The sequence below is a fragment of the Petromyzon marinus genome, chromosome 42 (assembly GCF_048934315.1).
Source record: "Petromyzon marinus isolate PM22_M1 ecotype Great Lakes invasive population chromosome 42, UKy_Petmar_22M1.pri1.0, whole genome shotgun sequence".
In the NCBI taxonomy this organism is placed as follows: Eukaryota; Metazoa; Chordata; class Hyperoartia; order Petromyzontiformes; family Petromyzontidae; genus Petromyzon; species Petromyzon marinus.
Window position 1 is genome coordinate 3846745 of NC_133708.1, and position 72089 is coordinate 3918833.

The window sequence follows — 72089 nt, forward strand, 5'->3', positions numbered from 1 at the left end:
CTTTATATCGTAGCATCCCCATAAGGGGTGACCCGAATGAGCTGTGTGCCCATCTGGTGGAGAGGCGATGATGATGGCGAAGCCACTGCCAGCGCATTTCAGTTTCAAATTAGTGAACTATTCTAAACTAAAAAAAATATTTTACCAGGTAAATAGCTCTTTTTCAGAAGCGACCTGGCCACAGAAAGTCAAGAACAAAGAACACGTTTAAACAATTTATTGAAAGCAGTGCAACATCAATCAAACACCAATATTTTAACCACATCAATTTGCAGTGGCGATTAATAAAATATAAAAGAGAAATGCACCTGGAAATGAGGCACTTCTCATAAATGTACTACTGATTTTGGTCCATGGAAGGTACATTAAAAAGCAAAGCGAATCACATGACTTGGTGGCCTGTGGTCGAACCTGGCGCCGACGTCTTTTCGATGCCGAGACACGTAGAAGAGAAGCATTTTGAATCAATATCTCCTGTAAACCGGAGTACATTCACAGTCGGATATTGTCAAGAAATTCTGCGCTTTTAATTTAAGCTAAATTCCCAACTCTGAAAGTTTGACGCTCATGCAATGAACATTAAGTCTCACGTGGCAGAGCGGGTGAGAAAATTCCTCCCTCTGACACGTGGAGCCAGAGGTCACTTCCAGCTGTCTCAGAGGTAGCGCTGCTATATCCTCTTCAGTGAGCCATACCATTACACAAGGGGGGGTTGGTTGTACTGCTGAATGAGACATCCCAATGGATACTTCGTCTCAGACATGATGCAAACAGGGAAATTATGATAACATTTTGTAAAGTTTAAAAGCCATGTAAAACTATTCTTCACATTAATCTAAATCATTGTTGCCACGGCCAATTCGAGTGACGCACACTCGTTACATGTTTTTCTAATTTAAACTTTTCTTATCCAATGCAAAACTGGATGTCAGAGTTAAGTTGATCCTTGGGGCTCTAGTTATCCTTCGATCTCAAAGGATTCGCAAGTCAATTGGGGGATGAATAGGCCTGAATAGGCACGAACATCATACCAGCCACAGTTTTATTAAATGCCTTTCCCTACACAATGTTTGCAATGATTAGGCAAAAGTCTGCTGGAAGAGTTACTTGGCTTAGATAACGCCCTTCGACAAGCCTATTTGTTTTTAGTCCTTAAGACCTGGCACGAGTTACCTGCCTGAAATAATCAAATCACCATATGTGATTACAGCCTGGATTAATACTCACAAGGCAGTTGCCTGAATTGAACCAGCTGAGCAAGCTATGCCAGGGCTGTGCCGAGCCAACCCTGGTGTGACTCGAGAGGTGCTGGGTTGTTTTTCCACTGCACCAGCCAAGACATGCCAGGGCTGTACCGAGCCAGCCCTGGTGGCACTCGGGAGGTTGCTGGGTTGCTTTTCCACTGCAACCAGCCGAGCCATGCCACCGGCATCAAACACAACGAGCAAGTCGAGACGCAGGTAGACAATGTGGTGACGCCGTGTCCTCACCACAGTGTGCCGACTAGCGTCGCATGCGATGAACGAATCATTAGCCCTGTTTAACACGTAGTAGTAGGCTACCTGTTAGCCCAGGAAATTATGCTTTGGTTGTGGCTCAGCACAGTGGGAAAACCAACCACCTGTACCATCAGTTTAACACGTAGGCTTTCGTGATCAATATTATTCATAATAAAGGTTTTTGGGTTAGATCGCGTTATTTATAAATGTGTCGTAACCCTCTACCACCCGACATGGCCAAACTGTAAAAAATGTGTCACGTTTACAAAGGACAAATAGTTCACTACTTTAGCCTACCGGTGTGTTGAAGAGTGAATCAACATCATTTAAAATTTGAGTACGACGTATCACTGGTCATTACATCCAGCTTCATCGGGCAATTCGCCAGAATTGTAAAGCCCTCACTTGCTCCCGGTCTAAAATAGAGCAGCAGGGTGGCATCATCATTTAACTCATTCAGGTGCAGTGATTTCAGGCGGGGGGGGGGGGGGGAGGTATTGTAATTATATAATCGATTGGTAATCAGTCAATGGTTATGATTAGTAATGAGTTGTAGATTAGTAATTAGTTGTAATGTGTGTTATTGTAATTATATGCACAATAACACATGCGGGCCTCGCACTGGCTTGGCTCGGACGATCCAGCGGAGGACGGGCCATCGGCATGACGTGGGCTGTCGTCTTCACGCCCAGGGGCTTGACGGGTCTCACAGGGGGTCCACGTCCCACCAGCGGACGCCGGCGAAGGGTGAGCGGCGAGTGTTGGAGCCGCAGTGCACCTCGCCCTGATTGAGGTGGTAGGTCTTCAGGTCGTCGATGAAGTGGCAAGCGAGGCCCAGGGGCTCGAGCAGGGAGCGCACGCGTCTCTCCAGTGGGCACTGCCCGTCCACGTGCGGCCAGAATGGCTTTGGGATGCCCAGTTGCTTGTTGAGCACCACCATGTTCACCTGGGCCACGGAATGGCACGGGAGAAATTAATAAGCCTGCATTTTAACGATGATATAAGGAATAATATATTATTTTGCAGAGGTTCTTAGCAGTCAGTTGTAGAGTATTCCAAGTTGGTCATAGAGGAGTGGGGTAGTTTAGGGTACAGTATACAAAGTATGTATGTACGGTGAACTTATTTCGCACCGTGTGTAGCCAACAGTGCTAATGGGAGGTGCGGGGTAAAGACAACAAACTAAACACAACAACAAGCAGTTCTAAGGAAATGAGTTTCCAGTGGCTGAAGTCACGATCAGCGCAAGCACAACGCGATGGCAGTGGTGGATGGTGAATGTTTACAACTGAGACTGCCACTAGTGTGACCACTTGGCAGCATCGTGAAATAAACAGATCTAAGAGAAGGGCACGGCAAGATGCCGGATGGCTATCGTAAACAAAATTCGGATATTGCCATTTCTAACAGATGCCGGTTTAATGGAGCATTCCGGATGGTAAAGTGCCGAATTGCAGAGCTTTTCCTGTATATACTATTAAAAATAATAATTAAAAAATTAAGCTTCTAATCTCAATGGTCCTCAAACTATTTGTGATGGACAGGTCACTTCTAAAAAAGAGCTATATAGATCAGTGGGCCTTACCTGGTAAAATAAAAAAAAATAGTTAAACAGTTAAAGAGTGGAGCTTTGGTAACAGAGCATCCACACGCACCACGTCGGGGAAGTAGGCCTCGGCCTTGCTCTCGTTGAGGAAGAAGAGCACGGGGAGGTCGATGATGTCCGCCTCCTCCAGGCCCAGCTCCCTCTTGAGCACGTCGCGGTTCCAGTCAATGCAGCGCTGCCACCACAGTCGTTGCCATTAATACGCACGTGTGCGTGTGTGTGCGCGCGTGTGTGTGTGCATTTCTTCACAGGTGCTCGCTAACAGCACTTGCCCCAAAAGGCCGTTAAGGCTATATGGGGGATCTTTGTCTTTGTGCCTTACAAAATTGGCGCGTGATTTTTGGCGATTTCAGTGGCGATTTTCTTTTTCTCTCACTAACTTTGACGTCAATTATTTTTTATATGCATGTAGTATTAATAATAACGAACGATAAAAAAGTAGCATTCAAAGCCATCAATTGGGGCTGTCTTTAGCCTTATGGAAACAATAGGCTTTTGTATTCTTTGGTTCTTTCGGTAAAGTCACGTAGGTAATAATAGAATAAAATAAAACAAAAATAAAAACAACTAAATTAAATCACGACGTTTTGGGCGCAACACAAGCGCCCGTCATCAGGTGGAACACAACAGTTAGACACATCTAACTGCAGTGAAACAAGACGCTATATAAATAAGAGAGGGGTGGGAGGAGCCAAGGTGGGGGGGTGGGGGGTGCGTGGGGCGGGGGGTAGGGCATAGGAAGATCAAAGAGAGAAAAGGGAAGACACTAAACATGCTGCAATGGACAACATGACACTAAACATGCCGCAATGGACAACAACATCATGTAGTTATGATTTTACCTGATTAATAACATCTTTCCAATGATTGCTCAATTTGTATCCATCATCTCAGTTAAAGTTATGTCTATGTTTGTGTATCTGGATGGCTTCATGAACAAACCTTTCATAGTAGCCAGATGGTTTGCAGAGTACCTTGGTCTCGGAAAAAACAATATCATGAGAGCCCACAGCATTATAGCAGTGATCAGCAACTGCGGAGGAATTGGTTTTTCCGTGTTTCAGATCTGACTTGTGCTCGCGGACATGGTCAGAAACATGACGTTTCGTTTCGCCAATGTAACAATCACCACAGATGCAACTTAGTTTGTAGATTGCAGGGTATTGCAAGTCAGGAATGACATCCTTCACAGATGAGATTAGATCACGGATTTTGTGTACTGTACTAAATCGGACCTGGATCTTGTGTTTTGTTTAAGATTTTGGCAACCTTTTTGGTAACGCCATCTATGTATGGTAACGTGATGGTTTTGATCGGAGTCTTAGGGGGTTGTTTCTCCATGGTAGGAGATACAACTTTGCGGATAGTACGGTCCGAGTATCCATTCATCTTAAGGGCCATGTGTACATGTTCTAATTCATTGACCAGGTGGTGTTGGTCAGAGATGCAGTCGGCCCTATGGATCAGTGTTTTTATGAGGGAATTCTTCTGTGCCGGATGGTGGTGGGAATCAGGCTTCAGATAGGAGTCTGTGTGGGTGGCATTCCTTTAGACAGAATGTCCCAAAGAGCCATTGGACCTCCTCTCAAACAGAACATCCAAGAATGGTAGCTTGCCATCCTTCTCCACTTCCATGGTGAATTTGATTGATGGGTGTATGGAGTTAATGTGGTCAAGAAATTGGTTCAATGCTGGTAGGCCATGTTGCCAAATGACGAAAGTGTCATCCACATATCTCTTCCACAGGGAACGACATAGGGTGGATGTCTGGATGCGTCTGTTTCAAATTTCTCCATGAAAACATTGGCTATCACTGGTGACAAGGGGGGACCCATGGGGTATCCTCATTTTGTTTGTAGAAAGTACCATTCCAGGTGAAGTAAGTGTTGATGAGGCAGTGCCTAACCAGCACAGGGACATCAGGGTTCAGTCCATGTTGGACTAAGTCTTCAATTATTGCTATGGTGTCAGTAGGCCTCGGCAAGGTAAGGTAAAAGGTTAAAACAACGAGCCTACCTTTACCCTACCTTTTACCTTACCACAATACAATCACTCTACCCTACCTTTTACCCTTCAGCAGGTAAGGTAAAAGGTTAAAAGCAACGAGCCTACCTTTACCCTACCTTTTACCCTTACCCCACCTTTTACCCTTACCCCATACAAATTACCCGATTACAGGGTAATTACTGGGGTACTGCACATGAAAAAGGTTTATAACAGGTAAATGCTAGGTAGAGTGCTTTATTCATATAGAATACTCTCGATGATTACAATTTTACACGCTTTATTTTAACTCACTGTTGTTGTCCTCAAATCTTGTAACTCAATTTTAACCCACTTTCCAATGTGGTATCGACTGCAAACTTGATATACTTATGTCATACTGATGACGATACTATATTCTATCATTAAAAATATATATAAGTTTTAAACATTTTTTATGTTATGTTTCGGCTTGGGTCTAATTGTCCACAGTCAACTGACGTTGGCTGTAATTGGCCACGGTCCCTTACGTTACGGCAAGCTTCGGGGCCACTTCCTGGAGTCGTGGAGTTCTGCCATTACTCATACATTTCATAAAAGCGTGTTTTTAAGAAAGTTTTTTTAAAATATTACTAATTAAATGGAGGCCACGGACTGCGCCACGGAGCTTTTAGCGGTAAACAAGGCACCGTATTTACCGGGTAATACTTCGCGCTACCGTTACCCTACTGGGTAATTCTTCCGAGCTACCTTTAACCCTACCCTTTACCTTACCCCTTGGCATGTCGACACTTTTACTCTTTTACCCGGTAAAAAGGGTAAATTACCTTACCTTGCCGAGGCCTAAGTGTCAGGCACTGGAACCTTGGTAAATGGAGAGACCACATCAAAGCTGACGAGGACATCATCAGGGGACAGTGAAATGTCCTTGATTAGAGAGACCAAGTGAGTTGAATTAAGTACAGCTGAAGTGGTCTTGCCAGTAAAGGGAAGTAAAGTATCCGGCAGAAAACGGGCTAGTTTGTAGGTAGGTAAGTTGATCGTGGACACGATGGGCTGCAATGGGGTACCTTCTTTATGGATCTTGGGAAAACCATAGAATCTGGGTGGTCTACCAGCCGAGGGTTTTAGGGAGAGCCGTTTGACTGGTTCGATTAGGGAAGTCGAACTGGTAATTTTCTTGGTTTTAGTAGTTAGGCTGTTAGTCAGATCTCTATTGATTTTGGAGTAGCTGCCATCATTGAGTAGGCCCTGGATTTTGTTGTTGTATGTGGTTTTATCCATGATGACAGTGGCATTGCCCTTGTCGGCCGAGAGGATGACTATCTCATCCCTCTTTTTCAAATTTGCGAGTTCAGAGCGCTCATTTTTGCTAATGTTGCTAATGGGTTTCTTAGAATTTTTGAGGATAGTGGCAATTTCAGCTCCAGCAACGTCTGTTTGAATGTGTCCTAAGCCTTTGAGGGCTCAGCATGTTTAGTGTCATGTTGTCCATTGCAGCATGTTCAGCATGTTAGTGTCTTCCCTTTCCTCTCTTTGATCTTCCTACGCCCTCCCCCATGCACCCCCCACCCCCCCCCCCCACTCTGTATCTCCTCCTTGGCTCCTCCCACCCCTCTGTTATTTATATAGCATCTTGTTTCACTGCAGATTTCTTGCTCAGTTCAGCAGTTGTTTCTAACTGTTGTGTCCCACCTGATGACGGGCGCTTGTGTTGCGCCAGAAACGTCGTGATTTAATTTAGTTGTTTTTATTGTTGTTTTATTTCATTTTTTTATCTACGTGACTTTACCGAAAGAACCAAAGAATATGGATCCTTGCAGTCACGAAAACTTAAAATCTAGAATAGGCTTTTGCTCATGAAACGGATATACGGTGAAGTCCTCGCTTAACGCGTGTTCACACAGCGCGTTCCTCGCTACGAGAGTTCTGCGAGGGAGCACTCTCGCACACAAGCGGAACGCGCCATGCAACAACGCTGGCTGCTCTCAGTTATAACGTTGGCCGCTCCCCATTATAACGTGGACCACGCCCCGTTATAACGTGGTTCCTGAGCGGTCGACGACGAACTACTTTCTTGAGTCGCGCGACTAAGCGGTATGATACAGTAACGCGGAACAATACAGTAACGCGACGGCGTACCCTCATATCAGTTGTATGTCCTACCATCGGATGAGTTAATTATATAAACGTGATTCAGTTGGTTAATTCCTCACTTAATGCATTTACACTGAACGCAGCACTTTTCAGGAATGCATCTACCGTGTAAACGGGGAATTTCTGAACACGAATGAATCCCACCCCCTGCACGAGGCAGGTGTTTGAAGGACACCCTAAAATCGTGTGTGTGTGGTTATCTCTGGGTATCAGTGTGTGCGTGTGTGGTTATCTCTGGGTATCAGTGTGTGTGTGTGTGTGGTTATCTCTGGATATCAGTGTGTGAGTGTCTGTGGTTATCTCTGGGTATCAGTGTGCGAGTGTGTGGTTATCTCTGGGTATCAGTGTGTGTGGGTGTGGTTATCTCTGGGTATCAGTGTGTGTGTGTGGTTATCTCTGGGTATCAGTGTGTGTGTGGTTATCTCTGGGTATCAGTGTGTGTGTGGTTATCTCTGGGTATCAGTGTGTGTGTGTGGTTATCTCTGGGTATCAGTGTGTGTGTGTGGTTATCTCTGGGTATCAGTGTGTGTGTGTGGTTATCTCTGGGTATCAGTGTGTGTGTGGTTATCTCTGGGTATCAGTGTGTGTGTGTGTCTGGTTATCTCTGGGTATCAGTGTGTGTGTGTGTGGTTACCTCTGGGTATAAGTGTGTGTGTGTGTGGTTATCTCTGGGTATCAGTGTGTGTGTGTTTGGTTATCTCTGGGTATAAGTGTGTGTGTGTGGTTATCTCTGGGTATCAGTGTGTGTGTGTGTGGTTATCTCTGGGTACCAGTGTGTGTGTGTGTGGTTATCTCTGGGTATCAGTATGTGTGTGTGGTTATTTATGGGTATCAGTGTGTGGTTATCTCTGGGTATCAGTGTGTGTGTGTGGTTATCTCTGGGTATCAGTATGTGTATGTGGTTATTTATGGGTATCAGTGTGTGGTTATCTCTGGCTATCAGTGTGTGTGTGTGTGTGGTTATCTCTGGGTATCAGTGTGTGTGTGTGGTTATCTCTGGGTATCAGTGTGTGTGTGGTTATCTCTGGGTATCAGTGTGTGTGTGTGTCTGGTTATCTCTGGGTATCAGTGTGTGTGTGTGTGGTTACCTCTGGGTATAAGTGTGTGTGTGTGTGGTTATCTCTGGGTATCAGTGTGTGTGTGTTTGGTTATCTCTGGGTATAAGTGTGTGTGTGTGGTTATCTCTGGGTATCAGTGTGTGTGTGTGTGGTTATCTCTGGGTACCAGTGTGTGTGTGTGTGGTTATCTCTGGGTATCAGTATGTGTGTGTGGTTATTTATGGGTATCAGTGTGTGGTTATCTCTGGGTATCAGTGTGTGTGTGTGGTTATCTCTGGGTATCAGTATGTGTATGTGGTTATTTATGGGTATCAGTGTGTGGTTATCTCTGGCTATCAGTGTGTGTGTGTGTGTGGTTATCTCTGGGTATCAATGTGTGGTTATCTCTGGGTATCGGTGAGAACAGGTCCACCTCTGGGTGAATACTGTACCTGCACATTATTGTTTTCAGTCGTGATGTTTATGTCATCGAGGATGTCCTGAATCTTCATCTTGCGCTCCAAGGATGAGACAACTGTGGGGGGATCATAGATGGGAAGAGGGTGATCGCGATAGAGGAGATGTGGGAGGTCAGAGGTTAGGTTTCATTGCTTACAGCATTGACTACAACTAGCATTACTGCCTGTTGTAATTACAACTAGCAGTAACTACAACTAGCAATGGTGAAACGTCATACTCAGATTGTAAATGTTGTGGATTTGCTCTCCAACACACCGGTGTGCTGTGCTAGTAACAAATTGGCATGTTCTGTTTACGTGACAAACCTCAATAATTGGCTACGTCGGGTGGTGGCGGTTTTAACGATACATTTATATTTACGCGATCGAACCCAAACAATCCGTATTATGGATTCTGTTCAATGCAAAACCGGTACCAGTTCTCGGTGCAAATCAATCGCTGCCACCCAAAGAGAGATGCCAATTTCCTGATTGTCCAACTGAAACCCAAGACATGTGGCAGCCCTGACTTTATAATGAAATCCAATGTTTGGTGCTTTACAGTTATATTTCTTGGAAAGGCAAGGATATTTTCCCAAAACGTATTTTTTCTTTCTTTGCAACTCACCAGATGGAAGTCTTTACAAAAGGGTCGGTGCCTCATTTTTCTCTTCTAGTCAATCATGACCCAGAACTTTTATCAGTATTAGAATACAGTCTAGGAAAGGCCTAAGGCCCAATCCACCACGTTTCCATTTTGCCTGCTTTCAGATGCCCTCAACCAGCAGAAGACGAATATGTACCTGCACATTAAAGCTAAACACAAATACGTAGTCGTCCAATGTGCGGGACACTGCTTCATTTAATACCTAGGATCTTGCGCTGCCAACTGCAGCTTCAGCGTCGATGTTTATAAATCTTCAACCTGCACATTTAGTGACGAGCTCACCGTCTGGGCAGCTCTCAAAGAGGCGCCTCTGGCCGTGGCCCTGCTGGTGCAGCTCCTTGAGGAGACGGAGACACGCGTTGGGGCTCGCGAGCAGCAGCCGGAACCCCTGTGTGTCGCACGGCACCACAAGCAAATCGCACACAACAACAACAACAACACAAACACGTAGAACACAACGACAATAATAACACCACGCAAAGCACAATACAATTCACCGTAACACAAACACGTCACACACAATGACAACACAACACAATGCACAGCAACACAAACACATCGCACACAACGACAACAACAACACAAACACGATGAACAACGGCAATAACAACACCACACAAAGCACAACACAATGCACGGCAGCACAAACGCATCACACACAACGGCAATAACAACACCGCACAATGCACAGCAACACAAACATATCGCACACAACGACAACACCGAAAACGCACAACACCGTACAACAACACAAACATCGCACACAATGACAACGACATCAACACAAACACATCGCGTACAACAACGACAACAACAACACAACACACAACAACACAAACAGACAAAGATCGTTAGCAGCCCCGCCGTTGGGCAGGGGCCTCCCACCCGCGTCTTCCACTCTTCACGATCTCTTTGCCACCTCCATCTCGGGCATTCCTCCAAACTGCATCTCATCCCACAATCTCATTTTCCATCTTTATTTTTCCTTCCAATCTTCAGCCTTAGTTCCTTTGGTAATGTTTCCCCATCTCTCATCCGATGTGCGAGCAATATCCGCCCCCCACTGGAAGCCCTGCGGCCACCTTGCGCCACTGATGACGCCGTCACTCGTCGTCACCGAGGTCGTCACTCTGGACATCTTTGTGAAAAAGAGCTTTGTAGCTCATCGGATTCTTCCAATAAAAATAATTCAGATTCTGAGGGTCGCGCGTCTTGAAGGCCGGATGCCTGACAGCTGCCATTGGAAAATGCGTGCCGCTAAAATGATTATTTAAAAAAAATCTTTCTAATTGATTTTTCTAAATCTCACACAAACCCTCCTATTAACTCCTTTTTAAAGATCTTATTATCTTGTTCAAGTAAAAAAAGATCAATGGTCATCTATTTGCATATTCTCCAGATTATAAGAGACAGTTTTTTTCTCCCCGTACTTTAAAACAACATTTCCAGGTGCATCTTATTATTCAGTTTTCGTGTGTGTGACCAATATAACTTTATTGACACTGGGCACATGTTTAGAGTGCATCGGACCTTGCGAGTCTTTAATAATGATGAGACTATGGTATACCTTCAATAGTGCTGTTTGTTTGCTCACCCCTTGGCATTTTGGGCCTGTGCTTAGCAACCACAATAATAACAAAATAACGCATGTATATAGACATTGTGCATGCACGTGCGCTCGCATATACAGGGTGCTTAAAAAAATGTTTAACACGTCTGAGAATTTGCAACAATGCCACGAGAAATGTGCCTCCAGGCTCTGGAGACCACCTGGAGATGATTCCAGGCATGTGTTGACAATGATTTCGAACAAGTGGAGACTCTTTCACATTTTTAAGCTATTAACATTACATTTTGGTATCATGTTACAGTACCTTATCCGTTATTTTTTCATTAAAAACGATAGTCCCGTGTAAGTGTTAACGTCTTTTTGAAGCGCCCCGTACTCGAGGCCAGCGGTACTCCACGCCAGCGGTTCCCAACCCTCTTTCCCAACCTCCAAATATTTAGCGGAACACCACACGCTGCAACCACTAGTTATTTGAAATTGTGCATTTCCTCGGTGAGGATGTTATTATTTATCTTTTTTTCCACGGGACCCCCACCCCACCATAGTAGCCTCGCGGACCACAGGTTGGGAACCACTGCTCGAGTTTAAAAATCCATGCATGGTCCTGCCCCACCCTCGTCTTGCTTCTCTCGTCTCTTACTCCTCTGTTACATCCTATCCTCTATGCTCCCAGTCTCTGCGGTCCCTCTCCGTGCCGCCCTCACCATCCTGCACCCAGCCTCGCTCTCTCGTTCCTTGTCCCTTCTGGCTCCCCTTCACTGGGAACAAACTCCCACTGCACGCGGAACAATCATCGTTGCCAGAACAACCAGCTGCCGCTCCTCCCTTAAATCCCATCTCTTCTCCCCAGTCCAATCTACTACTGCTGCTGCTACTAAACTAACCTGGAATTAAATTAAACCATTATTTTACCAGGTGAGGCCCACAGAGCTATGTAGTGCTTTTTCATTAGTGGCTAATCACATGGGCATTTATTGCAGCCAAATGCTTTAAAAGCATATTGATTCTAAACGTGAAGGACCCGGAGACAAATCCTCGTGACCACAGGAAGAACATGCAAACTCCAAATATACAGCAGGCGTCAGGGTCAGTATGAAATCCACTACCTCCTCTACACCAGGTAAGGTAGTTAAAATCTTACCACCGTGGCGCCTCCCTGTCCCCCACCCCCCAGCTACTACCAGACCTACCCCAACCCCCCCCCCTTAACCTCTACCGCCTGTCCTCCTAACTGTCACCTAAACTACACCACCACTTTCTAAATCGCAACAACCACCATCATCTCCCGTATAATCGGAGGACAGTTCACCATCACGCCAAACCTTGCGGTCGGGCGCCGGCACGAAGCTCATGAACTCGTCGACGTGGCCCACGCTGAGCCAGTCGCTGTAGAGCTCAACGGGCGCCTGCACCTGCTGCGCGAACAGGAACTCGCGCACGGCGCGGGCCATTTTGCGCCCCGCGCGCTCTCTGCAGGGACGGGACCACATACGAGACAAGCGGGGCGGGTCAGGGCGGGTCGGGATGTCACACCTGGGCGACAACGGCGGGCGACGGAGTCGGGGGGATAAGGGGACAGGAGGTGGAGAGGGAATGCGGTGAATGGGACGATCCTGCGAACGAGGGACCCATTTGAGCTCGAGGTGGTGCGTGGCACGTGCCTGTAGTCCCGCCACTCTTAGAGTGATTGGTGCAGCGGCGGCGTGGTTGGCTTGGGCCCTGGTGAAAATAATTAATTGCCCCCCCCCATCCCTCCATCTTCAATTTTCCCCCACTTTGTATCATAAATCGTTACATCTCAATTATGAAGCTGTTTCATGACCGTTCCCCTCTTGTCTGTGTCTGTGTGTGTGCGAGCTGCTTAATGAGCTCATTCTTTACGTTTTCTGGCTTTCTGCCGAGTTCGGTTATGATTCGGAATCATACTATACAGTGTTGTTATGTTAAGGTTTGGTATTGAGCGGTATGCCACGTTAATTTAAAAAATATCGCACGATATGCTGCTAGGTGTGTACAAGTTGTTCATATGCTGGTGGTCACATGGCTATATATTTTTTTTGCTCTCAGGAAGCCACTAGAGCTATGCCCTTTCAAATCGAAATTGAAAAATCATTCTTTAAAACTGATTTTTGTACATATTTGATCCTGCAATCTCAAATGTAAATGATCTATAAACCTGAAAAGTTTGCATCTGAACTTCAATCTTTGATTAGTTTGTTGTCCTTCCCCCACACCTCCGATTAGCATGGCTGGCTAACGTACGGTGCGAAAGAAATTAAACGTACACACCTATATACAACACCTGGACTCCTCTGGCTTATCGGCAGTGCCTTCCCTGTGACGGCACCAGAGAAGGTGTCGGTCCAGCGATGTTGGTAAATTGTCACGATTCAGCATCGTGACCAAACTCGCCCGTTTTTTGCGTAGATGATACCTCGTTTGTATTCTTTCTCGTATATTTCTCTGTCTCATTTGCTGCACTTTTTTCTTGACGACGGGTGTTCGAGGAATCGCCGATTCCAATACAATTGTTGCATTCAACGGCGAGCGCACGTCCAAATGTGCTTTCATGTGAATTCCAGTCTTGCGCAAGAGCAATTTTCGATGTCCACTCGCCACGACGAGAGTGCTTCGGGAGGAGGCAGCTTTGCCATTGTCTCCCATTGAAGAGGGCGAGGGCTACAGTGGTCCACTAAATACTTGAACTAATTAAGGCTTGTGCAAATGAGAAAGCTATTTTTACAAGTGGGCTAATGGGGGGGGGGAGGGGGGTGAAGATAACCGTACAAATGAGATAGAATAAACGTGAAAAAAATTAAGCCCAAATGAAGTGGAAGTGGAGGGGGTGGAGCTGGGGTGAGGAGGTGCATTGCGAGATGAACCAGCCAACCCGAGTTCGAATCCCGGCCATGTTCAACATCGGTAAAAGAGCGTTAACCTGAACCGGGCCTGGCCCATTCCCACTCACCAAACGTGAAGGATGGTGGAAACAAACCCCTGTGATTGACATTGGTGTGGAGTGGCCTTAATGCGGAAGATTTTTTTTAATGCAGCAAGGCAGTCGATTTCTTCCTTACTTTCTGAAAACATGACGAAAAATAATGACTGAAGAAGAATCGGCTCTTGAATCAAATCGCGACCGCCGACTGAATATTCATCGAGTTATTGAAGAGGTTCGGGGGGAGAGGGGGGGAGGTGAATCATTCCATGCGGCGATCCCCAGAATGAGAGAGCGAGTGAGACACCCAGCAGACTCACCCGGGGAAGGCGCTGCCGATGATGATGCGCCCGAGTGGATATTTCTTGCCCCTCACGATGACGGGGGGCGACACCTCAAGGTTTCCGAACGAGTCCAGGCTGTTCACCCATTCGCCTCTCCGTGTCTTCCGCGTCACATAGCCAAAGTCCTTGCCCTGAGACGCCGGCCAGGGCAGAGAAACACCATGGTGGCGAGATATTAACTACCTCGCCTGGTATGCTGGAGGTCAGCTTTTGAGACTGTCGAGAAGTTCTTACCGGGGTCCCCGACTCGGTGGTGCCTCGGCTGGGAGGCTTCCCCCCCTTACTCTCCAAAAACCCTCGCAGAATTATGATGTTTGGTCCAAAGTCCTTCGTTTTTAGTTTTGATCATTCATTTAAGACCATTTTGCTTTGATAAATTATCCACGTGATAAGCCACTTCGTTGAGCTATAATTTGTGGCCAGGTCGCTTCCGAAAAAGAGTCATATAGCTCAGTGGGCCTTACCTGGTAAAATAAAATAAAAATGTTGGTTTTAGTTTTAAAACATAAAAGGCTCACAGACTGAAGGGCTATAATCTGTTGGAATTTTACACGTTGAAACAGACCATGGTTCATTTACATTATTACCCACAACTAGTGACATAGGTGCATAATAAATTGAGTACAGTCTCTGAAAAGTTCACGATTTGAAAAAGAGCTATAATTGCTCAGTAAGTCTTACCCCAGTACAATAAAAAAGGTTTATTTTTTAGGAACGCCGTGAACATGACTCTCGCCATGTCCAATTGCCTCCACGGACTCATCCCTGCATGCCCCGTCTCACTCCATCCTCTCTCATCATCCCCTCGGTTCCCCTCCACGCCCCCTCCTGCTGCTCCCCTCTCATCTCACTCTACTCTCCTCCGCACGACCTTCCCATTGCTCCCTTTCTTTCTGTCCTCACCATACTCCCCCCTGTGTATAGGAGGAGACGATGCATTTCGTGGGTAACAAGCAATTCCTGTGAATGGGTCACTGGATGATGTATACAGTAGTCCCTCGTTAACACTGACATCGATTAATTATACCTTTCAACCTGTTATCAGTGCCTACCTTATTTCAGACCAATTCAGACAGTATTGGTCACCCCGTGCCCTTATAAAGGGCGAAACACAAACAAATAGAAACAAAATTTTGCCCGCATGGAAACGGCTGTACGCCGTATGGACCTGAAAATTTAATTTCCCTGTACAAGAATACGGGTAAACCGTATGGGTTGACAGGTATGTTTAATGTTTTTTAATCGGTTCACGTTTCACCTCCTATAGGACCCCTATGGTTCCGACTGACGTTAACATGTTGATTGATGGTAATGTTTACGTTCTGCACCCCGCGTGCAGAACGTAAACATTACATGACTGGTACCGTCTTCCTGTTTCAGGAGAAACCCAATTTTCTGATATACCATGATACGTCCACCCGTTCGCCCAACTTAACGCCATTCGATTTTTTTTTATCTCTGCGATTTTTGAAATAAAGTCTACAACTAGCAAACCAAGCGACCTTGAAGAGCTTAAACATGTTACTGTTGTTGATGTTGCTGTGTCATCATCCATCCCCTACAGCTGTGTTGGAAAATGTTTTCTCAGGGTTTGAACACTGAATTAGTTTGATTATAGTGAATTATTGATCATAGTAAATGATGGACGACGTGGAAGTTTATTAATAATCCGATAATATCTAATCAATACCATAACATTTTAAATAAACTAAAAACTCCTAAGCCATATTAAATTAATGTCAGTACCTCGAATAACAATAAAACTACTCAACATTATTTTTGGTCTATTATTTTTCGGACACCCTGTATGCTTTTTAATCGGCGATTCGCGAGGCAGTGTGCATCGCTTTCTGCCATGGAAGCATAGCCAGCAAGGGCTGGGTGGGGTCGACGCGGTTACCGTTAGAAGGATCGGCACGGCCTTAAGTTCGCGGTCCCGCGGGGAGTCGAACACGACCGGTATGACCTTGGTGGGACACTCGCAGTAGCCAAACTCCATCTCGTCCTGCGCGTGAACAAAGAGAAACGTCAATTACCCCACCCCCACGAAACCTCGCTGAGTGAATGGAGCAGCGTTGGTAGCGAGTGAATCCACCGGCGGATTAAGGCCTCCCAACGTCGCACTAAGACGTTTGGTTTGTTTGACCATACTTCACCGTGCAGGTGCAGTGCAGGCTGAAGGGTGGGCCCTAGGACCAGTTCGGATATCACTCACCACTGATGTTAGCTGTCATCAGGAAATCGAACTTGGGTCGCCGGGTTCATAACCCAGTGCTCTCACCACTGCACCACTGCACCACTGCTCCATCAGAACTGCAGCATTATGAGATGCTAATCATCTTCGACAGATGAGCTCACCCTGTGTGCTTACCACTATGGATGAGAATTGAACTCAGGTCACTGGGTTAGTAGCACAGCACGCTAACCGCTACTCTACGGCTCCCCACACACCTCAGTACTCTCTCTTACACACTGACACTCACCTGCATCCACACGTCCATCTTGACCTGTATTTCAATTGGCGTGCACCCGGCCAGGTGAGCGAGGGTGGTCATCTGCTTTATGAACACCGCATTCGAGTCGACCCTGGGGTGACAAAGACCAAGTTCCCCCGTATAGCCTTAACAGACTGTAGGGGCAAGTGCTGTTAGCGAGCACCGATGAAGGCCGGCACAGCACACGAGGGGGTGGGTGGCCAGCACTACACCAACACACACTCTTCCACACACCTTTGTCTCCCTAGTGGTGACGTTTACACATTGCACCAGCTACTCCTTTGAGGCTAAGTCGACCTAGGGGAGGTCCAGGACCGGTAAAAATATTCGCTATCACTGGTGTTGGCTGTGAACGGGAATCGAACCTGGGTTGCCGGGTTTGTAGCACAGCGCACTAAACTGCTACACTTCCACTCCCTACTAACCCTGAGGTGAGCACACAACCACGCAAACACACAACCACGCAACCACAGAACCATGCAACCGCTCACCATGCAGAGAGGATACACCACGCATCACACGCCACCGCATCTAGGCCCGGTTTAATTTATTTTTGGGATTAACATAAAAATCGGGAACGTATCCCTACTCCCCAGATACCTTGACATGAAGACCTCCAGCGCCGGCTGGGTATTTGGAGTCATGATCCACGGAGCCACACGAAAAACCACGCTGTCGGTGAAAATCGGTGTGCTCTGTTTGCCCTGGCAAAAGCGAGAAAATAATAATATTATAGCGTCACAAAACAACCTAACCCATAATGTTCATAATGATGGTTTTGGGTTAGATCGCATAACAATAAATGTGTTGTAACCCTCCACCACCCGACACAGCCAATTGGTAAGGGATGTGTCATGTAAACAAACGCCAATTAGTTCCAACTTCAGCCCACCGGTGTGTTGGAGAGTAAATCCACAACATTTACAATTTGATTATGACGTTTCACTGGTAATTACATCCAGCATCATGCGCCATTTGCCAGAATAGCCTATCCCACTTCACTTCCCATAGATGGATCACTGATGTCAAGATGTGTCCAGACACCTGGATAGAAAATAAATCGCAACGTTCGATGGGCAGACAAAAAGCCGACTGCTGCAAGGATGACCGGAGTCTGCGTGATGGTTTATGCTCCTCGACAAGAAAGATGGATGCACGGGGATAGATGCTGCCCGGTTGCTGCTGCTGGTTCTGCTGCCCACTCACCGGCAGGATGCTCTGGAGGAGGCTGAGGTGGAAGAGAACAAATCCGTTGAAGTCGCCGTCCGGGAAGTTTAGCCCCTCCACGAAGAGTTTAACCTCTCCGCCACGACCCGGGTACTCGAACAAGTAGCTCGACTTGCCCGGCCCCAGCGAATGGCTCTCCGTGCCTATCACCTTGCTCAGATCTCAACACCACCGAGGCACCGACAGTGTGTCAACCAGCGAGTGTCCTTCACTTGACATATCCCCCGTCACGTTTACAAGCTTGTGATGGTTGTCCGATCTCAGAATCAAGAGTAGGATTCAGACTGGAGAGTGCAGTAAAACCTTTTCTATCTGCGAGGATTACGTTGTTGAAAATGCTCGCGAATGCAGAAAAACCTTTGCTCCAGTGGGGGAAAAGTGGGGTGAAGTTCCTGGAACGAGTGAACATAGGGAGGAAATGGTAAGTGTTTAATAACTATGACTACAATAAATAAATAACATTCAGAAGTACGACGTTTTTTTATTTCCTTTGATAATGATGATGATTTGACAATGATAGAGGTGGTGGTGGTGGTGATCTCCTCGGGAGATACAGGGGTTTGATAACAACGCAGCACAGCTGTTATCAGTTCAGCACTGGGGAGCGCAAGCCGCAACACTCCCCCTGATTGCATTCGCGTTCTTTTTAATGGATCGGACAGTCGACTCGTTTATACATTTGGTATAAGTACGTATATGAAGTAAAAAAATCCACAAGAGTGAGTTTAGAGCGGGATTACTGCAATACGTGAGGACTATGTGGGCAGCCGAGAGGGCATACCTGATCTTTGCAGACAGTTTCAAATGTAGTAACATTCTGTGCTCACCTCCCTAGTGTCGATGGTCTGTAGGCACTACGCACACTCGCGAATACTGAGTCTGGCGGGTCGCGAAGAGGGAAAAATGGATACATTTAGAAACTCGCGAATATGCGAAACTTGCAAATCCAGAACTCGCGCTTAGTGAGGATTTCTTGTATTTGGATTGAGGACTGTCTCAGGATACCAGCTACCATAGGCTTGAGATGCCAGGTAACCAGGAGATAGCAACGCAGCTACAGAATGTATGAAGTGAAGTCGTGAGTCGTAAGGAATGAACTGGCGGACCGTATCTCTCTTTAAATACACCTTGATGCTAAATGCGGAGGGAAAAAAAAACGGAGGACCCGGAGAAAAATCGACGCTGCCACGGGAAGAGAGACATGCAAACTCCAAATATAGAGACGTCAGGGTCGGGATCTTACCCACGAACTCCTGTATACCCAGCGAGGTTGTTAACATCTCCTAGCCACCGTGCAAAGCGATTATAGACAGGCGTCAGGGTTGGGTTTGAGCCTACGACCTCCTGTATCCTGTATACCAGATGAAGTAGTTAACATCTCTTAGCCACTGTGGCGCAGTGCTCCGTTGGGTCGATGGGCCTCTCACCAGGTACGTGGAAGACGCCGGCGTGCTGCGACTCGAGGCTGTGCAGCTGGAGGCTGTAGCCGGGCGGCAGCTTGGCGGGACCTCGGGTACGAACCAGCATGGGCGACATGTCCTGCAGGTCTGTCGGGGGATGGTCACATGCGGCGGCATAGCGATCATCACCCATCAGCTCATTAGTGACACAGTGATTATCACCCGTCAGCTCAGTGACACGGTGATCATCACCCGTCAACTCATTAGTGACACAGCGATCATCACCCGTCAGCTCATTAGTAACACGGCGATCATAACCCGTCAGCTCATTAGCGACTATGAGGCCCAACATATTTCTGCCATGGTTCTCTTTCTGAAGCCAGCGTCGCAGCTTCACTCGATCTCATTCCCTCTTCTCATTCCTCTCTTTCTCCACTGCATCTACCCAACCTCGTTCCTGGTCTTCCCTCCTCCCAGTTTCCCTCCACTTTTGTGGGCACCGCAACATGGCTCCCGCGACGCTTCGTCGACACCCAAAGCCTCTCGCCCCTCTAGGGGGAGCCCTTCTAAAGCAGTGGTTCTCATACCGGGGGATACTCGGGGGTACAAGCAGTGCCAGATTAAGCTAGTGCGGGGCCTGTAGCATATGTTATAAAGGGGCCAAACTATGAAAACACAATTTTTTTACTTGCATAGTAAAGTCATTGTATTGTTTAGTTTGCTATACAGCCAGATAATACGACAAATCGCTAACCTTTAAACACCCAGTCGTTCATAAAAGTTGAAGTCGGTATAGTACTATAATAATAGAGAATCACTGAACCGGAATTGATAGCTTCAAAGCATTTAGCGCGGGGCCCTTGAAAGTGCGGGGCCCGTAGCTAATGCACGTGTAGCTACTGCACGTGTAGCTACTGTACGTGTAGCTACTGCACACGTGTAGTAGCTACTACACGTGTGTAGTAGCTACTGTAATAGCCACTGTAATAGATACTACATGTGTAGCTACTACATGTGTAGCTACTACATGTGTAGCTACACATGCTCCTCGGATAATCCCGCACTGGGTACAGGTGGCAATGTCCCAGGGGGTACCTGAGGTGATTTATCAATGAGAGTCATTGGGTAAATAATGTTAGATGAGTCTGCCAATATAAAATAACCAAGATGAAATTTATATCCATATGGTAACCCAAAACGATATGAAAGACCTTTCTAAACTCACCGATTGTAAACAATGTGGGTTTCCAAGATAACCAGCGAGCGCGAACAAATTACCTCGCGCGTTGCACAGCGTCCATTTAATTTTCTTCTTTTATGCACTTGCAGTTACTACCTAGTTAGGATACCTCATGAAATGGACAACTGGTTCAAATATTGATGTCCATTATTCATACATTATTTCTCAGAACCATGTTTAGTCAGGCAAGGAGCTTGTGCTCGTATGAAACAAAATTCAACAAGGGGGTCACAGAAGTAGCCAATCGAAGGTTGAGAACCACTGATCTAGAGGGCGTTTACGCATGTCACACGTCACACATTTTTTGTGCATTTGTATTATTAAGGCGTAAAAACGCTCAGCAGGTCGTCAATGAGGAGCACGGAGAAAGCGAAGCGGCGTGAGGTGGAGATTGGAGTTTGCATGTCTCTTTCTCTCTCTCCCCGTGGTCGCCTGTGGATTTTTTTCCGGATCCTCCGGTTTTTCCCTCAAACATTTCAAATCAACGTCACGCGTTTAGAGTATTTGGCTGCTGTAAATGTCCACGTGATGACAAGCCACCTTCGTCGAGCCGTCATTTGTGAATGCCAGGTCGATTCTGAAAAAGAAGCTATATACAGCTCAGTGGGGCCTTGCTTGTTAAAATAAAAATTCGTTTAGTTGATCAATTTTTAGTTCATGGAGTGGCGACCGCGCACCTGCTGCCCCCTGTAGGTAGCGGTCCTCATTGTCGGGTTTTGGGGTGGAGTCCCTCTCCTTGTCGCAGTTCACCAGAAGAATGGCGCCATGCCCGTTGGGTCCCCACTTCCACGTCGCCTTCACGCGCCACAGAGAAAAAGACAAAGATCCCCCCCATGTAGCCTTAACAATACTGTCAAGGCAAGCGCTGTTGTTGCGTGCAGCACCTGTGAAGGGCCGGCACGACACATGAGGGGGTGGGTTTCCAGCATCATGCCCCAGCCGCATTTGTCTTGCCCAGTGGTGATGTTTACGCGCCGCACCGGGTACTTATTTGAAGCTGAGGTCCAGGACCAGTTCAGACTGGTGTTGGTGGCAGTCACAGTGGGAATTAAACGCCGATCGCTGGGTTCAAAGAACAGCGCTATAACCATTACACTACCGCTCAGGACCACAGAGATAGAGATCCCCCATATAGCCTTAAACAGACTGTTGGGGCAAGTACTTTTCCCGAGTAGCACCTATGAAGACTGTAACGGCACACAAGGGGGTGGATGGCCAGCACCACACCCCGGCTGCCTTTGTTGCCCCCCAGTGGCAATGTTTACTACACGCCACACCAGGTACCCATTTGAGGCTGAGTCGACTTAGGGGAGGCCCAGGATCGGTTCAGATAATTGGTGGCCGTGAGCAAGAATAAAATCCGTGTCGCCGGGTTCGTTGCGAGGCATAGCGCAAAACCGTTACTGCACCACCGCCCAGCGCCACGGGCACAGAACGACAACCATCGTAGCTTCTACAACGCCCCCCCACACCGCCACCCTCCGGTGAGCGAAGACTGCGGCCACGCTCTGGGGATGACGACACGGGCCGAGCACTCGCGCCTTTGCCGCTTGTTGCAGACGCGCGCGGTTCGAGCCCAGGGGCCGCCCTGGATGACGCCGCGGGGTGCATCAACCAGAGACACAATGGGCTGTCTGCTTCACAGTGGTGGACATTCGAGATCCCGTGACGTGATTCGAAACGGAGTGGGCCACGTGTGCCGGCGTCACTGTCCAAACTTACCAATTAAAATTACTCGTAAATGACCTATGAACTATAAAACTATACAAATAAGGTGTATTTATACTGGGGGAATCCGATGAGCTAACAAACAATAGGAAAACACGATAGGAGTGTAAAGTAAAAAAATATCAATAAGTCAATTTTTTTTTTATCTTACCAGGTCAAACTTACCGAGGTATTTACTTATTTTTCAGATGCAACCTGGCCACAAATGGTAGCTCAACGCAGTGGCTTATCGTGTGGAAATTTATAGCAGCGAAATACTCCAAACACAAGTCGATTATAAATGTGGAGGGAGAAAGCAGAGTACCCGGAGAAAAATCCAGACGACGACTGGAAGAGTGAGAAAGACGCAAACTCCAAATATACAGCAGGCGTCAGGGTCGGGATCGAACCCACGACCTTCTGTAAACCAGGCAAAGGAGTTAGCATCTCACCACCGATGATGGGGGAAGAAGAGGATAGTGTGCGGCCGTCCACCTAGCTGGGCTTTGACAGAAAACCACGAGCATGTGAGAGGGAGTGGACAGGGTGAGATGAAACGAGAAGGGAGTAGGCAGGAGTGAGCCCTTGCAGAGAAACAGAGGGTGACCTCTATTTTTTTTATATTGTTGACAACCCTGCCAAGCCCTTGCCCCCCCCCCCCCCCCCCCGAGTTGCCAGAGCATGCTCTCTGGACAGAAGCTCCCTTCTTCCTCACTCTGCTGTCCGGATCTGGAACTGCCTCCCTGATTAACACATTGTCGGCAAAGTCACCAATTCCGGTCTTCAGGCCTTCAAATGCCGAGCACAGACACATGGGGAATTTTCTAATGTCACCACACGCCTTGTAGGGACTGAATCTTTGAGCTGTAGTGAACCAATGATAATGGCGATTAGATGTACTAATGTTTAACATGTAGGCTTTCACGACCAACATCATCTATAATACAGGTGTTTTTTGGGTTCGTGGTGGTGGCGGGTTTAACGACATTCATATCTTTATTGTAACTGTAAAAAAACCTGCATTATAGATGTACTAATGTCTGATATGGCGATCGTTCACAATTGCACCCAATGCAACAAAAAAACGGATTAACGCGAGCCCCATACAAAGCGCCGATCACCAAAATGCAGTCGGGGGGGGGGGGGGGAGTAGAACAGAAATTCTGCAAACAGCAGCCCCGAGTTTTCGGCGTGACAGGGGCCTAGCGAAGTGCGGAAAAAACTGGGCACACTACCCCACACAGGTGGGGAACGCCAGCGGGGGGAGGGAGGACATTAATGTTTATACGGGGAGGGGAAGAGGGTAATGGGGGAAAGATAGGGACGAGGGGGGGATATGAGGGGAACGGGGTGGGAAGGGGGGTGGGGAGGGGGGTGATCTCTTTAAGTTTATTCAGGACAGAGGGTGTGCCAGTGAAGGGATCGGAGTATGAAGGGTAACGTTGGTCTCTTTCTGTGTGCAGTCCTGGCGGCAGAGGCATTTCGGATGATCGTCATTCTCCCCATCTGGGGAAGGCGAAAGGTGGTTGAGGAGGCTACAGAGGACAATGGATGAGTGTGCTCTGCAGCAGCCAGGCAGAGGAAGCGGCGATGCAGGAGATGCGCAGACAAGAGAGAGGAGGTGTGACACAGGGTGGAGGTACGTGGGGAGAAGAAAAATACAGGGGGCTCAGGATCAACGACGATGACTCGGAGGTTAAGCACACACACTCCTTGCCAGGCGCTTTACCTTGTTAGGGTGGTTTTGCTCTACGATGCCATCTCGATCAGAGTCCACATCCAGGGAGAGGCCTGTAATCGAACAACAACAACAGCATCGTCACCATCGCACGGCCAAAGCTTAAATATCTCACTTTCGAGTCCAGGTCAACGAACTTCCTCTGTTCCTCTTTTCCTCTCTATTAAATATAAGGGAATAATTCTGTCCATGTCCGTCCCAAACTATATTGAATTGTTATGCCTTGACCACACCTTTTTGATGTAAACAATGAACTTCAGTCAAATGTCCTTAAAGTAATTATGTGTTTTATTTTATATTTTAAAAATATTGTAAACTACATTATTCCTATGCTAATTATACTATGACGGTCACACAGTGCATCTGAATTACAAAAGCACTACTTACTAAGCACTGTAACGTTGCAGGAACAATTATTAACTTTAAGTGGCACTAAAAGTTGAAACCTGTTTAGTTCTTACTGGCTTAACCAACTCGCCTGGTATACAGGAGGTCGTGGGTTTAACCCCGACCCTGATGCCTGCTGTATATTTTGAGTGTGCGTGTTCTCCGTGTGGTTCCATGGAATTTTCTCCGGGTCCTCCGGTTTTTCCTTCCACATTTAGAATCAACGTCACACGTCTAGAGTATTTTGGCTGCTTTACATTTCCACATGATGGTAAGCCACTTCGTTGAGCTACCATATGTGGCCAGGTCATTTCTGAAAAAAAGCAATATAGCACAATGGGCCTTTCCTGGTAAAATAACATAAAAAGTTTAGTTTCAGTTTAAAACACAAAAGGCTCTCAGACTGACAGAGCATATTGTGTTGGTATTTTACGCATTGAAACAGACCATGGTTTATTTACTTCATATTCCACAACTAGTGACGTAGGTGCATTCATAAATTGAGTACAATCTCTGAAGTTCACGATTTGTTTAAACCACCTTCAACCACGATCAGACGCCTAATTAACTCCTGTGGACAGACACATGAATGCTTTGTGAACATTGCATGATGTCAATCACACCTCATCTAATTTTATATTTATAGAGAGCACCTTCACTCAAGGCACTTGACAGAGCTTACAACTGAGAGACAGAATATCATGATTGAGATGGCAGGGGCGTGCAAGAGTTGAGGAATGAGTGACCACAAAAGAGGAGAACGTAGGTATCACAGACGTGTGGGGGTAGGAATGGGAAGAAGTGGAGGGGCGAGGGGCGGGATGAAGAAGAGAACAGGCAACAGAGGAGAGATGAGCTTGAAAAGATTCAACGCTTCAAAACCTTCGCGTGCATCTCCTCATCAAGAAAACCAATGTTTCAAAAGAAAGACATCTGTTTGAGTTACACAGCTGTTGTTCACATTCTTCCACTTAACCAAAAGTTAATTAAAATACAGGAATAAGGGATCTTTGGACAACCAGATGAATTGCAAATTGGCTTCAAAGCAGAGATAACAGGAATAATGGCAAATAAAGTAGCGTATATGAGGCAGTTCATTGTATGCTATTGTTTGAGCTGGAACGGGCAGCCGATTAAGTCAATTAATTGATGAAAAATTGTAACCAACGATTATGTTTTGGTACTTGATTACTCAGGCCCATTTAAAATGGTGACTGTTCCCCCATCCTTAAGGGAGAAAACCATCCCCACAAGCCATGGCCAGCGTGACATTGCCGACTTTTCTTGAGTCACCACGCCCCACCCATTACCTTCTGTTCAGTATCAACGTGTGGAAAACAGACGTGAGAATGATTATTTTAACATAAACTATTTTTGTCTTATCCAAATGGCACAGAATTTGCTAGAATAATCGATTGCTAAGGTAATTGGATAACGCCACTCTAGATACTACATGCTCAATGCCCCCCCCCCCCGTCGCCATTTCATTACGGTGTGACATCACAGGAAGTGACGTCACAGTTCTGTCATTACCCGATATTGCCGAAAAGCTCTGGGTGACTATCAGAGTGAATCCGGGATTGAATGGAAAGAAACACCACTGTATGACTCTACTTTATTAGTTATTAAGATGAGGAGCTCATGTTAGTTGGCTTGCGTGTCAAGAATAATGTTTTAGGCTTTGGGTTTAGAATTCCACATATTAGATAGGGGCTCATATCATGGTTGGTGTTGGGTGTTATTGTTATTGAATCATATTTTCGCGTTCCGTAGGTCCTGAATTTTGATTTTAAAAAAAGTATCACGCTCGTTGTCACTCGCACAAGGACACAACGCAGAAGTGACGACACTCAGCGACCACATCTCACCAATGGCCGTCAGGTAAACTCGAGCTTTGGCCAGGGCAACGTCAGCCTTTTCTCCGTAAAAGGTCACGGACATCTGCAATCAAAACCCAAAGAGGATGAGTACCACGCGCGGTGTGGGGGGAGGGGGGGTAGTTGAGACCTGAATTAACAAAACCCTCATCTCTGGTGTAGGCCACTCTGTTTCAAAGACAATGTATATATTATCAGAGCATGTTTGTTTGCAAGTATGTGTGGTTAATGCAGACTTGATTCCTTGAAATAGGTATCTATTTGGTGTTTGAACATCTTAACACCTGTTCTATTGCCATCACATATAATTATTCCATTGTATTTCTGATATGTTGAATAAATAGCATCCATCCCTCTTCTGAATACTCATTTTGCCTGGGCATATCCCGTGAATGCAATCGTGATGATTGCGGCAGTGGCCGGTGGTAGGAGTGTTGGTGCTAATGGTCCTGTGCACTTGGACGGATGAGAGTGGTGTGGCAGGGATATCAATGTCGGTCACGGTGGAGAGTAAATGGATCCAGTGGCAGATACAGTGGTGGTGTTGTTGCTCGTGGTAGTGATTAAGTGCCCTCACTGTAGTGGCAGATGAATCAGTATTAATGGTTATAAAGGGTGGTGGTGGACGAATTTAGACAAAGATTCCCCATATAGCCTTTAACAGCCTATTGGGGCAAGTGCTATTGACGAGCACCTATGAAGGTCGGCAAGGCAAAGACGGGGTGGGTGGTAACACCACGCTTGGCCGCCTTTGTCTCCTCAGTGGCAATGTTTTTATACACTGCATCAGGTAATCATTTGAGGCTGAGTCGGCCTCGGGGAGGTCCAGGACCGGTTGAGATCATTAATCGTCATGGGTGTTGGCCGTGAGCGAGAATCGAACTCAGGTCGCCGGGTTCGTAGCGTGGTGCGTTAACTACTGCGCCACAGACCCAGGTGCCATGAGTTGACCGACTGAGATGACTGGCAAATGCACCAGCCGTGCCCCCATAATGTGCACGCACACGCACACAAACGCGCACATGCACGCATGCACACGCAGCGTAATGCTCTCACCTTCTTGTCACCAACCTCCTGGCTGGGCGTGAGCACCTGAGCGTGCACCTGGGTCCCCACGGCCACGCGGCCGCGTGTGTCGTTGGCCGCCGACCTGAACGGCGTGCTCACCCAGCACGTGACGTCCACGCTGGCACTCACAGAGAAGCTCTCTGCCCCCGGCGGTGCCACACTAGGAATGGGCAAGGGGGGGGGGGGTAGGGCAATTTGAATGTACAGCATCCCAAACGCGTTACTCCTTGGCATTAGTTTGAATGGTAAAATCCTAAACAAAATCTGCTGCATTGCCAAAATATGATACTGAGCTAAACAATTGTTTTATTTTACCATGTAAGGCCCCCCACTGAGCTATATATATAGCTCTTTTCTAGAAGGGACCTGGTCAGAAATGATAGCTCAATGAAGTGGCTTATCGTCACGTGGATATTTATAGCAGCTAGATACCGGATGGCCCTGAAAAAAAACCACACGACCACGGGGAGAGAGACACCACAAACTCTAAATATGCAGCAGGTGTAAGGGTCGGGATTGAACCCACGTCCTCCCGTATACTAGGCAAGGAAGTTAACATCTCGCCACTGTGGCGCCCGTATAAGCAAGAGTTCTCACAAAAAAAACCCATCCCCTGTACTGTTTTGAATACACATAGTCTGTCAGGATTTTCAGAAATTAAATGTCCTACACACGGGTTGTCGTTTACACTCAAAATAGCCCCTACTGGATCAGTTGCAACAACATGGCAAGTTGCGTTCAATTTATCTCTCGGATTGCATCGTCAGACATTATCTATCCACTGCTGGATGATGGCCTCACCGTCCCATCGTGGCACTGCATTGCCACAGTCCCTCCTGCACCAGCATGTGAGCTGATCTGCCACCACTGCCTTCTCCACGGGAGTTGTGAAACTCATTTGTGGCAGTATGTACACTCTATATAGGATGTCTTAGCACATTTAATGCAGCCGTTTGGGTGGCCACTTTATCTCAATTATAATTGATAATTATCAGTTCAGACACATGCAAAGCAGGTTTGTGTGACAGCCACCAACCATTGTTAAGTTAACATACCTCTGAGCTGCATTTAGAAACATGCGTTTAGAGTATTTGACTATGATACATTTCCACGTGATTGATACTTTGTTAATCTATTATTTGTGGTCAGGTCGCTTCTGAAAAAGAGCTATGCAGCTCAGTGGGTCTGATCTGGTAAAATAAAATAAAAATTAATAGTTAACTCTAGTGTGCCATGATGGTCTTCGTGAGGTGGTTACCAACAGCACTTGCCCCCCAACAATCTGGTAAACGCTACAGAGGGCATATTTGTCTTTGTATATATGTGTATGCATGCATAGGTTGTGTGCACCTAAGGTTAGTACTTGTGGTTGACTGCCTAGTTGGTTATGGTTTAAGGCTAGGGCTCGCATTCGATTGGTTAATTTGTTCTGCTTGCAAACTGCTTACCCCCCATCTCCCCATTGCAACGTGTGACCTTTTTTTGTTTTTGGCAACGCTTCTGTGACAGCAGCGTGAATCAGACACCAAAGTACCCCCCCACCCCAAGTCCCAGTCCATATTAATCAATGCTGCTTGTACAGTGAGTCGTCCTTCCCCCGCACCTCCGATTAGTACGGTAGGCTACGTACGCCGCTAAAGAAGTTCAACATACAGTACATAAACATAGAACATAGCAATGAATGGGCCTCGGGAAACAGCACCAATCTGCATAGCTGTAGGGCAAAGCAATCGCATCTGGAGAGGGAGCCCTGGGCACCGAACCATAGGCACAGGTAAACTTGCACAGTTATTGAGTTGTGTCTCTTATGTGGTGACCACTGCGTTCTGAACCTTTAGCCAAGGGCACTTCGTCGCCGACCCCTTCTTCACTGTTGCACACGCGCACGAGAGAGACAAGATGATGAAACGAGCCACAAATTGTTCGGTTGTAAACCCCGCCGGCTGTTGGTGGTCACTTCTTAACCAGAATGTTCTCTGTGAGTCGCTACATCTACAGCATGTACAATTCGTTGGGGATATGCGAATGATTGGAATAAGAGCAGATGGCCAAACGCCATGGGTTATAGGAAATACATTTATGCAAAGTTGGTGCTGCCCTGCATTTAACTTTCCTCGCACAAGCATGTACTTTCTCCTGAACATCTGTGAAAAAAGAGCTTTATAGCTCATCGGATTCCTCCAGCATAATAAAGGTTCCAATTCTGACCGCTGCTGGCGACAAAGAAAATTCCGGTTCAGAAGTGCCCACCGACAACTCAAACAAATCTGTGGTGCGGCCATTGATGGGCACTTCTGAACCAGAATGTTATCTGCGAGTTGCTACATCTACAGCGTGTACAAATCACTGGGGATGTGCGGACGATTGGAATCATTGCAGATGGCCAAGCGCCATGGGTTATACCAGGGGGGGTTGGCAACCTGCGGCTCCGGAGTCGCATGTGGTGGCTCTTTGGCTTCCCCCTTGCGGGCGGCCGTAAAATAGACAGTAGGCCTTAAACGTAATTGAACGTAAAGATAATTGATTAAGTATGGCAGGGAATGGGTCACTTTAGAATATCTAGACGATGGCGAAATGTACAAAAGTCAAACTGTATTGTTAAAGTGTCATTAAGGGGGACAAAAACTAAATAGACGCAGTTTATTCCATCACCTATTTTGGTTAAGTCACAATGTGGTTGTCATCTGCCTGTATACCTGCTGCTGTGTTTGTGTGTAACAAGGAGCTCAGAGTGCGAACGGCTCTCGAACTATATTGGTCAAAGACAAAACAAAAATGTCTCTTCTTTTTTGAAAAGTTGCCGAGCCCTGGGTATATACGAATTGCGTTCGTGCAAAGTTGATGCTGCCCTGCATTCGCTTTACTCACACTGCATTTGATTTCTCCTGGATATCTGTGAAAAAAGAATGAGTTTTAGCTCATCGGATTACTCGAGGATAATAAAGTTTCTGATTCTGACCGCTGCTAACGACAGGACCTCTCCACTCGAGGGCACGTGGGCTTCTCTTCCACGATGGGCAGACATCTTGGAAGAGCACGGGAGTACCCACACTTTAGGGGCCGTCCATAATTTTGGATGATTTTTAACCCCCCCCCCCTCGTCACACGGCGTCACAAAAAGTCAGACCCCCTCCCTCAAATATGACGTCACAAAGCTCTGCCCCCCCAAAACCATATTTCCATTTTGAAAATAAAACATGCTTCAAATCGCTTTAAACTATTGACATTGTAGTGCGTATTTAATGTGGCGCTGCACTCTGATGTTGTAGGAGTGTTGTTATAACAAGTAGTGTTGTTATAACAATTCTATATTTATTTAAAGTTGCGCATTTTGATGTGACATCACATTTCTCACCCCCCCCCCTCGTCACACATCGTCACAAATGTCTGACCCCCCCCCCCTAAGTGCGTGACGTCATTCATGGACGGCCCCTTACCCCACCACACGTGACCTGCTGACAGACGGTGTTGCACCCATTTATGCTGTTGAGTGGACAGAGGTGGGGGGGTTGGTGGGGGGGGGGATTTAAGCGACTTGCAGCGTTGTTTCAACAGTACAACAAAATTCTACTTGGATTAACAAAGCGTATAAATGTGACCATGGCTCAAGGTGTTGTACAAGTATGGGGACGACATGCACATGTACAGAGCTTTTTTGGGGGGGGTGGGGGAGATTTAAAAAATGTTGGCAGGCAGAGGGGATAAATTCCTCAGGTCACAAATGATCTTACGGTAGATGGTCAAATGAACACACTTTTTTGGGAGAGAGAGATATTCGTTTCGGCAAATGAGGAAGGCCTCTAGCCCTGACAAATCCGGGCAACGGTGACGGCGGTTTGGATGGGAAAAATAAAATAATTCCAAATCATGGGGGCTCGTGTTGTTGCTCTGGAGACCTGGAGATCGATGATCATCGATATTCGGTCACCTTGTTGATGGCATTCGTTGTGATTTCTCGCTCAACAGGGTGGGCCATGTGAAGGCTGCCACGGGGAGGCGGGGGGGCAGCAGCAGAGTAAACGAGTGCCCTCCCATTCCATGAAAGTTTATTTAGGGGTTCGGACAGAAAGCCCTCGTTTCTGGAGCAGAGAGCACTCGAGGGGGAGTAAAGTGGGCTAAGAGAGAGGGGCGAGGTAGGAAAGTCCACGGAGTATCTTAGAGGTATCGAGTGTGATGCCAGGAATCGATCCGAATTGGGGGTGATGTCGCATTGTTTACAGGGTGTTGTGGATTAAGTTTGATGGAGTTTGTAGATTTAGCGACGTCATACGCCTCCGATTAGCACGGTTTGGCTTTCATGCGGTGTGAAAGAAGCTCGACATACATGTGTACGTACAACGAGAAGAGGGTTGCAGTAGTTAAGTTGAGAGGTGATGACAGTCTCAAGCAGCAGCAGCTATGGCGAGGAGATGGCAGGTGCCAGTGGAGGTATAAAGGTAAGACCTACTTTAAACGCGATACCTCACCGAATGTTACCCGTATCTTCCATAAATCATTTTTACGATCACATTTACATTCCTTGGTTATCAGTCACTGATTTGGCTGTGAATGTAAACATCCTAACAGCTGCAAAACACCTCTGAGTGCACAATTATGTGCAAATCCCATAGTATAAGCCTTTACTGACTACATAAGCAAACAATAGATATCTTAAGATAATAGTACAGTACTCCCTTGGCTAACTGTTTCATCCGTTCCATGAAAACTACTGGCAATCGAAATAAGTGTGCATTTAATTCACTTATAAGTTGAAAAATAAGTCTGCAAGAGAGACGTTTCCACGCCAAAACAGAAAACGTCATGTAAACAAAGCCAGTCGAGATCTAAAAGCTCATAAATGGGCGTCGCTGATTGGCTGAGGTACGCTCTGCCCACTTACGAGTGCTCGGATTAGCCGAAATTGGCGCCCCGCGTGCATAACGTAAACGTTACCGTTAATCAAAATGTTAACATCAGTCAAAACCACGGGGGTCCTATGGGAGACGAAATGTCAACCGATTAAAAAAAAAGTTAACCGATGTCACCGTTAACTGAGGGACTACTGTATTAGATCAGGGACGCCAAAACAAAGCCCCTGACAGAAACCTAGACGCCCCCCCCCCGCCACCGCCCTATCATAGACTGTCTGGAAGAGCCAAGGCCCACATATAGATTATCGGAGGCTTACCGTTTGCTAGGCAAGGAAGGTGCTGGGACCAGATCAGCAATTCTGAAACAATGGAACAGAACAAACCTTCTATTCCCAGACATCACACTGCTGAAATTGTCCTAAATCTGGAAAGCCCCGAGAATCCGGCCCAAGATCAATACTGCTCAAAACTCTTACAGTTAAAATTCATGCATGGCACATACATGACAAAAGAAAGGGCAAAATTCACAGCAAACCCCTCCTGACTGTCTAGCATGTACCCCAGGCACAATACAAACCCACTTACGCGCGGTTTTGGTCATGCCCGGGCATCCCAAATTTATACCAGAAGGTGACATTTGACAAATGTGGCAACAACCTCTCTCCATCGATTGAAACTGCCCTGTGGGGGGGGGGGGGGGGGGGGGAGCTTGAAACCGAGTAACCCTTTCAAAACACCAGCACGCCCTACTCCAAGCGTTCACCATCATTGCCCAGGAAAACCATCCTTGTAAAACTGGAAAGACCATGACCCCCCGCCAGCCACCATCTCCCATGGGGGCAAAGGCGTTACACCCTGCTAGCTCAAGCGGGCAATGAACACATTGTCCTACAAGGCAATGAAACGGTATATAAGGTCAGGGTATCCCCCCTCTGACCGCCGAAGTTTAAAATTAGAGTAAAGTGTCCCCCTGCCCCCCTCGTTGACCGGGACGCATGGGCATATGGGGCCTGGCAAATATTTGCGAAGCGGTTGTTTTTTTTTGTCGCCCCCAACGTTCTGCGGCTGGCCTTTGTTTTTTAGGGACAGCAAGAATCGCGTCAAACATTTTTAAATGAGAGGAAAGGTGGAGAGGCCCTGGGAGGGTGGGAGACGGGGAGCGGCCAAGGGAGAGGGGGAACCCCCCACCGCCACCAGTTGAGATAAGAAGGCCCCAGAATAGAGGAGAGGTTGTCATCCCAAAACGCAAAGCCACGTGGATGTTAGTATGACTTATAGGGCGCGTTCCTTTCTCACCCACCTTCCACGATACACCTGATCTTCCCCCGAGAATGCTGATTACTTCCTCCCTGCCCCCTCTTGCCCCCACCCCCATCCATATATACACTCTCCCACTCTCCCCCGTCGGAAGACCCCCTCAGGGTGGTCACCGAACATTCCTTTCACACACCTCTACATGTTCAAGCGCCAAAAGACTCCACACCCACCCAAACCCACCCATCCACTCACCCAAACCCACCAAAATCCACGCATCCAAACCCACCCACCCACTAACTCCCCCCCTCCCACCCACTAACTCCCCCCCACCCACCCACGTTTTCTATTATGTTGTGCACATCTATCACCTCTGCTTTCCCGCGAGAGAGACTTCTGCTACAACTCGTTAAATTAAGTCACTACCAAATAAGGGCCCGCCCCAGGCCCTGTCAATAATGGTGATTGTTTGACCACATCTTGCCACACTTGTGAGTGCAGGTTAATTTAAAAAAGAAGGGCGGGAACCAGGACCGGTAGAGTTATGATTACTCACCACTGACGTTAGCTGTCGCTGGGAATCAAAGTCAGATAAGCGGTTTCATTTATGCGGTGAAACAAACCACTGCATCACCAGTCCCCACAATGAGCTCCTACCCAAGCAAAGAGTGCTGTGAAGGTGAACTCCACTGCCATAGTTCTCAACAATACATCTCCAGATTAGTGCTCAGGAGGAAGGATGTATCCAACGCACATCCGATTAACGCGGCTGGCTACGTACGGTGCGAAAGAAGTCCATCGCACGTATGTCCAGGGCACCTACCCATAACCACACACTCGCGACTCGCGTCTCTTGAGCTCTCGATCGGACTTTGAGTCCGATTTGTGAAATATGTGCTGCGTTTTAAATAGTGTTCATTTTATTGATTATTTCGTGGTGTAGCGTGGTTGGTACGGCAGCTGGTGAACGGAATGTCTGATCTTAAGGTATCTAGATTTATATAGCGCCGCTTATTATAGCAATTATTTAACACGTAGTAGGCTTTTGCGACCAATATAATCCATAATAGAGTTTTTTTTGGGTTAGATCGCGACCACCCAACACAGCTAACTAGTAAGGGTTGTCACGTAAATAGAACGTGGCCAATTCTAGATTTGAAGCTTTTGTGACTGCAAGGATCCATACTCTTTGGTTCTATTCGGTAAAGCCACGTAGGTAACAAAAATAAAACAAAAATCACGACGTTTCGGCCACAACACAAGTGGCCTTCATCAGGTGAAGGGACCGTGCTGTCACGAAGACAGCATTGGAATAAAGAAAGTCAAGCCAGGTCGCGTCCTTTAAGCTGTGTGGGAGGAAACCAAACGCTTTGACAAAGGAATTAGCATAAAGTGCTAATAGAACACTTAAAGTGCTGATAGAACACTTAACACGGGGGGGAAGGGGAGGGGAATTTGACAATGCAAACGTTGTCTTGCTTTGACAAAGGAATGAGTATAAAGTGCTGATAGAACACTTAAAGTGCTGATAGAACACTCAACACGGGGGGGGGGGGGGGGGGTGGGGAGGGGAATTTGACAATGCAAACGTTGTCTTGAAGGGAAATAAGCTGCTGTGAAAGTGTGGTATATCACTACTGGGATAAATATACTGTACCATTGAAATTAGTTTAATGTTTGGTATGATTTAGAACATCTTTCCAATGATTGCTTAATTTGAAACCATCTTCTCGGTTGAAATTGTGTCTGTTTGTAAATCTGAATTGCCTCGTGTACAAATCTCTGATGATAACCTGTGGGTTTGCAAAGGACCTGGGTATCGGAGAACACTATATCGTGATCACCCACAGCGTTGTAACAGTGGTCAGCCACGGCAGAAGAATTCGTTCTGCCGTGTTTCAAATCTGATTTGTGCTCGCGAATTCGGTCAGAGACATGTCGTTTCGTCTCCCTGATATAGCAATCACCACAGGTGCAGCTAAATTTGTAAAGCCTGGGGTACTGTAAGTCCAGAATGACATCCTTCACGGATGGGATCAGGTCACGGATTATGTGTACTGTGTTGTACCGGACCAGGATCTTGTGTTTGTTTAGAAACAACCATTTGATATTCTAGATTTAAAGCTTTCGTGACTGCTAGGATCCATACTCTTTGGTTCTATTGGGTAAAGTCACGTAGGTGAAAATAAAATAACAAAAAATCACGACGTTTCGGCCACAACACAAGCGGCCTTCATCAGGTGAAGGGAGTGGAAGAAGCCACGCTTAGATCACAACCTTTAAGCTGTGTGAGAAGATAAAGAAGACCAAGCGCCTTGACAAAGGAATTAGCATATAATTTAGCATTGAAATGGCTCATTGAAATAGCTAAGTTATAGTATACACATCCGCAGAGGTACCCCTTGACAAAGGAATTAGCATCAAATTTAGCATTGAAATAGCTGAGTGATTAGCTTGTAACTGGTCACAGAAATAGCTATGTTAAAGTTAGAGTATATTCATTCACCGAGGCACCTAGTACTCATCAAACACGAGAATTTAGCGAAACACAACCACGCTCAGACATCGGACCTGTGTGCGAGCAAACAAGGTGTTCTGACAAAGAAATTAGCATAAAAATTAGCATTTGATTTGCGGATTTTAGGAAAGAGGTGGTGTAAGTGCCGGTGGACTTGCAGTTTGGCGCGGGGGGGAGGGGGAAAGGGGGGAGGGGGAGTTTACCTATTGATGGTGTGAAAATGGGAATTTATAAGAGCTGCGAAAGTTTGGGGTACCACTACTCGAAAAATATACTGTACCATTGAAATTAGTTTAATGTTTAGTTCGATTTAGAACATCTTTCCAATGGTTGCTTAATTTGAAACCATCCTCTCGGTTGAAATTGTGTCTGCGTTTATAGATCTGAATTGCTTCATGAACAAATCTCTGATAAAAGCCCGTGGGTTTGCAAGGAACCTTGGTATCGGAGAAAATTATATCGTGATCCCCCACAGCGTTGTAACAGTGATCAGCCACGGCAGAAGAATTCGTTTTGCCGTGTTTCAAATCTGATTTGTGCTCGCGAATTCGGTCAGAGACATGTCGCTTTGTCTCACCGATGTAGCAATCACCGCAGGTACAACTCAATTTGTAAACCCCGGGGTACTGTAAATCAGGAATGACATCCTTCACGGATGGGATCAGATCACGAATTTTGTGTACTGTATTGAACTGGACCTGGATCTTGTGTTTGTTTAGAATTTTGGAAATATTTTTAGTAACGCCTGCTATATATGGAAGTGTGATGGTTTTGACCGGAGTATCAAGTGGTTGTATCTGTATGGAGGGAGAGACAGCTTGGCGGATGGTACGGTCAGAGTAACCATTCCTTTTGAGGGCCAGGTGTACATGTTTTAATTCACTGGTCAGGTGGTGTTGGTCCGAAATGCAATGAGCCCTATGGTATAAAGTTTTGATGAGAGAATTATTTTGGGCTGGGTGGTGGTGGGAATCAGGTTTTAAGTAGGAATCTGTGTGGGTGGGTTTCCTGTAGACAGAATGCCCCAATGAGCCATCAGGTCTCCTCTCAAACAGAACATCTAAGAATGGTAGCTTGCCATCTTTCTCCACTTCCATGGTGAATTTGATGGCGGGATGTCTGGAATTGATGTGGTGTAGGAAAAGGTTCAGAGCTGGGAGGCCATGTGGCCAAATGACGAAAGTGTCATCCACATATCTCTTCCACAGGGAAGGTCTGAGGGTGGAAGTCTGGATGGCATCTGATTCAAATTTCTCCATGAAAATATTGGCTATCACTGGTGATAAGAGGGATCCCAAGGGGTACCCTAATTTTGTTTGTAGAAGGAGCCATTCCAAGTAAAGTAGGTATTGTTGAGGCAGTGCCTAACCAGTGCAGGTGTATCGGGGTCTAGTCCATGTTGGACCAAATTTTCAATTATTTCAATGGTATCAGGTACTGGGACCTTGGTGAACAAAGAGACCACATCGAAGCTGACAAGGATATCGTCAGGGGACAGTACAACGTCTTTGACCATAGAGACCAATTGGGCTGAGTTAAGTACTGCTGAGGCGGTCTTGCCAGTTAAAGGCAGCAAGGTATCTGACAGAAAACGGGCTAGTTTATAGGTAGGAGAGTTGATCGTGGATACGATGGGTCGAAGTGGGGTGCCTTTATGAATCTTGGGAAGACCATAGAATCTAGGGGGTCTTGCAGCAGAAGGTTTTAGGGAGGGACGATTAGTTGGGTCGATTAGGGAGGTCGAACTTGTGATGATCTTGTTGGTTTTTATCGCTAGGCTATTAGTGGGGTAATTGTTTGTTATTTTTGAGTAACTTCCATCGTTGAGCAGATTCTGGATTTTGTTGTTGTATGAATCTTTATCCATAATAACAGTAGCGTTGCCTTTATCTCTGGTCAAAACAATCACACTACCATATATACCAGGCGTTACTAAAAAGACCTCCAAAATTCTAAACAAACACAAGATCCTGGTCCGGTTCAATACAGTACACAAAATCCGTGACCTGATCCCATATGTGAAGGATGTCATTCCGGACTTACAGTACCCCGGGGTTTACAAATTGAGCTGCACCTGTGGTGATTGCTATATCGGGGAGACGAAGCGGCATGTCTCTGACCGAATTCGCGAGCACAAATCAGATTTGAAACACGGCAGAACGAATTCTTCTGCCGTGGCTGACCACTGTTACAATGCTGTGGGTGATCACGATATGGTGTTCTCCAATACCCAGGTCCTTTGCAAACCCACAGGTTATCATCAGAGATTTGTACACGAGGCAATTCAGATTTACAAACACAGACACAATTTCAACCGAGAAGATGGTTTCAAATTAAGCAATCATTGGAAAGATGTTCTAAATCATACCAAACATTAAACTAATTTCAATGGTACAGTATATTTATCCAAGTAGTGATATACCAAACTTTCACAGCAGCTTATTTCCCTTCAAGACAACGTTTGCATTGTCAAATTCCTCTCCCCCCCCCCCCCCCCCCGTGTTAAGTGTTCTACCAGCACTTTAAGTGTTCTATCAGCAGTTTATGCTAATTCCTTTGTCAAAGCGTTTGGTTTCATCCCACACAGCTTAAAGGACGCAACCTGGCTTGACTTTCTTTATTCCAACGCTGTCTTCATGATAGCATGGTCCCTTCACTTTATGAAGGCCACTTGTGTTGTGGCCGAAACGTCGTGATTTTTGTTGTTTCATTTTTTTTTACCTACGTGACTTTACCGAATAGAACCAAATAGTATAGAACGTCACCAATTCGTCACTGGTACAGCACACCGGCGTGTTGGAGAGCCAAGCCACAACATTTACAATCTGAGTACGACGTTTCGCCAGTAATTACAACTAGCTACTATTGGTGAAGACTAATTACGAACGTCCGACTTACAAACACCGCGTTCTTACGAACCAGCTTCCATGAAATATATTTTCAAAATAGCTTTGACTTAAAACATGAACTCGCAATTGCAAACTGAACCGCGGAAACATGCTGTTCAGAGTTGCGATCGTCCGCGAGGTGATGAGTTGGACCCACGATGGCAGTCAGCGTTTGTGTGTGTGTGTGAAAGTGAGTGTGTGTGGACGTGTGTGTGAAAGTGAGTGTGGAGCGGTAGTGTAGTGGTTAGCGCTACGCTGCGCAACGAACCCGGTGACCCGAGTTTGATTCCCGCTCACGGCCAACACCAGTGACGATGATCTGAACTGGTCCTGGGCCTCTCCTAGGTCGACTCAGCCTCAAATGAGTACCCGGTGCGATGTGTAAACATCGCCACTGGGGAGACAAAGGCAGTCGGGCGTGGTGCTGGCCACCCACCCCCTCGTGTACCGTTCTGGCCTTCATAGGTGCTCGCTAACAGCACTTGCCCCTACAGTCTGTTAAGGCTATACGGGGGAACTTTGTTTGTTTGGAGTGGTAGTGTAGCGGTTAGTGCTCTGCTGCGCTGGGGGCCATCCATTTAGTACGTACGCATGGAGGGGGGAGGGGGTGGTTAACCCAAATGCGTACACTTGCGTATGGGGGGTCTACTGACAATGTTACGTACGCATAGGAAACGGGGGGTTAGGGAACCTCCAGAATAATTTGTCGAAATTGGCCTTCAAATGATCCACAGTTCAGTTACTTCAGCTGTCAGACAACAAGCACTACCGGGAGAAGTGGGACTGTGGGAGAGGTGTCACTTGTGTAGTGGGTGGGGTGGGGTTTGCAAGCGGTGTGCGGGTTACAGACACTGAGAGGTCGCTTCGGGGTGGCCAGGTGCGGTGGTGAGAGGGAGCAACGGAAAGGAGGCGGCTCTTTAAGATGCATGGCAGTGATTTGGCCGGCTGCAAATGCAGGCGGGGAAAAGACGCCGGGCAGACCGGGAGATTGAGACAATAACGAGGAAAGCCACGGGCGTTAGGCGACTGCAGGTCGCCTGCTGAATTCACGAGGAGTTACTGAGGAGGGATTTATATACACGGGAGCGTGGGAGAAAGAGTTGAGTTGGTCGGAGTGAAGAGAAGAGGAAAGACAAGAGAAGCTAGCAGAGAGTCTAGCTAGCAGTAGAGAAGCTAGCAGAGCGTATAGTTAGAGGTGGATAATCTAGCAGAGTATATAGTGGAAGGTTAACAGTAGAGAAACAAGCAGAAGATATAGTGAGATACCAGCAGTGGAGAAGCTATCCGAGTGTATAGTAATAGGCTAGCAGTGGAGAGACTAGCGGAGTGTATGGTGGGAAGCTATCAGAGTGTGTAGTGGTAGGCCAGCAGCAGAGAGAGCAAAGTGAGCGGAGCGTGACAGGCAGGCTAGCAGTGGAGAGACTAGAAGAGTGAGATATGTTCAAACACCACACCAGTTACTCGTTTGAGGCTGAGTAGACCTAGGGGAGGCCCAGGACCGGTTAAAATAATCGTCACCGGTGGTGGCCGTGAGCGGGAATCGAACTCGGGTAGCCGGGTTCATAGCGTGGCGCGCTAACCACTACACTACAATGCGTTACGCTTCAACATGCGCGCATCACGTGACAGATTTGACGTCACAGCTCACTTGCCGTGCGAAACATATATGCATTATTGAGCACCCCCCCCCCCCCCCCAAAAAATTGTATTTTGTATAATATTTGCATGGTGTACAGCCTGGAAAGTCCCCACATGGCAAATTTCCATTTTGTTGCACGTCGGGAAGTACGCTAAACATTTTGAACAGACACACGTATTCACAACTGTGCCTTTTATATATATGAAGATTTACTTCACAGTATTATTTTACAGTGTTACGTGCAAATGTACAATGTTTCTTCTTAATTGAGTTTAACGATGCTTTCCTGTTTTGCTAAACCTTAACAGACTTCATAACACCGACCGCATGGGCATTTAAATAATCCGTTATTGTGTTCCTACCTACGAACCGTTCGACTTACGAACCGGTCTTAGGAACGAATTAGGCTCGTAAGCCGAGAACTGCCCGTATAGCTATTATAATATATAGTTGTACATTATATATATTTGTACATACGGTGATAGTGGTTGAGATAAAGATTACTGCGATGGGGGACGCTGTCCAACTGCAAACCACTCTTCATAGCTGGCACCTGAGTGCCTCCGGCCCGTGGGCCCCCGGGTGCAGTGGCAATGCCTGCACACTCGATAGCTACACCGCCGTTGTTACAACTACCATCCCACTACGGTCCTTGGCGTACGCTTATTATTGCTCGCCCTGTAGACGGGCAAACAATGAAGACAATGTGGGGCGTTGGTATATGTATTATGAATTATTATGAATATGTAGTGTAAACATATGGAGAAAAATGACACATTTTTTACATTTATTTAACCAGGTAAGGCCCACTGAGATATGGAACTCGTTTTCAGTAACGACCTGGTCACAATTTATATCTAAACGAAGTGGCTTATCAACGTGTACATTTATAGCAGCCAAATACTCTAAAACGCATGTTTCTAAATGTGGAGGGAAAAACCGGAGAACCCGGAGAAAAATCCACACGACCACGGAAACAGAGAACATGCCAACTCCAAATTTACAGCAGGCGTCAGGGTCGGGATTGAACCCACGAACTCCTGTATACCAGGCGAGGAAGTTAACATCTCTATTGAGAAAGACACGCAAACTCGCAATATACAGCAGGCGTCAGAGTCGGGATTGAACCCATGACCTCCTGTACACCAGGCGAGGTAGTTAACATCTCTATAGAGAGGCACGCGAACTCCAAATATACGGCAGGCGTCAGAGTCGTGATTGAACCCACGACCTCCAGCATAATTATCGGGATCGGTGGCCACTAGGGGAGGCAGTCATGATGAAAATACCTGATCAGCTACACTCCCCTTGAAGGCCGGGTGTGGTGACGTGCCCACTCATGTCTTTATGACATCAGAGGTCAAAATGTAAATGTAAAAAGTTCCGGCATGAGACCACTTTGTCACACAACATCCCTCCCACCGTTAACTATCAGTTTCCCCTCTGCGGAAACATCGTAGCATCGGAGTGGGAACAGTTATATGTATGTTGAACTTTCTTTCGCACCGTACGTAGCCAACCGCGCTAATCGGAGGTGCGCGGGAACGACAACAAAACAGTGTTATAGGTGTATACCGGCTCTGTTCGACCACTTTACGACTGCTCAACACACAGCTCAAATATATCACTTACAGGTGTAACACACACAGCTCCATGCGTCACTCACTGGTGACACACACACCTCCATGTATCACTCATTGGTACACACACACAGCTCCATACATCACTCACTGTTACACACGCAAAGCTCCATGCATCACTCACTGGTAACACACACAGCTCCATGTGTCACTCACTGGTAGACACACAGCTCCATGCGTCACTCACTGGTACACACACACAGCTCCATGTATCACTCACTGGTACACACACACAGCATCATGCATCACTCACTTGTAACACACACACAGCGCCATGCGTCACTCACTGGTAAATGTCCATGACCAGCTCAGTGCCCAGGACGAAGACCTCCTCCAGGACCTTGTCCAGCTGCAGGTAGATTGTCCGAGTCTTGGCCATGTTGTCCTCCGCACGCCTTCCTTCCTACTGCACCTGCAAAACACGACGGGGCAACTCAAGCTAAGAAGAGCAGCCGCTCGGGATCACGTTATCAGCTGCTTAAGGCTCTTTAAATAGCCAGGCGTCTTATATGGGGGGTCGTGAGTCACGACTTTTTGTCGGCGCGAAATATAAGGAAGGGTTCGCTCGTGCTTATTGGGTCATGGTGATGTAATTGTACCTGGGAGGGGTGGGAGGGGTGGTGGGCGGAAAGTGGGGGAGGGGGCAGGGATGGAGGGGAATGGGCAGGGATGGAGGGGAGGGGGTAGGGATGGATGGGAGGGGGTAGAGATGGAGGGGAGGGGGTAGGGATGGATGGGAGGGGGTAGAGATGGAGGGGAGGGGGTAGGTAGGGAGGGGAGGGGGCAAGGATGGAGGGGAGGCGGTAGGCATGGTGGGAGGGAAAACCCGAAGGACCCGGAGAAAAATCCACGCGACCAGAGAGAGAGAGACACGCACACTCCAAATATACAGCAGCAGGTGTCAGGGTCAGGATCGAGATCGAACCCACGACTTGCTGCATACCAGGCGAGGGAGATAACATCTCACCACCGTGGCACCCCAAACGAACCCGGGGACTAAGCAAAACTACTGCCCTGCACCTGTTTCGATGGAAAAACATTTGCCTTTCCAAAACGTCAGTGCAGGGCACTGATCTCATGCCTTTCTTAACACACCGAACCCTAATGTTATCGCCACACACACCGCACTGTTAATGCCACTGATGCCGTGCGTGTTACTTTGTAGCCTAAATCTCCAGACCCAATAGTCAAAGGAGGAAAACCAAAAGTCTAAAAATACACGCTTTCCACAACACTGTTTTTTTTCTTTTAGATGACGTGATCTGGAGAGCAGTTCTAAAAACGTTTCATGGGGTCATTGTTTTTGTATGTCCTGTATGTATGTATATGCACCTCCGATTCGCACGTTTGGCAACGTACGGTGGGATAGAAATTCAACATACATATGTATTTTTGTTATCATTGCTCGTCAGAGACACCTACTGAAGGTGATTGAATTAAAATATACATTTTATTACTCACCAAACTTCTCTTGTGCATTGATGTGAATCAGTTTGCATAATCTTCACAAATATTTTGTAACCATCAGCCTGTGGACTATCCAAAAGAGATCTGGCTAGCAATTGAGCAGCATTGATTCTAGCAAGTCTGACACTGCCGATGAGACACACTATGTCGAAGCCGGTCCAGAGTTTGCTTTACTGTATTTTGGGTCAATGCTTGCTGAAGTTATGCAACCCCAGAAGACCGTGAGGTAGTTGCATTTGTTTTGTTTTTGTTTTATGTCGAGAGACAGACATCTGGAGGAGACATTGTCTGCTGATCTCTTATATTCTCCACAACGGTGCTAATGAGTAGTTTGTGTTTTGCGCCATCCAGACCATTGAATGATGTTTGTCCATCATTCCGCTTGTAACCACAGAGCCAACAGAAGTGCCACCATACACAAAACACAGCCTTAAACGACAACACAAAGGTACTCCCTACACAAAGGCAAATATCCCCCGTATAGCCTGTAACACTGTTGGGGCAAGTGCTGTTAGCGAACACCTCTGAAGACCGGTACGGCACACGAGTGGGTGGGTGGCCAACACCACACCCGGTCGCCTTTGTCTCCCTAGTGGTGATGTTTTACACCCGGCACCGGGTGCTAATTTGAGGCTGAGTCGACCTAGGGGAGGTCCAGGACCCGTTCAGATAATTGTCACTGTGGCCGTGAACGGGAATCGAACTCGCGTCGCCGGGTTTGTAGCGCAACGTGCTAACCGCTACACTACCACTCCCCGACACACAAAAAGACAAGGACAAAGATCCCCCGTCTAGCCTTAACAGACTATTGGAGCAAGTGCTGTTAGCAAGCACCTATGAAGGCCAGAACGGCACACGAGGGAGTGGGTGGCCAGAACCACCCACGGCCGCCTTTGTCTCCCCAGTGGCGATGTTTATTACACACCGCACCAGGTACTCATTTGAGGCTGAGTCGACCTAGGGGAGGCCCAGGATCGGTTCAGATAATCATCACCGATGTTGGCCATGAGCGGGAATCGAACTCTGGTCGCCAGGTTCGAAGCGTAGCGCACTAACGGCTACACTACCGCTCCCCGACACACACACACACACAACCACACTCATGCACACATCAAAAAACATCATAATCAGCCACGATCTATCCACTGCTGCATCAAGGCCTGCCCAAGCTGTTGCAACCTCTCACGGTCTTGCGATGCAGCAGTCCGCCTCACGTGCCGCACACAAAGTTCCGTTATCTGTGGTGGGCAACTTTGTAGGTGCCAGAGCAACGAAGCCGCTCCGTCGGAGCCGCCCCTGCGGCAGTGGTGCTGCAGCAGCGGGGCCGCCCGGCCGGCGCCGTGGTAGCAGCGCCACCCCCTGTGGTGCCACGGCAGCGAGGCCGCTCCATCGGAGCCATGCCTACGGCAGTGGTACTGCAACAGCGAAGCCGCTCCGTCGGAGCCGTGCCTGCGGCGGGGGTGTTGCAGCAACAAAGCCGCCCGGCTTCCGTCGCGGCGCTTCCCCCACCACCCCCCGACATGAACACACACACACACACATAGAGCCCCGAGGGGAGGTCACCTGGCCGACAGGCTTTCACCCGGAAGCCCTCCAATCTTCACAGTTTCCTGCGACCAGGGAATTGGGCGACCTCCCCCGAGGCTAGCTCGCACCGCGGCGCCGTGACCTGGATGGTAGTTGCATGGTCACAACGGGGCTGCTCAGCCGCCGCGGATAGAGGGGCACACTCGACACGGGTCAGCAGGCAGGTAGGGGGTGGGGCGGAGTAACGAGCGGCGGGACGAATGCGCTTGCATAAAGAGTTAAAAGCGGACGTCGGAGAGAGAACTGATCCGATTAGAGAGCAGCGGGAAATTCGAGGCTTCTGATTGGACGAAAGGCCAGCGGATTAGCGGCAAGTTATCGTTGATGTAAGGACAATAAAAAGGGCAGGGAAGGTAGGGGCAGTCAGTCGTGTTCTTCTGGGTCAAGGATCGGAGGAGTCATCGTGCCTGCCACTAGATTGTCCGTGAGACGAGTCGCAGCGCAGCCAGGCCCCGTTCCCAGCGAGGACTACGTGCAGCCTCGCCTTTCCACAGCTTCCTACACCTCGGAGTCGAACCGTGAGTACGCAGGAGAGAGGTGAAATTAAGGGGAATATCCTTAGGGAGAGTGATTAGGGAGAGACGGGACAGATTGAGTCCTAGACCACCGGGAGATAGGTTAGACCTGCCCTGCTGGCCCACACTGACACGGGTAGTTTCGCTTCGTTATTCGCGGAGAATAAATCGCAAGTAGTCAATAAACCTTGTCGTGTCGTCCCTGCGAATGCGGAGAGGAGTGCATGGTGCTGTGAGCCTTCTCGTTGTGGTATCCTGTGTTTGTGCACGAGCGTGTATTTTACCCGCGTGTGTGCGCTCGCCGCTGCGTGTAGCTCATAGTTAACATGTACGCGAGGTAGACGGGCATCGTGCACGCGAGATCACCTGTGCCGCCTCTGCTTAAAGTGTGCGTGAGGTAGACGGGCGGCGTGCATGCGAGATTAGATGTGTAGCTCGTGGTTAGCGTGTGCGAGAGGTGCACGTACCCGCGAGGTTGTTCATACAGCCCTTTAAACCAGCTCCGGGGCACCTCCTCCAATCGGCTGCGCACGTACGAGTGACGCCCCTGCCCTCTGATCCCCGACCCCGGGTCCCGCGCGTGCGATTGGTGCACGGCGCCAGGCAGGTAGCCGCATCGAATTTTGGTGGCTGCGGGTGCATGAGTGTGCGCGACTGCGTACGGCGTGCATAACGTTTAGAGGATCACGCGAGTGGGAGTGTGTGCGAATTGATCCCAGGTAACTACGCCCCAGCCGCGGATTATGCCAAGAGGGACTGCGATGAGGGGGGGGAGGGGGGTTGGAGGGCAGTAACCCTCCCCCGAGCACGCGAGAGGAGAGCAATGGCTCTCCAGGGAGCGAGGAGTCGGAGGTCAGCCTCCCCGACAACATGGCGTCAGAAGCGGTACGAACACCCATATCCCCACAGGAGAGAGGTGCGTTACTGCACGTGAAAATAAGGTATGGGTTTACCGGCATGGGGACCCCTTCATGGAAAGCGTTTGCCCACAACATCATAGGGGCTAAAGAGCTTAATGGCTGGACGGACACGCAGTCATTATGGCAACTTACTATTAATCTAGATGGGTGGGCAGCTGACTTTGTGGAGGCTCTACCCGCAAGCACCCAAACCAGTTAGAAGAGTTGATGCGCCAACTCGACCTACGCTTTGGCATGTGTAATGTGAGACAGGCAAAGACGGCCTTAGAGGTGCGCCGACGCCAACCCGGCGAGGACTTTCGCGACTATGCTGAAGACGTGCGATCGCTGACACGGATCGCCCATCCAGAGTTCGCGACAGAGGTAATTGACGAGCTGGCTGCCGACAAAACCCTCTGGTATTTAGCCTGCACCACGTGGTGGCAGCCCAAAGTGGGTAGTGCAAGCCTTCCCTTTGATACCCTTGTCGAGCGCGCGCTTGAGTGCGAGGAGCTTGCCAGTGAACGCGCGCAGCTCTGGGGGCTGGGACGAGAATGCGCCATCGCGAGCCTGCTCCCAAAGGAGGAAGAGGAGGAGGAGGGGCTCACCAGTACGGTAAGGGGCCGGGCAAGGGAGCCTCCGGGATCCCGCGAGACAACCCTGGGATGGGTAGCAGGGCTACAGACCGGCATGGGAGATATAGCCGGCCAGCTGGCCCACGTATGCGAGGAAACGAACCACAACATGACCAAACTACAGTCTACAGTTGAGACCATTCAGTCCGAAATGGGAGAGCTGCACTCCACAGTAGGCGGGCTAATTGGACGAGTGTCCCGATTGGGGGCAGAGCTTGGGCAGACACGTATCGGGGAGAGAAGGGACGGGCAAGGGGCCTCCTATGGGGCCGCCCCCCGGGCATGTGATCTGTGCGACCGGCAAGGGCATCTCATGAGAGACTGTCCTCAGATCGCCCGCGCTAGAAACGCACCAGGGTTAAATGCCAACGCCCCCTAGAGAGTGGACCAACTAGGGGTACAATCGACGCAGTCCCAACACAAAATGACGATAATAATAATAATGGTGAGCGAGTGACCTCCACCCAGATTCCGACAACAACACCCAAGGACGCGGTGAGGACGGGCGACTGGCTGCGGAAACTGGTTGCGGGAATCACGGGGGCCACGCCGCTGGTAGAAGGGCAGGTAAACGGGCGGTGCACCCGGATTTTGCTGGACACGGGGGCGGTGGCCTCACTCGTGAGCGCCACACAATGCAGCGTGCTCGGGATTGACGTGGGCCGCCTGCAGGCCCCGGATCGCGCGGTGCACACGGCGAGTGGAGCCGGGATGGGACTTCTGGGGAGGGTCACCCTGGAAGTCCGTCTCGGACGCCAGGTGTGTGACCAAGAGTTCTATGTCTCGAGCGTGTTATGCCACGAGTGTATCACAGGTACAGACCTCCTGGAAAAGCTGGGGCTCAACATGCAGCCCCGCCAGTGATGCGCCACCGTGGAAGGCAGCGGGGAGCGGATTCCTTTCCTGGGACCTGAGCCGAATCGCCCCCGCTTTGCACCCGTGGCCGCTACCCTGGTGTCGGCCGTCACCATCGGGCCGCTCGCCGAGATGCTGGTGCCAGTGTCAACACCCTCCACCGACCCCACACACCGACCATCTGGCGAGGTAATGCTAACTCCTCACCCGGAGTTGGCGACGCGGTACGGGGTTGTGGGATCAGCCACGCTGGTCAATGCAGATTGGGGCCGACTGTTTGTGCGGGTATTTAACCGACACAGTACCCCGGAAATGCTACGACGACGCACCACGGTAGCCACCATACACCCCTTCCACGCACGCCACTCTAACGACTCGGTGTTTGCACTCTGGGCTGAGGACCCTGGTTGCCCCGAGGACAACCAGGACCTGGCCTGGCGAGTCGGCCCGACTCCCCGAGCCGAGGGCGACTAGTTATAGTGTAATTAGTGTAGTTAGCCTGGTGGTTACGTAGCTAGTTACGGTGTAGTTAGTGCAGTTAGCCTGGTGGTAATGTAGCTAGTTACGGTGTAGTTAGTGCCGTTAGCCTGGTGGTCATGTAGCTAATTACGGTGTAATTAGTGTAGTTAGCCTGGTGGTCACGTAGCTAGTTACGGTGTAGTTAGTGTAGTTAGCCTAGTGGTCATGTAGCTTGTTACGGTGTAATTAGTGTAGTTTGCCTGGTGGTCATATAGCTAGTTACGGTGTAGTTAGTGTAGTTAGCCTGGTGGTCATGTAGCTTGTTACGGTGTAATTATTGTAGTTAGCCTGGTGGTCACATAGCTAGTTACGGTGTAGTTAGTGAAGTTAGCCGGTGGTAATGTAGCTTGTTACGGTGTAGTTAGTGTAGTTAGCCTGGTGGTCAAGTAGCTAGTCACAGTGTAATTAGTGTAGTTATCCTGGTGGTCATGTAGCTAGTTATGGTGTAATTAGTGTAGTTAGCCTGGTGGTCATGTAGCTAGTTACAGTGTAATTAGTGTAGTTAGCCAGGTGGTCATGTAGCTAGTTACGGTGTAGTTAGTGTAGTTAGCCTGGTGGTCATGTAGCTAGTTATGGTATAATTAGTGTGGTTAGCCTGGTTGTGACGTAGATAGTTACGGTGTAATTAGTGTAGTTAGCCTGGTGGTCATGTAGCTAGTTATGGTGTAGTTATTGTAGTTAGCCTGATGGTCATGTAGCTAGTTACGGTGTAATTAGAATGGTTAGCCTGGTTGTGACGTAGCTAGTTACGGTGTAATTAGTGTAGTTAGCCTGGTGGTCATGTAGCTTGTTACGGTGTAATTAGTGTAGTTTGCCTGGTGGTCACGTAGCTAGTTACGGTGTAGTTAGTGTAGTTAGCCTGGTGGTCATGTAGCTTGATACGGTGTAATTAGTGTAGTTAGCCTGGTGGTCACGTAGCTAGTTACAGTGTAGTTAGTGTAGTTAGCCTGGTGGTCATGTAGCTAGTTACGGTGTAATTAGTGTAGTTAGCCTGGTGGTCATGTAGCTAGTTACAGTGTAATTAGTGTAGTTAGACAGGTGGTCATGTAGCTAGTTACAGTGTAGTTAGTGTAGTTACTCTGGTGGTCATGTAGCTAGTTACGGTGTAATTAGTGTGGTTAGCCTGGTGGTCATGTAGCTTGTTACGGTGTAATTAGTGTAGTTAGCCTGGTGGTCATGTAGCTAGTTACGGTGTAGTTAGTGTAGTTAGCCTGGTGGTCATGTAGCTAGTTACGGTGTAGTTAGTGTAGTTAGCCTGGTGGTGATGTAGCTGGTTACGGTGTAGTTAGTGTAGTTAGCCTGGTGGTCACGTAGCTAGTTATGGTGTAATTAGTGTAGTTAGCCGGGTGGTTACGTAGCTAGTTATGGTGTAGTTAGTGTAGTTAGCCTGGTGGTCATGTAGCTAGTTACGGTGTAATTAGTGTATTTAGCCTGGTGATCATGTAGCTAGTTACGGTGTAGTTAGTGTAGTTAGACTGGTGGTCATTGAGCTAGTTACGGTGTAATTAGTGTAGTTAGCCTCATGGTCATGTAGCTAGTAACGGTGTAATTAGTGTAGTTAGCCTGGTGGTGACATAGCTAGTTATGGTGTAGTTAGTGTAGTTAGCCTGGTGGTCATGTAGCTGGTTACGGTGTAGTTAGCCTGGTGGTCACGTAGCTAGTTACGGTGTAATTAGTGTATTTAGCCTGGTGGTCATGTAGCTAGTTACGGTGTAGTTAGTGTAGTTAGCCTGGTGGTCATGTAGCTGGTTATGGTGTAGTTAGTGTAGTTAGCCTGGTGGTCCACCACCGGAGGTTGTTATCTGGTGAAGGGGCAGTTACCCCTTTGTTTTGGTATTAATGTGTTGCCTCCAAGGAGTACGTCTGCGACTCAGTTGAACTCACTACGCATGTAAACACAGCAACACTTGTACACATGCACAACCCTTAAAAGTATCAAACAGAGATAAATACACGTGCATATGATATACACTCACACGCAATATTTAGTTACATAGCACACGTTATTTGCAGTAGTAATTCGTTTGACTGTACTGCTATCGATTACCTCATCGCCTTGCAAGGTGAGAGACTGACACCTCATCATCATCGACCATGATCTAACCATTGCTGTATTAAGATCTCTCCATGCCGTTTTCACCCCTCAAGGTCCTACGATGCAACAACTCCCCAAGCTCCAACACACAAACTGATTCCATTGCTCCGTCTCCGTGGTGGATGTCCTCTCCTGGCCGCGTTTCCGTTTTTGGCAACCGCTCCTCCTTTATTCTCGACCGCCGGTCATCGTTCACGCCAATGATGATGCGTCCTGCTGCCAGAGCACACTTATGTTTCTTAAAAGTCAATATTACGTTGAATGTTAACCCTCTCCCATTCCGGTGACGTATGTGTACGTCATCGGAACGAAATCAAAAGAAAAAATCAAAAGAAAATAATTTTATTAGGTATGTCTTCAGGTCGGAAGACGTACCCGAGGCTCCCACAAGGTCAAATGGGAGGGCGTGTGGCACATTTTCGTGCCAGCTATCGTAGAGTTAGGTCGTGTCGCTGTGGTTCTCTGCGGTGAGTGCAAAGTCTTTAAAAACAACGGTGCTACGCCTCTCTGAAAACTAACCCCGATCCGCTTGCACGTTCTGACATTCGGCGGCGAACGGGATACCGCACCCAGCAACTTGCAGACCGCCTCAGCATGGGTAAAATGGTTAAGAACTCATGTGCAATGAAGTTTGCCGATGCCAACTCACGTAAGCCTCCGCACCAGACGTGATCGCCTACCCTTTATACACACTGCCCAAAGCGGCACGGCGGCGTCCATCACCCACCAGTGAAAACACCTCCGAGCCAACAAGCGCTGCGCAAAGCCACCACAGTACACGGACCCCTCCCCCCCACCCCCACCTGTGTGCCCATATTGCTCCGAGTTTGGCCGACAGACGAATCGCCGCGGGTTCTGCAACGATGGCTTCTCAATCCCTGTTTAAAGAATACGTGGGAGGGGAGGGGAGAAGGGTTACTGTCGCCCAAAATTCTCACGACCTCCTGGGCACAACACACGCCCTCGCATCCCACCAACGTGCACACAGCCACTCTCAATTCCTCTTCTTAAATCCAGACGATTGGTCATCATCTCTCCACACCGTGAGCAGTGTGGTGAAGGCATAATAAGAGATCATGACACGGAGCCAGCTACTATGGTTGCTGTGAAGGTTCACCGACAAGCCATGGGATGACAGTTTCCGAGGGTAGCATGGTGAAAGCTAGCTGAGGAGGTCATTAGCAAAGCCCGGGTGCCATGAGCAGTGTGGTAACGGCTCAGTCACAGGTCGTGGCACAAACCCAGCTACTGTGGGCTGGGCGGTGTTGAGGCCTCGCCGCACCACACTCACCTCCATCCCCTAGTCCGGGTCGCCGACTCGCGTGGGTCTAATGTAGGGACTGCCGTCTCTGTGCAGCGCGGGAATGATGACCCAGCTTCGGTGGGACACCTCCAGCACGAGCTCAACGCTCAACGGCAGCTGCTCCGACCGAACGGTGGCCGCCACATCCACGGCCTGCGTGATGCTGCACAATCGCACGTGCACACGTGGGGCAGGTGGTCCTAAGCACGCCCGCATCGGTGCTGCGCAGCCACCCGTCTGCCACTGAAGTGGCGCGCGTTGTGGCCGATGCAAATGTAGCGCAGAAGAGTATGGGGCTCTGTGTGTGTACGTGTGTATGTTGAACTTCTTTTGCGCCGTACGTCGCCAACCGCGCAAATCGGAGGTGCGGGGGAAAGGACCAGAAACTAAATGCACAAAGATCAGTTCTAAAGAAAATTTATTTCAATCTTTAATAAATTAACATTTCAACCTAAGAAATGAGGTTTCAACTTGATATGGCTCGCGACCACGTGAGACCCATCACTTCGACATGGCCCACAAGCAATATATGTCACTGTGAGCATCTTAGCCGCACTAATCAGGTACTAGAGGGAAATATTTTTGACCTGGCTATAGCATGGTCTTTCTAATGTTAGTCCGCTTTTGTCACAGCTGAAGGCCCTAGCAGTGACAGAACAATTTCTGATTTGAAACTCCACCTAATTTACTCCCGGTATAAGTGTAGTCTTCGATTTCACTCAGACAACTTCTGTCTTTCTTCAAACACTGCTTTATTTACAACTCTCAGCATATCCTCCACATTCCACAGTATCCTTGTCGCCACGGCTCGCTCGCCGTGCTTCACTCGACTCGCTCGCCACCTTTGTCTCTCCACTCCCCATGATTACTTCGCTTATTCCTTATTAACTTCTTGTCTCCGCTCTCCGCTATCACCCTCGCTATGCTCTCTCCACTGCTAACTGCTTCGTCTCTGTTCACCGCTATCACCATCACTATGCTCACTCCACTGCTAACTGCTTCGTCTCTCACTCCGTCTCAGCAACTCCGAACACAGCGACTTCGCACACAGCGTCTTCGCACACAGCGTCTTCGCACACAGCGACTTCACACACAGCGACTTCGCACACAGCGTCTTCACACACAGCGACTTCGCACACAGCGACTTCACACACAGCGACTTTGCACACAGCGACTTCGCACACAGCGTCTTCGCACACAGCGTCTTCGCACACAGCGTCTTCGCACACAGCGTCTTCACACACAGCGCCTTCGCACACAGCGACTTCACACACAGCGCCTTCGCACACAGCGACTTCACACATAGCGTCTTCGTACACAGCGACTTCACACACAGCGACTTCGCACACAGCGTCTTCGCACACAGCGATTTCGAACACAGCGTCTTCGCACACAGCGACTTCGGACACAGCGACTTTGCACTCAGCAACTCCACCCATCAACTCTTCACTCCAACTCTCCCAAGCTCTCTAACTTCAACCCATCTCAAAGCTCAACTCCCTTCAACTCAACTCCCCTCTGTTGACTCCGACTCCCGCTCTTATACCCGCTCTCATTACACCCCCAATTAATTAACCCGCGTCCCAACGGCGCTCCGCGTGACCGTCGCACCTGTTTCTCGCCAGACTTCCAGACGCCGCTCCAGCCCCAGCAACAGCACCAACCAATCACAGCCGTCCACGGCTACCCTTTCTTAATTGCCCTAATATAACCTGCACTGTATTCGCCTTCACTACAGGCTGACCCAAGATAACCCGTACTGTTTGTGTGATCAGGTAATCACGCTGTTTGTGCTACGTACCTTCCTACTCCACTACATAAGCACAACCGTTTATTATAAACCTTGCTGACATGTGCGCCCACCTCCATTGCGTTTACGGCCAGCTGCCACAGTGCACAGCGCATTGTAACGAGGGCCCCCCCTCTCTCACCATGTCAGTCGTGGGGGAGGGGGTGTGTTAAACCATACATGGTGCTGGTCAGTGCGGGCGTTGGCGAAGGGAGTGGGATGCCCAGGACCAGTTCATGTTGTAAGGTAGCTGCATTTAACGGGCACGGAATTTGTTCCAAAGTGTGGCGTCAAATGCTATGATGATGCTCCTTGACGTCACAATTACGCAAGTCACTTTACGCGAATGTAGAAACATTTCCTTCGATTTTAATGACGCTTCAAATTCACGCGAGACAGCATGTAACAAGGAGCAGATTTTTTAAGTGTCCTCTCTGAAGAATGCCACGTCAGCTGTGTGCGGAGCGGTGTGGCAATGTTTCAATTTAAAGCTTTCGTGACTGCAGGGATTCATCTTCTTGGTTCTTTCGGTAAAGTCACGTACAATGGAAATAAAATAATAAAAATAAAACATAATAACATGAAATTCTCAAGACGTTTCTGCCACAACACAAGTAGCCTTCCTCAGGTGAAGAAACAGAACTATCAGTAAGACAGCGCTTCAGTGACTACTGCCAAGCTTGGCAGCGTCTTTTAAGCTGGGTGGGAGGAGCAGAGCGCCTAGGGCATGGAGATGACCAATAAGGACTGAATTGGTCTGTAATAAGGTAGGACACTGATTCGGAGTGGACAGGTATGGTCTTGACTTTGAAGAAGGTAATTTTTTTAGCGCGACCTTTGCCAATTACTTTGGCCGAATGTTAACGGTGGCGACCCTAACTCACAATTGGTAAAACGATGCAAAGATAGCAAAAACAACACATTTACGAACGTCGAATTCAACATCCACAGCGACACGCGCAGTCCAGAAACCGGTGAGTGGATTATCCCGAGTTGTGTATAGAATGAGGGCCAACAGCCAACAAGGCTATTTTAATTTAACACGTAGGCTTTCGCGACGAATATATAGAGGCGTAGATGTGGTAACCGCACTTCTGCGCTCTTGCGCAAAGTGGGGGGGGGGGGGGTGGGGGGGCGCAGGGGGGGTAATTACCCTATTGAAAGTTGGTACGGCTATTGTAATACACAATTTACAGGAAGGACATGATCAAATAAAGGGCTCGCATAATATACATTGCCTCAGTAATCCCCCCCCCACCCCACTTTGCGCCAGAGCACAGACGTGTGGTTACCACATCTACGCCTCTATGTAAGGAACGACAAAGTTAGACTTAAGCTAGTTTAATTAGTGGTGAAACGTCGTACTCAGATTGTAAATGTTTTGGCTTGGCTCTCCAACACACCGGTGTGCTGTAATAGTGACGAATTGGCACGTTTTGATTACGTGACAACCCTTACTAGAGTTGGCTGTGTCGGCTGGTGGCGGGGTTTAACGACACATTTATATATTTACGCGATCTAAGCCCAAAACAACTCTATTATTGAAGGCTATTTTACTCATTCTAGATTTGAAGTTTTCGTGACTGCAAGGATCCATGCTCTGGATCTTTCGGTAAAGTCACGTAGGTAAAGAAAATTATATAAAAGATAAAAATAAATCAATTAAATTAAATCATGACATTACTATTGCAATACAAGCAATCATCATCATCATCAGGTGTGAAAAGCACAGCTAAAATTTATTTTTATCTTTTATTTTATTTTCTTTACCTACGTGACTTTACCGAAAGAACCAGAGTATGGCTATTTTACTATTTTATTTTAACCGGTAAAGCCCACTGAGCTATGTAGCTCTTTTTCAGAAGCGACCTGGCTATCACAAATCATAGCTCAACGAAGTGGCTTATCACGTAAATATTTATAGCAGCCAAATACTCGAAACGCACGTTGATTCTAAATGTGGGGAGGGGGGGGCGGAGGATCAGGAGGAAAATCCACACAATCACAGGGAGAGAAACACCACAAACTTCAAATACACAGCAGGCGTCAAGGTCGGGGTCGAACCCACAATCTCCTGTATACCAAGCGAGGGAGTTAACATCTCACCACCCGGGTGCACACGAGTCGTCCAGGTAAATAAACTGTTGTTCCGAAACGCACACACAGCACAGTCCACCGTCCTGCCTCAGCAATTCACTGAAGTCATTCGTGCCCCCGCCCTCACCACACACCTTAGTTTCTCGCAGGCCTGTGCATTTTCCCTCCCAACCTCCTCAGCTTTTGAGACTGACGAGAAGTTCTTACCGGGGTCCCCGACTCGGTGGTGCCTCGGCTGGGAGGCTTCCCCCCCTTGCTCTCCAAAAACCCTCGCAGAATTATGACGTTTGGTCCAAAGTCCTTCGTTTTCAGTTTCGATCATTAATTTAAGACCATTTTGCGTTGATAAATTATCCACGTGATAAGGCACTTTATTGAGCGATTATTTGTAGCCAGGTCGCTTCAGAAAAATAGGCGAATTGTTCAGTGGGCTTTACCTGGTAAGATACAAAAACATTTCTTCAGTGATTTTTTTGTATTGTTTGTTGCACCGTTCTGACCCGCCCCTTCTGGACGTCTGTTTCTTGTTTAGAGATGTAGGAAAGAATCGGTGTATTCGGAGAAAACCCATGCTATGAGACGTTAAAACTTAAAGGTTAAGACTTAAAGTTTGAGACACAAATGGGTTCACAATCCCAATTGCCGCACTATCTCCTGACCACCACAAAGTGCAAGTGAGTTTAGGATTTGCAACAACAACTAAATCTGCAGGCCCCACCAACACTTGCCTCCCAAGTGTAGGCCTATGAGTGTGTGCGACTGAATGGAGGTCTATGTGTTGCAAGCTCAAAATACTTGGGTAATGCTGAATCAGCTCAGAGCGTCACACACAAACCACACATTTTACAAACGTCATAATACAAAATATGTATTAACATCGTTCAGGCAAAGGAATTAGCATCATACATTCGGTAAGAATAATTCGCAACCCTGCGTTAATCCACCGCTGGTTGAAGGCATCCTCGCGTGGTTATTCTGGCAGTATCTTTCGCAGCTTGATGAGGAAAGCTGTGAAAAAATACAATCCACGCATTATAATTTAATGTCACCTTAACAAAATATACGATACAGAAATAAAAATGACGTGAACCTGCAAATATAGATCACCACCCTATCTACTCCACACGAAGCTCTCTTGACTAAGAGCAGACTCCTCTCAATGGGTTTTTGTAAAAAAACTTTTCATGCCTTGTCGGTCATGGGGTTGTACATGTATAGTGACATCACGGATTTCACTGTGTGATGCCGGCTCTAGTGAGGCACGGCGTGCGATGTATTGACATCGTGGGCACCACGATTATGTGGGTGCAGTACCGGCCCTAGAGGTGCTCGGTGAGCGCTGACTGGCAGTGCTGGATGGCACCACGCTCTGCGTGCAGTGCTGACCCCTACAGGGTAGGGTGTGAGAGTGCCGGCCATTGGAATGGGGTTATAAAGGGCCATGGCACTCTGGTTGACCCCGAAGGACACGTGGCCGGTAAAGTCTACACAGGGCGCCCAAGTGGGGGCTAGGGGTGGTCACGTGTCGAGAGGATTCGAGAAGGTGGTCGTGGCCAAGGGCGGAACCAGCCACGACCAGTGAAGATATAAGCCGGGTCCCCAGAGGGACCGGGATTCGGCGTTGCTGTTGTTATCCTGAAGATCTACGTTCGACGTCTGAGAAAAGTCACCAACACATGGACCTGGACCCGAGCTGGGGTCGTGTCCACTGTAGCTACTCGCAGTGTAATAAGTGTAGTTAGCATGGTGGTCATGTAGCTAGTTACGGTGTAATTAGTGTAGTTAGCCTGGTGGTCACGTAGCTAGTTACATTGTCATTAGTGTAATTAGCCTTGTGGTCACGTAGCTAGTTAGGGTGTTATTAGTGTAGTAGCCTGGTGGTCATGTAGCTAGTTATGGTGTAATTAGTGTAGTTATTCTGGTGGTCATATATCTAGTTACGGTGTAGTTAGTGTAGTTAGCCTGGTGGTCCACCACCGGAGGTTGTTATCTGGTGAAGGGGCAGTTACTCCTTTGTTTTGGTATTAATGTGTTGCCTCCAAGGAGTATGTCTGCGACTCAGTTGAACTCACTACGCATGTAAACACAGCAATACTTGTACACATGCACAACCCTTAAAAGTATCAAACAGAGATAAATACACGTGCATATGATATACACTCACACGCAATATTTAGTCACATAGTACACGTTATTTGCAGTAGTAATTCGTTAGACTGTACTGCTATCGATTACCTCATCACCTTGCAAGGTGGGAGACTGACACCTAATCATCATTGACCATGATCTAACCATTGCTGTATTAAGATCTCTCCATGCCGTTTTCACCCCTCAAGGTCCTACGATGCAACAACTCCCCAAGCTCCAGCACACAAACTGATTCCATTGCTCCGTCTCCGTGGTGGATGTCCTCTCCTGGCCGCGTTTCCCTTTTTGGCAACCGCTCCTCCTTTAGTCTCGACTGCCGGTCATCGTCCATACCAATGATGATGCGTCCTGCTGCCAGAGCACACTTACATTTCTTAAAAGTCAATATTACGTTGACTGTTAACCCTCTCCCATTCCGGAGACGTATGTGTACGTCATCGGAACGAAATCAGAAGAAAAAATCAAAAGAAAATAATTTTATTAGGTATGTCTTCAGGTCGGAAGACGTACCCGAGGCTCCCACAAGGTCAAATGGGAGGGCCTGTGGCACATTTTCGCGCCAGCTATCGTAGAGTTAGGTCGTGTCGCTGTGGTTCTCTGCAGTGAGTGCAAAGTCTTTAAAAACAACGGCGCTACGCCTCTCTGAAAACTAACGCCGATCCGCTTGCACGTTCTGACATTCGGCGGCGAACGGGATACCGCACCCAGCAACTTCCAGACCGCCTCGGGATGGGTAAAATGGTTAAGAACTCATGTGCAATGAAGTTTGCCGATGCCAACTCACGTAAGCCTCCGCACCAGACGTGATCGCCTACCCTTTATACACACTGCCCAAAGCGGCACGGCGGCGTCCACCACCCACCAGTGAAAACACCTCCGAGCCAACAAGTGCTGCGCAAAGCCACCACAGTACACGGACCCCCCCACCCCCACCTGTGTGCCCATATTGCTCCGAGTTTGGCCGACAGACGAATGGCCGCGGGTTCTGCAACGATGGCTTCTCAATCCCTGTTTAAAGAATACGTGGGAGGGGAGGGGAGAAGGGTTACTGTCGCCCAAAATTCTCGCGACCTCCTGGGCACAACACATGCCCTCGCATCCCACCAACGTGCACACAGCCACTCTCAATTCCTCTTCTTAAATCCAGACGATTGGTCATCATCTCTCCACACCGTGAGCAGTGTGGTGAAGGCATAATAAGAGATCATGACACGGAGCCAGCTACTATGGGTGCTGTGAAGGTTCACCGACAAGCCATGGGATGACAGTTTCCGAGGGTAGTGTGGTGAAAGCTAGCTGAGGAGGTCATTTGCAAAGCCCGGGTGCCATGAGCAGTGTGGTAACGGCTCAGTCACAGGTCGTGGCACAAACCCAGCTACTGTGGGCTGGGCGGTGTTGAGGCCTCGCCGCACCACACTCACCTCCATCCCCTAGTCCGGGTCGCCGACCCGCGTGGGTCTTATGTAGGGACTGCCGTCTCTGTGCAGCGCGGGAATGATGACCCAGCTTCGGTGGGACACCTCCAGCACGAGCTCGACGCTCAACGGCAGCTGCTCTGACCGAACGGTGGCCGCCACATCCACGGCCTGCGTGATGCTGCACAATCGCACGTGCACACGTGGGGCAGGTGGTCCTGAGCGCGCCCGCATCGGTGCTGCGCAGCCACCCGTCTGCCACTGAAGTGGCGCGCGTTGTGGCCGATGCAAATGTAGCGCAGAAGAGTATGGGGCTCTGTGTGTGTACGTGTGTATGTTGAACTTCTTTTGCGCCGTATGTCGCCAACCGCGCAAATCGGAGGTGCGGGGGAAAGGACCAGAAACTAAATGCACAAAGATCAGTTCTAAAGAAAATGTATTTCAATCTTTAATAAATTAACATTTCAACCTAAGAAATGAGGTTTCAACTTGATACGGCTCGCGACCACGTGAGACCCATCACTTCGACATGGCCCACAAGCAATATATGTCACTGTGAGCATCTTAGCCGCACTAATCAGGTACTAGAGGGAAATATTATTGACCTGGCTATAGCATGGTCTTTCTAATTTTAGTCCGCTTCTGTCACAGCTGAAGGCCCTAGCAGTGACAGAACAATTTCTGATTTGAAACTCCACCTAATTTACTCCCGGTATAAGTGTAGTGTTCGATTTCACTCAGACAACTTCTGTCTTTCTTCGAACACTGCTTTATTTACAACTCTCAGCATGTCCTCCACATTCCACAGTATCGTAGTCGCCACGGCTCGCTCGCCGTGCTTCACTCGACTCGCTCGCCACCTTTGTCTCTCCACTCCCCATGATTACTTCGCTTATTCCTTATTAACTTCTTGTCTTTGCTCTCTGCTATCACCCTCGCTATGCTCTTTCCACTGCTAACTGCTTCATCTCTGTTCACCGTTATCACCATCACTATGCTCACTCCACTGCTAACTGCTTCGTCTCTCAATCCGTCTCAGCAACTCCGCACACAGCGACTTCGCACACAGCGACTTCGCACACAGCGTCTTCGCACACAGCGTCTTCGCACACAGCGATTTCGCACACAGCGTCTTCGCACACAACGACTTTGCACACAGCGTCTTCGCACACAGCGTCTTCGCACACAGCGACTTCGCACACAGCGACTTCGCACACAGCGACTTTGCACTCAGCAACTCCACCCTTCAACTCTTCACTCCAACTCTCCCAAGCTCTCTAACTTCAACCCATCTCCAAGCTCAACTCCCTTCAACTCAACTCCCCTATGTTGACTCCGACTCCCGCTCTTATACCCGCTCTCATTACACCCCCAATTAATTAACCCGCGTCCCAACGGCGCTCCGCGTGACCGTCGCACCTGTTTCTCGCCAGACTTCCAGACGCCTCTCCAGCCCCAGCAACAGCACCAACCAATCACAGCCGTCCACGGCTACCCTGGCTTAATTGCCCTAATATAACCTGCACTGTATTCGCCTTCACTACAGGCTGACCCAAGATAACCCGTACTGTTTGTGTGATCAGGTAATCACGCTGTTTGTGCTACGTACCTTCCTACTCCACTACATAAGCACAACCGTTAATTATAAGCCTTGCTGACATGTGCGCCCACCTCCATTGCGTTTACGGCCAGCTGCCACAGTGCACAGCGCATTGTAACAAGGGCCCCCCCTCTCTCACCATTTCAGTCGTGGGGGAGGGGGTGTGTTAAACCATACATGGTGCTGGTCAGTGCGGGCGTTGGCGAAGGGAGTGGGATGCCCAGGACCAGTTCATGTTGTAAGGTAGCTGCATTTAACGGGCACGGAATTTGTTCCAAAGTGTGGCGTCAAATGCTATGATGATGCTCCTTAACGTCACAATTACGCAAGTCACTTTACGCGAATGTAGAAACATTTCCTTCGATTTTAATGACGCTTCAAATTCACGCGAGACAGCATCTAACAAGGAGCAGATTTTTTAAGTGTCCTCTCTGAAGATTGCCACGTCAGCTGTGTGCGGAGCGGTGTGGTAATGTTTCAATTTAAAGCTTTCGTGACTGCAGGGATTCATCTTCTTGGTTCTTTCGGTAAAGTCACGTACAATGGAAATAAAATAATAAAAATAAAACATAATAACATGAAATTCTCAAGACGTTTCTGCCACAACACAAGTAGCCTTCCTCAGGTGAAGAAACAGAACTATCAGTAAGACAGCGCTTCAGTGAATACTGCCAAGCTTGGCAGTGTCTTTTAAGCTGGGTGGGAGGAGCAGAGCGCCTAGGGCACGGAGATGACCAATAAGGACTGAATTGGTCTGTAATAAGGTAGGACACTGATTCGGAGTGGACAGGTATGGTCTTGACTTTGAAGAAGGTAATTTTTTTAGCGCGACCTTTGCCAATTACTTTGGCCGAATGTTAACGGTGGCGACCCTACCTCACAATTGGTAAAACGATGCAAAGATAGCAAAAATAACACATTTACGAACGTCCAATTCAACATCCACAGCGACACGCGCAGTCCAGATTCCGCTGAGTGGATTATCCCGAGTTGTGTATAGAATGAGGGCCAACAGCCAACAAGGCTATTTTAATTTAACACGTAGGCTTTCGCGACGAATATATAGAGGCGTAGATGTGGTAAACGCACTTCTGCGCTCTTGCGCAAAGTGGGGGGGGGGGGGGGTGGGGGGGCGCAGGGGGGGTAATTACCCTATTGAAAGTTGGTACGGCTATTGTAATACACAATTTACAGGAAGGACATGATCAAATAAAGGGCTCGCATAATATACATTGCCTCAGTAATCCCCCCCCCACCCCACTTTGCGCCAGAGCACAGACGTGTGGTTACCACATCTACGCCTCTATGTAAGGAACGACAAAGTTAGACTTAAGCTAGTTTAATTAGTGGTGAAACGTCGTACTCAGATTGTAAATGTTTTGGCTTGGCTCTCCAACACACCGGTGTGCTGTAATAGTGACGAATTGGCACGTTTTGATTACGTGACAACCCTTACTAGAGTTGGCTGTGTCGGCTGGTGGCGGGGTTTAACGACACATTTATATATTTACGCGATCTAAGCCCAAAACAACTCTATTATTGAAGGCTATTTTACTCATTCTAGATTTGAAGTTTTCGTGACTGCAAGGATCCATGCTCTGGATCTTTCGGTAAAGTCACGTAGGTAAAGAAAATTATATAAAAGATAAAAATAAATCAATTAAATTAAATCATGACATTACTATTGCAATACAAGCAATCATCATCATCATCAGGTGTGAAAAGCACAGCTAAAATTTATTTTTATCTTTTATTTTATTTTCTTTACCTACGTGACTTTACCGAAAGAACCAGAGTATGGCTATTTTACTATTTTATTTTAACCGGTAAAGCCCACTGAGCTATGTAGCTCTTTTTCAGAAGCGACCTGGCTATCACAAATCATAGCTCAACGAAGTGGCTTATCACGTAAATATTTATAGCAGCCAAATACTCGAAACGCACGTTGATTCTAAATGTGGGGAGGGGGGGGCGGAGGATCAGGAGGAAAATCCACACAATCACAGGGAGAGAAACACCACAAACTTCAAATACACAGCAGGCGTCAAGGTCGGGGTCGAACCCACAATCTCCTGTATACCAAGCGAGGGAGTTAACATCTCACCACCCGGGTGCACACGAGTCGTCCAGGTAAATAAACTGTTGTTCCGAAACGCACACACAGCACAGTCCACCGTCCTGCCTCAGCAATTCACTGAAGTCATTCGTGCCCCCGCCCTCACCACACACCTTAGTTTCTCGCAGGCCTGTGCATTTTCCCTCCCAACCTCCTCAGCTTTTGAGACTGACGAGAAGTTCTTACCGGGGTCCCCGACTCGGTGGTGCCTCGGCTGGGAGGCTTCCCCCCCTTGCTCTCCAAAAACCCTCGCAGAATTATGACGTTTGGTCCAAAGTCCTTCGTTTTCAGTTTCGATCATTAATTTAAGACCATTTTGCGTTGATAAATTATCCACGTGATAAGGCACTTTATTGAGCGATTATTTGTAGCCAGGTCGCTTCAGAAAAATAGGCGAATTGTTCAGTGGGCTTTACCTGGTAAGATACAAAAACATTTCTTCAGTGATTTTTTTGTATTGTTTGTTGCACCGTTCTGACCCGCCCCTTCTGGACGTCTGTTTCTTGTTTAGAGATGTAGGAAAGAATCGGTGTATTCGGAGAAAACCCATGCTATGAGACGTTAAAACTTAAAGGTTAAGACTTAAAGTTTGAGACACAAATGGGTTCACAATCCCAATTGCCGCACTATCTCCTGACCACCACAAAGTGCAAGTGAGTTTAGGATTTGCAACAACAACTAAATCTGCAGGCCCCACCAACACTTGCCTCCCAAGTGTAGGCCTATGAGTGTGTGCGACTGAATGGAGGTCTATGTGTTGCAAGCTCAAAATACTTGGGTAATGCTGAATCAGCTCAGAGCGTCACACACAAACCACACATTTTACAAACGTCATAATACAAAATATGTATTAACATCGTTCAGGCAAAGGAATTAGCATCATACATTCGGTAAGAATAATTCGCAACCCTGCGTTAATCCACCGCTGGTTGAAGGCATCCTCGCGTGGTTATTCTGGCAGTATCTTTCGCAGCTTGATGAGGAAAGCTGTGAAAAAATACAATCCACGCATTATAATTTAATGTCACCTTAACAAAATATACGATACAGAAATAAAAATGACGTGAACCTGCAAATATAGATCACCACCCTATCTACTCCACACGAAGCTCTCTTGACTAAGAGCAGACTCCTCTCAATGGGTTTTTGTAAAAAAACTTTTCATGCCTTGTCGGTCATGGGGTTGTACATGTATAGTGACATCACGGATTTCACTGTGTGATGCCGGCTCTAGTGAGGCACGGCGTGCGATGTATTGACATCGTGGGCACCACGATTATGTGGGTGCAGTACCGGCCCTAGAGGTGCTCGGTGAGCGCTGACTGGCAGTGCTGGATGGCACCACGCTCTGCGTGCAGTGCTGACCCCTACAGGGTAGGGTGTGAGAGTGCCGGCCATTGGAATGGGGTTATAAAGGGCCATGGCACTCTGGTTGACCCCGAAGGACACGTGGCCGGTAAAGTCTACACAGGGCGCCCAAGTGGGGGCTAGGGGTGGTCACGTGTCGAGAGGATTCGAGAAGGTGGTCGTGGCCAAGGGCGGAACCAGCCACGACCAGTGAAGATATAAGCCGGGTCCCCAGAGGGACCGGGATTCGGCGTTGCTGTTGTTATCCTGAAGATCTACGTTCGACGTCTGAGAAAAGTCACCAACACATGGACCTGGACCCGAGCTGGGGTCGTGTCCACTGTAGCTACTCGCAGTGTAATAAGTGTAGTTAGCATGGTGGTCATGTAGCTAGTTACGGTGTAATTAGTGTAGTTAGCCTGGTGGTCACGTAGCTAGTTACATTGTCATTAGTGTAATTAGCCTTGTGGTCACGTAGCTAGTTAGGGTGTTATTAGTGTAGTAGCCTGGTGGTCATGTAGCTAGTTATGGTGTAATTAGTGTAGTTATTCTGGTGGTCATATATCTAGTTACGGTGTAGTTAGTGTAGTTAGCCTGGTGGTCCACCACCGGAGGTTGTTATCTGGTGAAGGGGCAGTTACTCCTTTGTTTTGGTATTAATGTGTTGCCTCCAAGGAGTATGTCTGCGACTCAGTTGAACTCACTACGCATGTAAACACAGCAATACTTGTACACATGCACAACCCTTAAAAGTATCAAACAGAGATAAATACACGTGCATATGATATACACTCACACGCAATATTTAGTCACATAGTACACGTTATTTGCAGTAGTAATTCGTTAGACTGTACTGCTATCGATTACCTCATCACCTTGCAAGGTGGGAGACTGACACCTAATCATCATTGACCATGATCTAACCATTGCTGTATTAAGATCTCTCCATGCCGTTTTCACCCCTCAAGGTCCTACGATGCAACAACTCCCCAAGCTCCAGCACACAAACTGATTCCATTGCTCCGTCTCCGTGGTGGATGTCCTCTCCTGGCCGCGTTTCCCTTTTTGGCAACCGCTCCTCCTTTAGTCTCGACTGCCGGTCATCGTCCATACCAATGATGATGCGTCCTGCTGCCAGAGCACACTTACATTTCTTAAAAGTCAATATTACGTTGACTGTTAACCCTCTCCCATTCCGGAGACGTATGTGTACGTCATCGGAACGAAATCAGAAGAAAAAATCAAAAGAAAATAATTTTATTAGGTATGTCTTCAGGTCGGAAGACGTACCCGAGGCTCCCACAAGGTCAAATGGGAGGGCCTGTGGCACATTTTCGCGCCAGCTATCGTAGAGTTAGGTCGTGTCGCTGTGGTTCTCTGCAGTGAGTGCAAAGTCTTTAAAAACAACGGCGCTACGCCTCTCTGAAAACTAACGCCGATCCGCTTGCACGTTCTGACATTCGGCGGCGAACGGGATACCGCACCCAGCAACTTCCAGACCGCCTCGGGATGGGTAAAATGGTTAAGAACTCATGTGCAATGAAGTTTGCCGATGCCAACTCACGTAAGCCTCCGCACCAGACGTGATCGCCTACCCTTTATACACACTGCCCAAAGCGGCACGGCGGCGTCCACCACCCACCAGTGAAAACACCTCCGAGCCAACAAGTGCTGCGCAAAGCCACCACAGTACACGGACCCCCCCACCCCCACCTGTGTGCCCATATTGCTCCGAGTTTGGCCGACAGACGAATGGCCGCGGGTTCTGCAACGATGGCTTCTCAATCCCTGTTTAAAGAATACGTGGGAGGGGAGGGGAGAAGGGTTACTGTCGCCCAAAATTCTCGCGACCTCCTGGGCACAACACATGCCCTCGCATCCCACCAACGTGCACACAGCCACTCTCAATTCCTCTTCTTAAATCCAGACGATTGGTCATCATCTCTCCACACCGTGAGCAGTGTGGTGAAGGCATAATAAGAGATCATGACACGGAGCCAGCTACTATGGGTGCTGTGAAGGTTCACCGACAAGCCATGGGATGACAGTTTCCGAGGGTAGTGTGGTGAAAGCTAGCTGAGGAGGTCATTTGCAAAGCCCGGGTGCCATGAGCAGTGTGGTAACGGCTCAGTCACAGGTCGTGGCACAAACCCAGCTACTGTGGGCTGGGCGGTGTTGAGGCCTCGCCGCACCACACTCACCTCCATCCCCTAGTCCGGGTCGCCGACCCGCGTGGGTCTTATGTAGGGACTGCCGTCTCTGTGCAGCGCGGGAATGATGACCCAGCTTCGGTGGGACACCTCCAGCACGAGCTCGACGCTCAACGGCAGCTGCTCTGACCGAACGGTGGCCGCCACATCCACGGCCTGCGTGATGCTGCACAATCGCACGTGCACACGTGGGGCAGGTGGTCCTGAGCGCGCCCGCATCGGTGCTGCGCAGCCACCCGTCTGCCACTGAAGTGGCGCGCGTTGTGGCCGATGCAAATGTAGCGCAGAAGAGTATGGGGCTCTGTGTGTGTACGTGTGTATGTTGAACTTCTTTTGCGCCGTATGTCGCCAACCGCGCAAATCGGAGGTGCGGGGGAAAGGACCAGAAACTAAATGCACAAAGATCAGTTCTAAAGAAAATGTATTTCAATCTTTAATAAATTAACATTTCAACCTAAGAAATGAGGTTTCAACTTGATACGGCTCGCGACCACGTGAGACCCATCACTTCGACATGGCCCACAAGCAATATATGTCACTGTGAGCATCTTAGCCGCACTAATCAGGTACTAGAGGGAAATATTATTGACCTGGCTATAGCATGGTCTTTCTAATTTTAGTCCGCTTCTGTCACAGCTGAAGGCCCTAGCAGTGACAGAACAATTTCTGATTTGAAACTCCACCTAATTTACTCCCGGTATAAGTGTAGTGTTCGATTTCACTCAGACAACTTCTGTCTTTCTTCGAACACTGCTTTATTTACAACTCTCAGCATGTCCTCCACATTCCACAGTATCGTAGTCGCCACGGCTCGCTCGCCGTGCTTCACTCGACTCGCTCGCCACCTTTGTCTCTCCACTCCCCATGATTACTTCGCTTATTCCTTATTAACTTCTTGTCTTTGCTCTCTGCTATCACCCTCGCTATGCTCTTTCCACTGCTAACTGCTTCATCTCTGTTCACCGTTATCACCATCACTATGCTCACTCCACTGCTAACTGCTTCGTCTCTCAATCCGTCTCAGCAACTCCGCACACAGCGACTTCGCACACAGCGACTTCGCTCACAGCGTCTTCGCACACAGCAACTTCGCACACAGCGTCTTCGCACACAACGACTTTGCACACAGCGTCTTCGCACACAGCGTCTTCGCACACAGCGACTTCGCACACAGCGACTTCGCACACAGCGACTTCGCACACAGCGACTTTGCACTCAGCAACTCCACCCTTCAACTCTTCACTCCAACTCTCCCAAGCTCTCTAACTTCAACCCATCTCCAAGCTCAACTCCCTTCAACTCAACTCCCCTATGTTGACTCCGACTCCCGCTCTTATACCCGCTCTCATTACACCCCCAATTAATTAACCCGCGTCCCAACGGCGCTCCGCGTGACCGTCGCACCTGTTTCTCGCCAGACTTCCAGACGCCTCTCCAGCCCCAGCAACAGCACCAACCAATCACAGCCGTCCACGGCTACCCTGGCTTAATTGCCCTAATATAACCTGCACTGTATTCGCCTTCACTACAGGCTGACCCAAGATAACCCGTACTGTTTGTGTGATCAGGTAATCACGCTGTTTGTGCTACGTACCTTCCTACTCCACTACATAAGCACAACCGTTAATTATAAGCCTTGCTGACATGTGCGCCCACCTCCATTGCGTTTACGGCCAGCTGCCACAGTGCACAGCGCATTGTAACAAGGGCCCCCCCTCTCTCACCATTTCAGTCGTGGGGGAGGGGGTGTGTTAAACCATACATGGTGCTGGTCAGTGCGGGCGTTGGCGAAGGGAGTGGGATGCCCAGGACCAGTTCATGTTGTAAGGTAGCTGCATTTAACGGGCACGGAATTTGTTCCAAAGTGTGGCGTCAAATGCTATGATGATGCTCCTTAACGTCACAATTACGCAAGTCACTTTACGCGAATGTAGAAACATTTCCTTCGATTTTAATGACGCTTCAAATTCACGCGAGACAGCATCTAACAAGGAGCAGATTTTTTAAGTGTCCTCTCTGAAGATTGCCACGTCAGCTGTGTGCGGAGCGGTGTGGTAATGTTTCAATTTAAAGCTTTCGTGACTGCAGGGATTCATCTTCTTGGTTCTTTCGGTAAAGTCACGTACAATGGAAATAAAATAATAAAAATAAAACATAATAACATGAAATTCTCAAGACGTTTCTGCCACAACACAAGTAGCCTTCCTCAGGTGAAGAAACAGAACTATCAGTAAGACAGCGCTTCAGTGAATACTGCCAAGCTTGGCAGTGTCTTTTAAGCTGGGTGGGAGGAGCAGAGCGCCTAGGGCACGGAGATGACCAATAAGGACTGAATTGGTCTGTAATAAGGTAGGACACTGATTCGGAGTGGACAGGTATGGTCTTGACTTTGAAGAAGGTAATTTTTTTAGCGCGACCTTTGCCAATTACTTTGGCCGAATGTTAACGGTGGCGACCCTACCTCACAATTGGTAAAACGATGCAAAGATAGCAAAAATAACACATTTACGAACGTCCAATTCAACATCCACAGCGACACGCGCAGTCCAGATTCCGCTGAGTGGATTATCCCGAGTTGTGTATAGAATGAGGGCCAACAGCCAACAAGGCTATTTTAATTTAACACGTAGGCTTTCGCGACGAATATATAGAGGCGTAGATGTGGTAAACGCACTTCTGCGCTCTTGCGCAAAGTGGGGGGGGGGGGGGGGCGGAGGTGGGGTAATTACCCTATTGAAAGTTGGTACGGCTATTTTAATACACAATATACAGGAAGGACATGATCAAATAAAGGGCTCGCATAATATACGTTGCCTCAGTAATCCCACCCCACCCCACTTTGCGCAAGAGCACAGACGTGTGGTTACCACATCTACGCCTCTATGTAAGGAACGACAAAGTTAGACTTAAGCTAGTTTAATTAGTGGTGAAACGTCGTACTCAGATTGTAAATGTTTTGGCTTGGCTCTCCAACACACCGGTGTGCTGTAATAGTGACGAATTGGCACGTTTTGATTACGTGACAACCCTTACTAGAGTTGGCTGTGTCGGCTGGTGGCGGGGTTTAACGACACATTTATATATTTACGCGATCTAAGCCCAAAACAACTCTATTATTGAAGGCTATTTTACTCATTCTAGATTTGAGTTTTCGTGACTGCAAGGATCCATGCTCTGGATCTTTCGGTAAAGTCACGTAGGTAAAGAAAATAATATAAAAGATAAAAATAAATCAATTAAATTAAATCACGACATTACTATTGCAATACAAGCAATCATCATCATCAGGTGTGAAAATCACAGCTAAAATTTATTTTTATCTTTTATTTTATTTTCTTTACCTACGTGACTTTACCGAAAGAACCAGAGTATGGCTATTTTACTATTTTATTTTAACCGGTAAAGCCCACTGAGCTATGTAGCTCTTTTTCACAAGCGACCTGGCTATCACAAATCATAGCTCAACGAAGTGGCTTATCACGTAAATATTTATAGCAGCCAAATACTCGAAACGAACGTTGATTCTAAATGTGGGGAGCGGGAGCGGAGGATCAGGAGGAAAATCCACACAATCACAGGGAGAGAAACACCACAAACTTCAAATACACAGCAGGCGTCAAGGTCGGGGTCGAACCCACAATCTCCTGTATACCAGGCGAGGTAGTTAACATCTCACCACCGGGTGCACACGAGTCGTCCAGGTAAATAAACTGTTGTTCCGAAACGCACACACAGCACAGTCGACCGTCCTGCCTCAGCAATTCACTGAAGTCATTCGTGCCCCCGCCCTCACCACACACCTTAGTTTCTCGCAGGCCTGTGCATTTTCCCTCCCAACCTCCTCAGCTTTTGAGACTGACGAGAAGTTCTTACCGGGGTCCCCGACTCGGTGGTGCCTCGGCTGGGAGGCTTCCCCCCCTTGCTCTCCAAAAACCCTCGCAGAATTATGACGTTTGGTCCAAAGTCCTTCGTTTTCAGTTTCGATCATTCATTTAAGACCATTTTGCGTTGATAAATTATCCATGTGATAAGCCACTTTATTGAGCGATTATTTGTAGCCAGGTCGCTTCTGAAAAATAGGCGAATTGTTCAGTGGGCTTTACCTGGTAATATACAAAAAAAAAATTCTTCAGTGATTTCCTGACCACCACAAAGTGCAAGTGAGTTTAGGATTTGCAACAACAACTAAAACTGCAGGCCCCACCAACCCTTGCCTCCCAAGTGTATGCCTATGAGTGTGTGCGACTGAATGGAGGTCTATGTGTTGCAAGCTCAAAATACTTGGGTAATGCTGAATCAGCTCAGAGCGTCACACACAAACCACACATTTTACAAACGTCATAATACAAAATATTTATTAACATCGTTCAGGCAAATAAATTAGCATCATACATTCGGTAAGAATAATTCGCAACCCTGTATTAATCCATCGCTGGTTGAAGGCATCCTCGCGTGGTTATTCTGGCAGTATCTTTCGCAGCTTGATGAGGATAGCTGTGAAAAAATACAATCCACGCATTATAATTTAATTTCACCTTAACAAAATATACGATACAGAAATTAAAATGACATGAACCTGCAAATAGAGATCACCACCCTATCTACTCCACACGAAGCTCTCTTGACTAAGAGCAGACTCCTCTCAATGGGTTTTTGTAAAAAAACTTTCCATGCCTTGTCGGTCATGGGGTTGTACATGGATAGTGACATCACGGATTTCACTGTGTGATGCCGGCTCTAGTGAGGCACAGCGTGCGATGTATTGACATCGTGGGCACCACGATTATGTGGGTGCAGTACCGGCCCTAGAGGGGCTCGGTGAGCGCTGACTGGCAGTGCTGGATGGCACCACGCTCTGCGTACAGTGCCGACCCCTACAGGGTAGGGTGTGAGAGTGCCGGCCATGGGAATGGGGTTATAAAGGGCCATGGCACTCTGGTTGACCCCGAATGACACGTGGCCGGTAAAGTCTACACAGGGCGCCCAGGTGGGGGCTACGGGTGGTCACGTGTTGAGAGGATTCGAGAAGGTGGTCGTGGCCAAGGGCGGAGCCAGCCACGACCAGTGAAGATATAATCCGGGTCCCCAGAGGGACCGGGATTCGGCGTTGCTGTTGTTATCCTGAAGATCTACGTTCGACGTCTGAGAAAAGTCACCAACACATGGACCTGGACCCGAGCTGGGGTCGTGTCCACTGTAGCTACTCCCAGTGTAATGTGTAGTTAGCATAGTGATCATGTAGCGAGTTACGGTGTAATTAGTGTAGTTAGCCTGGTGGTCACGTAGCTAGTTACATTGTCATTAG

General features: G+C 48.1%; 2 protein-coding genes across 3 annotated transcripts; both read right to left on the minus strand.

The window, feature by feature from the left end:
- Positions 1 to 202: 202 nt before the first annotated feature.
- Positions 203 to 18947, minus strand: LOC142930572 (protein-arginine deiminase type-4-like). The gene is made up of 10 exons (XM_076073434.1): positions 17961 to 18947; positions 17355 to 17458; positions 16743 to 16845; positions 16160 to 16264; positions 14236 to 14390; positions 12300 to 12447; positions 9690 to 9795; positions 8735 to 8817; positions 3155 to 3280; positions 203 to 2445 (listed from the first exon to the last, which is right to left on the minus strand). Exons 2-10 carry the CDS (start codon positions 17396 to 17398, stop codon positions 2206 to 2208), a joined length of 1110 nt encoding a protein of 369 aa, XP_075929549.1. The 5' UTR covers positions 17399 to 17458; positions 17961 to 18947; the 3' UTR covers positions 203 to 2205.
- Positions 18948 to 23859: 4912 nt separating this feature from the next.
- LOC142930573 (protein-arginine deiminase type-2-like) lies at positions 23860 to 42660 on the minus strand. 2 transcript variants are annotated; one of them, XM_076073436.1, is made up of 4 exons: positions 42475 to 42660; positions 27387 to 27558; positions 26322 to 26394; positions 23860 to 24119 (listed from the first exon to the last, which is right to left on the minus strand). In XM_076073436.1, exons 1-4 carry the CDS (start codon positions 42564 to 42566, stop codon positions 24025 to 24027), a joined length of 432 nt encoding a protein of 143 aa, XP_075929551.1. In that variant the 5' UTR covers positions 42567 to 42660; the 3' UTR covers positions 23860 to 24024. The 2 variants fall into 2 exon arrangements, with proteins under 2 accessions (XP_075929551.1, XP_075929550.1); XM_076073435.1 differs by lacking the exon at positions 23860 to 24119 and having other exon boundaries at positions 26002 to 26394.
- Positions 42661 to 72089: the final 29429 nt, after the last annotated feature.

What these genes read in the sequence shown, in the direction of transcription:
- LOC142930573 (XM_076073435.1), bottom strand. Translation starts at nt 42,566, where the DNA reads ATGGCCAAGACTCGGACAATCTACCTGCAGCTGGACAAGGTCCTGGAG. An exon ending in CTGGTCATGGACATTTACCA is followed by an intron (nt 27,559 to 42,474) that starts GTGAGTGACGCA and finishes GCCCATTCCTAG; the next exon opens with TGTGGCACCGCCGGGGGCAG. An exon ending in AGGAGGTTGGTGACAAGAAG is followed by an intron (nt 26,395 to 27,386) that starts GTGAGAGCATTA and finishes TTTTGATTGCAG; the next exon opens with ATGTCCGTGACCTTTTACGG.
- LOC142930572 (XM_076073434.1), bottom strand. Translation starts at nt 17,398, where the DNA reads ATGACTCCAAATACCCAGCCGGCGCTGGAGGTCTTCATGTCAAG. An exon ending in AGATGGACGTGTGGATGCAG is followed by an intron (nt 16,265 to 16,742) that starts GTGAGTGTCAGT and finishes GTTCACGCGCAG; the next exon opens with GACGAGATGGAGTTTGGCTA. An exon ending in TGCCGGCGCCCGACCGCAAG is followed by an intron (nt 9,796 to 12,299) that starts GTTTGGCGTGAT and finishes TGCGACACACAG; the next exon opens with GGGTTCCGGCTGCTGCTCGC.